This window comes from Sparus aurata, chromosome 1 (genome assembly GCF_900880675.1).
Source record: "Sparus aurata chromosome 1, fSpaAur1.1, whole genome shotgun sequence".
Lineage (NCBI taxonomy): Eukaryota > Metazoa > Chordata > Actinopteri > Spariformes > Sparidae > Sparus > Sparus aurata.
In genome coordinates, this window is record NC_044187.1 from 3,406,036 (window position 1) to 3,478,124 (window position 72,089).

The 72,089-nt window shown below is 43.9% G+C and overlaps 1 protein-coding gene and 1 long non-coding RNA gene across 3 annotated transcripts; one reads left to right on the plus strand and one right to left on the minus strand.

Annotated features, from left to right (window-relative positions):
• Positions 1 to 23,490: 23,490 nt before the first annotated feature.
• Positions 23,491 to 31,137, minus strand: LOC115592924 (homeobox protein OTX1 B-like). Its single transcript, XM_030436195.1, has 4 exons — positions 30,388 to 31,137; positions 27,829 to 28,398; positions 27,004 to 27,155; positions 23,491 to 24,959 (listed from the first exon to the last, which is right to left on the minus strand). The coding sequence occupies exons 2-4, from the start codon at positions 27,923 to 27,925 to the stop codon at positions 24,162 to 24,164; spliced, it is 1,047 nt and encodes a 348-aa protein (XP_030292055.1). The 5' UTR covers positions 27,926 to 28,398; positions 30,388 to 31,137; the 3' UTR covers positions 23,491 to 24,161.
• A 1,327-nt stretch (positions 31,138 to 32,464) lies between these two features.
• On the plus strand, positions 32,465 to 52,578 carry LOC115592936 (uncharacterized). Of its 2 annotated transcripts, none has more exons than XR_003986241.1 (4): positions 32,465 to 32,782; positions 35,802 to 36,200; positions 48,862 to 48,996; positions 51,585 to 52,578. It is a non-coding gene; the product is annotated as an uncharacterized LOC115592936 (long non-coding RNA). The 2 variants fall into 2 exon arrangements; XR_003986242.1 differs by having other exon boundaries at positions 35,802 to 35,999.
• The last annotated feature ends 19,511 nt before the right edge of the window (positions 52,579 to 72,089 follow it).

A 72,089-nucleotide genomic window follows, 5' to 3' on the forward strand; every position in this document is an offset into this window, starting at 1 on the left:
TGTTACTGCTGTTGGCGACACAATCAGGTTTCGTACTTTGTGAACGTGATGTCACATTAGCTACGTTACTAAACTGAATTAACTCGCTGTTGACTTTTGGTTTCACACCAGCTGAATCTCCAGCCGTCCATCCTAACCTCCTCCTAATGTCGGCTGTGTCCTAATTCATCCTTCCTTCAGAGGAGCATTTAAAGGCCAATTACGTCACAGCGCCGTGTGAAGTCTGTCCCAGTCTGAAGGCTCCTCCAGATGCTCCTTCTTCTCCCTGTTTCTGGAGGATGCACCGCTACGATCCCTCATGGCCTCACATATCCCAAGATTCTTGGCGCGCCTGAAAAAGAAGAAAGAAAGAGAGAAAATGGCGACATCACGTGGAGTAGATCGTCACTTTCGCGGGCCTGGGCGGCAGAAATCGTGACGTAAGGGTAAAACATCTGGTGATGCAACCAGGAAATGCTCCAAAGGCTAGACCGTCACATTTAACAACGGCTGACGAGGTTAACAAGGTCTCTCTGAAGGACTCGCCTTCAAAGACCACAAAGGCCGAGTCCTTCAGAGGATGCAGACCCTGAACTGAGGGGCTGTCCACACGGACGAAAACAATCTTTTTTTTCTCCGTCTTCCTCGTCATCGTTTCAAGAATATTTGCGTCCATACGGATCCACTGAAAACGACCAAAAAACGCAGTAGTTCATATTCCAGGCCTCTAGGTTGCGCTTGACATTCACGAAAAACGGAGAACAAACAACAAAGAGACAGTAGACGGAGAAACTGAACACAACAAGAAGAAGATGAAAATGGCTAGTACAAGGACACCAGAATCGTTTGTGTGGACCGATAATGAGGTCGAACTGCTGCTGCAACAGAAAGGCTCAATATCTTCTGCGGTACGAACACGAGCATGTCGTCCGCCATTGTTGTTGTTGTTGTTATGAGACATCGCGGCATCGATGGCATCATCGTTTCGGAAAGTATGCGGATTCCCCGTCCACACGGAAACGGGAGGGCTGCGTTTTTGGATTTTTCCACCCTGAGACCCGTTTTCAAAAAAGTGCGTTTTCAGGATCCGTATGGACGGTCGGCCAGAACCATGCAGTACATGTGTGTTTTCACAAAAGAGCGTTCTCGTCTGGACGGCCCCTGAGACACAGCCGTGGACTTTATCCCTCCTCACTTCCTTCTCTGCTGCTGTAATAATCAGTGCAGCCACTAGAGGTCACCACCTCACAGGAAATGTACATGTCAGACGTAATCAGCTGACACCCAGAGACGCATTTATTATTTACAAGTAGACGAAATTTGTAGAGAAACGTTCAGAAGCTGCACACAAAGTTAACCATCACTCGGATGGATGCTGGAGGATTCTGATTAGCTGTGAAATAATTTAGACAATACAGAATTATTCGAAATACTTAAATTCACTAGTCTACTTTTGGTGAATCAAGAAGTTCAGAAAAACTGTTAAAACTTCAGTAGAAATGTTTACATTCCTGTCAGCGGGAGTAAGAAGCTAAATGAGAAAATATGTTTGTTAAAATCAGTGACAAGCTGAAAAAAAGCCTCATTGTCCTCCAGCATCACTGTCACGGCCGCTGGACTTCTAAATGTCATCCTGCGAATCAAACAAGGACAAGAACTGTTCAGACCTGCACACACACACAGAGATAACCTGCTTTAATTCAGACACTTACATGATTATTGGAGACTTTTACAGAAGATTCTCTTTAAAATCAGTTATAAGAAGATTCAGCCAAATCGTGAAATTCAGAAACTTCTCTTAGAAAAAATACAGAAATCTCTGGTGAAATAACCAGAAACTGTTCCAACTTTTCCTCTCTGTTGTGAAATCTGTCTCCAGTTTCACGTCATGAAGGTTTTTAGTTTCTGCTTTAAGTTGAACATCTCTGTAACGTTCTCAGCCTGTCGCACTCGTTCAGATGTGCATCATAAACACACCTGACAGACAAAAGTAGATGCTGATATTTGCATCAGCAGTAATCAGAGTGAAGCCGTCTGTCAGCGGCTCGGCTGTCAGGACTCAGGAGGAATGTGGGGAATGTGGTTTCCTGAGCGTTGAGCTGCAGCTTTCATCGCCCTCCGCTGAACTTATAAGGACAAACGCGTCCGTTCGGTCGTCAGAACCGACTGTGACCATCTCGGGGCCGGGCTGGCGTCGGCGCCGCAGCTCCTCGCCTGTTTGTTATGGCTGGCGGGCCGACGATGTGGGGATTATGAATATTGTGCAAGCGCCACAACAACAACACAGACAGCGGAGAGGAAGCGCGATTGCAATCGGAGCGACGGTTTTTCTTGCCGCCGTGGTCAATGCCGGTGTGTTCTCTGGAAACAAGGGGCATTGTGGGAGCTTCTCCTGACCTCAGCGTGAACCCGGTGCTGGTGATCTCACCTGTGATGGCAGGTTATCTCCTCCTCCTCGCGTGAGAGGCAGGGGAGGGACAGCGGCGGCCCGGCGTCTTCCTCCTCGCCCCTATGAACCCAACACCCATCCGCCATTTTGGTGCCTCTCCGGGCAGTTTTACGCCGCACCTGCGGTATCTCCACCTGGAGGGCGGTTGGTTTTGTTCATCTTCTCCACGAGAGCGTCCCGCAGGCCTCGTCAGGCGATCCGTATCTCGGCGGAGGCGACGTGCACGCGGCCACATTCCAGCGGGGATTTGCAGGGCGGATCGGTGAAACTCATCTCCACCCCGGATTAAAACTCAGATGCTGCCCTGATAGCGACCGCGGGATACTTCCCTCTGCTGTTGTGCGTTTCAACAGAACCGCTGAGGTCCACAAACAGAAACACACTCGTCACGTACACGTTAGAACCAGAAACCTTCTCCCCCCCGAACACATCACGTCTCCGGGCTCCTCGGCGGCGTTCGAACAGCGCCGCTCGGCTCTGAAACCTTGTCACAGCGCCAACACTTGGCACCCCTCTGGGATAATTAAGACCGGTCACGCCCCAGAACCCCCCTCGTTCACCGCACCCTCTTATCCCCCCCCCCCCACCCTCCCAACGCTCCCTGGCAACAGTATCCGCTCCGTCGCCGCTTCTTCCACTTCTCCTGCCAATCACACTTACTCCACCATCTGCCTGGAATGGCGCTGATAGAAAACGCCCTAAAGTGCTGGTGCGGGGCCAGAACCGGCTGTCTGCACGCCGATTAATGGCTGACGGTGAAGACGGAGGAGCGAAAGCGCCGAGTCGTCCTCAGTCTGAAGGCCGGAGAGCTGCTGCCTCTGCTGGGATCAACACGACAATGTGAGGAGTTCTCAGTCTGTCACCTCGGATCAGAACGCTGCGTCGGTCCGGGTCACAGCGCCGCGGCCTTCATCCGCCTCCTCGTTATGATACGAAGGTGTTCCTTGTATAGAACCGGAGCGCTGCCTTCTCAAGTCGGGAATCTTTCCCCTCGCCGTCTGTGTGAAAGTTACAAGTTTCTGATCCTCCAGCGAAGGTCGTAACTGTGTGATGGCGTTCAGTCCGACGACGAAACAGATCCTTCACCCGGCAAATAAAAGAGAAACGTCTCGCAGAGACGCTGACAAGACCAGACAACAGTTACGTAACTACATTCATAAGTTTGAAAAGTCGCCGTCACATCAGTCCGGCGTCCGGCAGAAAGAGCGTGATGATTACGTGACGTGATTCTTCTAAGATGGTGTTGTGTCGTTACTGTCTCTGGGATACAAAACAAAATCAATAAACTCAACGCGGAAAAGTCACAGAGTCTTCAGCGAACGTCCCCAGAAAACAGCGTCCCTCCTCGTTAGTGAGAGTCAGACGGCTGTTCGCTGATGGCGGGTAAGTGATGATGTCATTCATGTCTCCTGCAGAGCAGCGAGTCTTCACACTCACCGGGAGAGACCGGTTGTCATGGACACGGATATTAAACCATCAGCAGCTCGAGGCTGAAGATGATCTGAGGTGCAGATGTGACGTCATGTTTCCTCGAGCGTCCTCCTCACTTTATGTAATATTTAATATTTCCCTGAGTTTCCATCAGGAGTTCAGCATCTTGCTCGAGGACACTTCGACCTCTCTCCTCCCCGAGCTGCCCGCCGTCTGAAGGTGTCGCCTCGATGATACCCCTCTGCCTCCTCTCACACCCTGAGACCCTCACAGGCATCTGCTGTTGTTGTTCTGAGGTCTAAATTAAAGATCACCATCTTTTAAAACAGCTTTTATTGCCTTTCTGTGACCTTATCTGCTGAATGTTGCGTGTTTTATTCTCCCTAAAACAAAGTTAAAGAGACAAAATGAACTGCAACATGTTTGTGCCTGTTAATCAGAGCAGAAAGGAAAAACATGAGATTAATAAACGGCCTCGGGGACGAGAGGAGGACCTGCAATCACACGTAATTATCGTTTGTGATCTACTTTTATATCTTCTGACTCGTGTACGGCTTTAAACAGTTTCACTTTCTCTCCGTGTTCAACGGGTGTTTTGAAGCGAACGACCAGCCGTGACTGGAGTCGTGGCGTTCGGCTGCTCCGTCTCGTGTCGACGCGACATTTCGGAATCAGTTTTGTCTCAAACTCCTCCAAAAAGTCGTCGTTTAAGAATGTAGAAAAATGATTACTGGGGAAACGTAACCCGTCTCAGTTTACGCTGTAAAACACTCACTTTCCTCCCGCCTATTATTAGTTCGCTGTCACCTTAGCCCGCCGCTAATCCGCCCGCCCCGCCCTGTGCTGCTGTCAGAGCGCTGCACGGCTGCCTCGCCCACCTTTCTTCTCCCTGCGGATGAACTTTTCAACCCTTCAACTCTGCCCTCGTCCCGAAGGGCTTCACGTCTTCTCTGTCTGCCTCTGACCTTTTAAAAGCCCGTCGTCTCACATACGTGCCGACACGCCCACGCCGTCATGTCACCTCTTGCCCGGCTTCGCGAGTCCTGCGGCCATGTTGGATATACCTTGACGAGGGCCAACGACAGATGTGTCATCGAGTCTGCACACAGAAGAAGAAGCAGGAGGGTTCACCATCTGTCGGGCGGAGATACACATTCCAGGCACGAGCAGCGACACGACATCTGTCGTCACGTGGACGCCGACCGGTCGTGAAGCAGCTGATCGAATGTGTGAAATCTGTTTCTGTTCCACTTCAGAATAAAAGTGCTTCATGCAGTCGGAGGGCCTCTGAAGCATTCATGTGCTTTAAGCTGCGACACGTGCAGATCTGCGTCGTGTCGGTGCAGACAGAAACTGTTGGACTCTGATGCTGGATTCATTCCTTAGATGTGAGGTCGGACACGGCGGGCGGCCCGTAAAGGTCCAGTGTGCAGGTTTAAGGACGCTCCATGTAGTCGAGTTTCTGACAGAGTCATTCTGCGTTCATCTAAACAACCGGAGCAGCTGGAGATTTGTTTTAAAACTGATTTTTTGTTTTAACCAGAAGGAACATTTAACCGTCTCCAGAAGCCCCCGAGATCCAAAACTGATCTGAAGAGACGTTATTCACACCTTCAGTGTCGCAGCTCGGCTAAATACTGTAAAATAACATATTTTCAGTTCAGTTTAAAATCTCTGGGGCTTCTGGAGATTGAGACGAGTGGACGGGATGTGCTAACATGCTAACATGCTAACAGATTTCTGTGTTTTAGGACTACAGCTACAGCTCAAAGTCTTAGTCTACATTAAATCTGATGCATTTTCTTTGGATGTGACGGTGCCTCCGTGTGTCGCCCCGTCAAATAAACCAAGAAATAAAAGAAGAGAAACAAAATGGACGAACCAGAGTTACAGGATGCTTCACAAACTGTAACAAAGGATCCCACAGAGACTGTAAACACAAACAAAACATCGATAACGTTAAAACCTTTGATTAAACTTCATCCAGGCGTCTCTGTGGGGGTCACACGGCGGCGACTTCCACCTGACAGGTCACGTGTCTCCGTCTGCTCTCGGGGAATCTGTGTGTGTGTGTGTGTTTGTGTGTCGCTGTCGAGGCCTGGCGCCGCTCTGTCCGCCGAACGCCACGTCGCCTCCTCGGGCTCCCTCGCTCCTTTATGTCGCTTTTTTATTTCGCCTTTCTTCTCCGAAAAGAGACGAGCCAAAAAAAGAAAAAACCCCCGGAGGGGTGAGAACACAGAGGGAGAGAGAGCGAGAGTGACGGAGCGGCGAGGACCAATCAGAGACGCGAGACGGAGCGAGAGGCGAAACTCAACACGAGGAGTCAGAGTGACGCAGACCGGGGTCAGATGTCAGGACAGCAACAAGATGGCCGCCAGCGAGAGCGTTTACAGAGCTCCTCGCCGTCAGCTGTTTGTGTACCAACAGTGTTAAAGATGAGTGTGTGTGTGTGTGTGAGAGTGTGTGTGTGTGTGTGAGAGTGTGTGTGTGAGTGTGTGTGTGTGTGAGAATAACAAACAATCATCAAACACAATCATTAATCGTATGGATCCTCAGCTCCTCCGTCCCTCCGATCAATAACTATTTATCAACTGTGTTCGGGGGTTACACACTACAGAAGTAATGCATTACAGTAATCTATTACTTTGAGCAGAGTATTATAACATGTTTCTAAAAGGATTTGTGGTCCAGTAACGCGTCACATCATCAACAGTATTATTTCATTCTTGCACCATTCTTTTCTTCTTCTTTCATTTGTCAGGAGTCGTTTTAATTTAACGTGTAACTGATCCAGAGTCTGTTTCTCTCATATGTGCAGTGGATTTATTTCAGGAACACTTTAAGTCCAGAACACGTTATTCCAGGATTAAATGGTGACAAACAGCAGCAATAAAAAGTAAAAACTCCACCATCAAACCGTCACCAAGATGGCTGCCGACCTCTGACCTTTCCATCCTGATGCATCTCAGAATCTATAAATCTGATGAGTCACATTTAGCAGAAGAAGAACATGACAACACGTCTAAAGAATCATATTTGAACAAATATAACGATCGAGGTGTGACTGATGATCAGAGGGAATCATCACTCATGCATCAAACTATAAACATCCTGCTGATGTGACGGTTGTTGGCGCCTCACACACACCTGGAACACGTTCTGTAGGTCGGCGTGTCGCTGCAGCTCGGACGCACGCCGCGGTCTGGGTGTCGCAGTCGGCTGATTTCGAATATGTACTTGTATTAATCGTGCAGCGCTGCGTAGATCCTTTATGTCACCAGGCCACACGTCCTGCGTTCAGACATCACACACACACACACACACAGTAACACACACAGTAACACACACAGTAACACACACAGTAACACACACACACACATACACACACACACACACACACACAGTAACACACACACACACACACACAGTAACACACACAGGCGGTGTATCTGTAAACTAATCGGGATCCTTCGCCTGCACAATCACAGAAAACAGGTTATGAGGAAGAAATTAACCCCGTTTAATGGAGGCCAGATGGATGGATGAAGAGCAGAGAAGACGAGAGGCGGGAGGCGGGGGGAGGCGGGGGGGAGGCCGGGGGGAGGACGGGGGGAGGCGGGAGGACGGGGGAGGTCGGGGGGAGGCGGGAGGCCGGGGGGAGGACGGGGGGAGGCGGGGGAGGACGGGGGGAGGCGGGGGCATGTATGATCTCACTGCTCATCCTAATGAATACATAAAGGCGTATTCTGGAGCCCTCCGTGTCCCACCAGAGCCGGGGCATTATGGCGGCGGCGGCGGCGCGTCTTTGTTCTTCCTCGCAGACGGGCGACAGTGAAAGCAATCTGTCCTGTAGCGGGCTGCATCCAGCAGCCGGGCCCTGATAAGGAGACCCCCTGGCCTCCCCGCTAGTGTCTGGTCCAGCGGGCTAAGCTTCGCCTTTCTAATCCCCTTCAGAGGAAGGAAAAAAAAAAGTGCTTTGATTATTTGCTGACCAATAAAACCCAACCGGAGCGCGGAGGTGGCGTTTGGTTCTGGGGTTGTCGAGGAAGGCGGAGGCCTTTGATTGGCACGTTTATTGGACGCCGTTTATCAATTGTGGTGATCTGTCGGCCCGCTTAATAACGTCCGCAGGATCAAGTTGCTTTTTGTTCAGCTGTTTTTCTTCTCTTTCTTCTCTTCTATCAGCGTAAAAACAACGACTTAGAGGACGAGGCGCTCTGAAAGGAGCTAATCTGGCGGCGTGGAGAGGCCCGGTTCAAAAGGCCCGCGAGGTGCCACTCAGGCTGCCAGCCAGGACGGCAGGTACCTGTCCGGTCCAGAACCTGGACCACAAAGGCCTAATTACAGCACACGGCCCCCCTTCAGATCCTGTAACCTGCCACGCAAACCCTCCACCATGCAAATGAGCCTCGTAGGTTTGGGCGAGATAGCAGCGCCGCTATAAGCTATGCAAAAATATTCACAATTCCAAAGCTGGAGAATGAGGAGAAAAATAATAAGATATGAAAAGTAGGAGAAGAAATTATTATATTTGGCTTTGCTGGCTGTATATTTAGGCCGTCTGGAGTGTGCTGGGGATTTGTTTCCGTCTATCACCTTTCCCTCCCTCCCCCGTCCTCGCATCATCTTCCTCTAATTAAAGTGTTTGTTGTCACCCTCAGATCCGGAGTGTGAAATCAAGTTAGCAGTTTATGTAAGAGCCGTGGTGGAAATCAAACACTTTGTTATTCAGAAAGACAGCGACTTCAATCACTGCGAGCTGGGATATATGTTCCCATTGTTGACTCTGCTATCTGCATGCTAAGCCAATTTTCTACTTAAGTCTCCCAGCTTTTAAAAAATGTTATTTGGTTCCCTATGTGGTCTTAATTCTTACCCCTCGCTGATAAGCGCCGCCGCGGCAGCCCGGGAAAATATAGGCCCAATTATAGAGGACTTTAAATTCCAAATCATTCTGGGGAGAATGGAAAAAATTATTTTAATGAAAAAGTCGAGGAGGAGATGTATTCTGAGGTCCGATGGTCCGTTTCACCTCCTCCTCCTCTTCATCCTCCTCTTCACCCCAACAACACTCGTCCAGCGGTGTTTAAGAGCTGAGAGACACACGGGACAAAAAATAAATTAAAAAGTACAATCACTGATTCTCCAATAAGACTCATCTGATCTCTGCACATCTTCAAATGTTTACAACAATTATATATACAGACGACATTCACCTCAACTGTGAGCAGCTGAACAGAGATATATTAAACATTTCTAACAGATCACTGATTGTGGGACTTACAATCGTCTCTGGCTGAAGTATATTAAAATAAAAAAACAGTCATTCATGCTCATGTGTCACTTCGGCATTGATTGTTTCTGAAGACACAACACCAACAAGATAAACCAACTTTTTAATAAATCAGATCAGACGTGAGAGCAGGAACGACTCTTTTCTTTGGATTTTGAACTTATTAGGGATCTGAGTTGTGTGTGTGTTGACTCACAGTGATGTAGTCTGTACTGAAACCCAGAAATCAGTTAGCATGTTAGCATGTTAGCACATCGGGTTGCCTCGTTTTAAAGTCTGTGAGCTTTTGGTTTTCAGTTAAATGTGTGAAATGAGGTGTGTGTTTACAGGCTGAACATATAAAATCATCATTAATGTCCCACAGTTTAATCCTGAAGCTCTTCATGTGTTAACAACAGTTAGCGGTTGCTAACGAGTGTCTGAATGAGACTACAGAGGTTGTCGGGGACATTAAACGTCCTCACAGCGAACACGGAGACTCATCTACTCACTTTAGTTACACACTGTTCTAACTCTGACTTTACAACTTGTACATTGATCAGTTTATAGAAAACCTGGATAGTAATTGTGCAGTAAGACTCTTAGTGGTGGTGACGTTTCAGTCATGTGACCGTGATGTCGTCTGTTTGTAGCCTAGCATTAGCTTCTTACTGCTACACAGTTAATTTAAGGATCAGAAACTTGTGTATTTTCTCTAATAATCCATAATCCAGTTAAAAAATCTCAGAGACTTTTTGTTTTTGTGCTTGTAACTGTGAACTTTGTTCTGTCTGATCCGGCTCTACGCCTCCTGGAGCTCTGAAGAAAAGACAGACTTTCTCTTTGGCAGGTCAGCTAACCGTTAGCATTAGCCTCATACCATTAGCTGTGTCTCAGTTTGGGGGACCTATCCTTCGATTCAAGGACTGAATGCATCACAGCGGTGCAACAAACCTTCCAATTTCAAAGGGTTCCTTTAAATACCAGTTTACAGTTCTGTGGCTCAAGATGATTCGATGTATCCTGAGGGGAACATGAAGATGTGAACCAAACTTCACAGAAGTCCATCGGAACCAGAAGAACGGACCTAAGTCATGAGGCAGAATGTGAACCAATCCATCCAGGAGGTGTTGAGATATTTCACAGAATGAGTGAAAACTCTGAGGTGCTGGTGACTAAACTCAGGAGGATTCATCCTCTGGGGAACATGAACATCTGGACAAAAGTTCATGGTAATCTAACCAGCAGTTGTTGACATACTTTGGTCTGAACGATGAAGTCGACATCATTAATCTTCTTTGCTTTGGTTAGCTTCAGTTAGCAGGTAGCATCTAGGACCATCAGTGAGATCAGTGTTTATAACAAGCGTGTAGAAACAGAAGCTGTAACTCTGAACACCTTCTGCAGCTCAGCAGCTCCGTCTTTGATTTCCGTCGCTCAGAAAGCCGTGCACGCTGCACATTATTTCCACACAGCGAGTTCCTCCGTGATGGCGCCAGCCGCGGTTGCTAGGAGATTTGTGATGAAACTCCAAAGCCTCTATTGATATCAGTCAGCAGCGTTATTGTCCAGCTGGGTGGAGGCCCGGCCAGGTGTTGCATCCTGTGAAGATAAATAAGCCGGCGTGGCGTGGAGAAGACCTCGGCCGGTCCGGAGACTCAGACCCCCGGCCGGCTGCAGCTGCTGCCCAGACACGCAGCCTGGTTTTGGGGGGACAGGTGTGGCCTGATGTGGGCCCGCTGAGGTGCTCCGGTGACAGCGACCTGGCAGAGATCTAACCTCGCCGTCCCCCCCGACTCCATCTTCCATCACCACTAACCCCCACACCCCTTGGGGGGAAACAGGATCTGGTCCAGAGGGATAACAGAAGAGGAAGAGAATCCAATTCCTTATCCAGCCTGGCAACTGACTTAATTCCATTTTTGGCAGCCAGCGACCAGACGACTGCTGCTGCTGCTGCTGCTGCTCCGCCGCCTGCAGCCTCCCCGAGCTGAGCAAGTATATAACCGTCTGGAGAGAAGGAAGGAAGGAAGGAAGGAAGTGAGGAAGGAAAGAAGGAAGTGAGGAAGGATTTTAAAAGGAGTCTTTTCTCTCTGAGGATTTAAGTTGTATAAATTGAGGGAAAATGAAGATATAAGAGAAAAACAGATTGATTTGATTTCAATCTATTTTCAGAATATTCTTCCGAAATGTGTCTCGTGTCCCAAGATGTTGAACGTGGTTGAATCTACCGTTAGCTAGCGGCTCATCAAATACGTTGATTCACCTCGAAATAGGGCCGCTGTCCGTTCAGATGCTAATCAATCAGGAGGTGAAATGATAAGGATGTCTCAGGTTTATTTGACTCCCAATATAGAACACAGAAGAAGAATAGAAGACACATTTTAATACACATGCACACGTTTAAATTGAAAAAGGCCTTAAAAGAGCGAGAGCGTCCGAGTCAGCAGCAGGTTGGATCGGTTCACCCACAGAAACAGGGTTTGATCAGTTTGGTGTCGTCCTTGAGTATTAAAACAGTGACGATCCGCCTCATCCTGGTTGTTTACTGTTATTTTTAACAGCAGCGCCGACTTTAGACAAACTGATCAGCAGGGTTCCCAACACGTCACACACACGGACCGTGGAGTGACACTCCCTCACTGCCACCGCCGGGTTTGGTTGCAGCTTTAGACGGGAATTAAACTGCACGTAAATTGTGGAACAGCTCAGGTTTGTTGCTCCGTCAGCCTCCATCAGCTGGCTTTGTGTCCAGCGCTCCCGGACAGCTGGAGTTGTGAGATCGAGGAGTTTCCGTGATAATTACAGAATCATGAATCAATCAACAACAAACAGACAAAAGAGCCGTGATCCCAACTGAAGGATTGGAAGAAGAATTTGGGGATTTTTTTAGGTTTTTGTGTTGATGAATGTTTCACTTGAAAATTAACTGGATGTTGTGTTGTTGATTCGGTGTCTAACTCTGTCTCATGGGGAAAGGTTGCATATTATCTATTAACGCTAACTCGATCAGGTGCAGAACTGACTGCTAGCCTGAAGCTAAAGTCGCTGACCATGCTTCCATCACATGACTGTTGTCTCACTGTTCATGATTCCTTTTCTTGTCCTTATCATGTTTGTTGTTCTGCTACAAATCACTGAGGCATCGTCCGTCTGTGTGACGTCCCAGTCGGACTCTGATTAACTTCCTCCGACAGGCTCGTTACGATAACCGCGTTCAGCATCTGAGGAGACGCAGAGATTCAGAACTGACGGAAAGAAAGATGAAATAATCTGACTTGACGTTAGGAGGGAAGACAGAGATGGTAGAGGAGGAAAAGGAAAGAGACACCTCCCACATCACCCCCTCCCTCCCTCCCTCCCTCACCCTCCCGTCAGCTCCACATCAGAGGGAACCAGCAACAGTTCCAGTCGGCTCGCCCCGTAAGAGTCGACCGCTGAGCCGAGCAGATTGAAAAGGAGGAGCCGAGGCCGCGGAGCATGAAAGAGGATAGAAGAAGAAGAAGAAGAAGAAGACAAGAGAAGAAGAGAGAGTGAGAAGAAAGGGGAGAGGAGGAGGGGGAGGAGGGGGACACCAGAAACAAGAGGGGAGGGTCAGCGTTCAAACGACCCCCTCCTCCCCGTCACTTAGAGGCGTGTGGGGGGGTCAAATTATTAACACTCCCGCGGCCACTTTAAAGATGACAAAAGAGAGGAGGGGGGCGCTGATGTTTCACCCAGCCGCTCACCCCCTCTTTAATTACTCACTAAATTAACCCACACACACACACACACACACACACACACTGGAGTCTGAGTGTTGTTGGTTTGTATTTAAATTAAAATTATCATTTTTTTAAATGTATTTTTCAGCTCATAAAAATAGAGAAAGTAAACATAAATATCCGTCGTTGCCTTTAGTGTCTGTTTACTGTGTCGTTAAAAGTACTCGAGTAAGAGTAAAGTTACTTTGGTAAAAGTGAAACTCACCTTTATGAACAGAACTGGAGTTAAAGTTTAAAGTGTCAGGAGGTAATTTAGTGGCAATAAATGTATAAAAGTAAAATATAATGTGTTGATCAATGATAACAATCAGAATCTGATAATCTGTTTTTTGTCTTTTTTTATCTAATTGCTGATAAAATAAATTAATTTAAATATCTTGTTCCTTCTTTCTGATGCTGCAAAGTAACTAAAGTAATCAAATACATGTAGCTGACGTACAGAAGAACAATATTTGCCTCCAAAAACTGTCGTGGAGGTGGAAGTATGAAGTAGCAGAAAGTAGAAATACTCAAGTAAAGTACAAGTACCTTTAAGTAGATTCATAGGACAGTACTTGAGTAAATCTACTTAGTTACATGCCACTAGGTCTGTCCGTTATAAATATCACAAATGGAGCCAGGAGGACGGACGGAGAGAAAAACTCTGTGATGTCACTCTTTGGTTTGTTAACGACGATTGTGAGGAGTTTGGCATCACAGCTGACGCCATCTTGTTTTTTATTTTAGATCCATAAGTGACCATATTTGGACGAGAGGATGGAACTTCTGATTGGATCTGACTGAAAAGAGAAACAAATAAATGTCTGGTTGCCAACAGGGCTCAGAAACAAGATGAACGCCACAATAAATCTGCTGGTATTGACGCCTGCAGCTCTGTGAGAGGAAAATCTGCTTCATCGTCTGTTTTACACTTAACGAGACGGTATTTTACAAACCGAATATCAGGTTGTGTTTCAGAAGTCTTCAACTAGAGACTGAGGTCATAAACACTTCAGGAAACTGGTAACTGAGCTCATGAATCCAGTGAGAAGTCGGCTCATTTTCTCATAAGCTTCCATACAATCAGACTTCTTTTTGAAACCAGTGGAGTCTGAACAACCTGAACACGACGTTTTGAGGATGGATGGCTGACGAGGTGGCGATCGCTCCCTCGCTGTGAGGTCCAGACGTCGTCGCTCTTTCCCCAGATTGATTCAGTTTAACGGATCTCATCTCGGCCGGCGCTCAGAACTTAATTCTTTGTTTTGTAATTTGCTCTTAATCGCCTTCCCTCGCTGCTAATGACGAGGCTGCAGCTCTGCTCAGACTAAAGCCCCTCACTGTGAGCTCCTAAAGCTCTTAAATAAATAAGATTATGTGTTACATTTGTGAATCAGACGAGCGCTATCAGATCTGCCGGACGAGCCACGTTATCAGAACCATCCGTCCACCGGGCCTCCGTCACGTCGGGAGTTTGAGTGAGAAGAGAAGAGAGTAAATCAATCAGAGGTGACGGACCTCTGCAGACCGCTGATCAGTTTGTTAGCAGGCTATTGATTAGCAGAAATAAAATAATTGCTTAGTTTGAACTCATTTGAATCAGGAGCTTTACAGGTGAGACACGTAACGCTCCGGCCACCTGAAGTTGAACCGTCCTACGTTACGTCGTGTTGAAGTGTTTCAGCCGACTTCAGTTGTTTCCTGACCTAAAAGTCTCACTTCCCGCAGCAGTAAAACAACATCCCCGCCCGCCGCTGCTCTCAAAGCCTCAGTGTTTGTTTTCGCTCTGCTAACTTTAATCCCGGGGTTTTCTCCTGTTGTCAGTCAGAGCGGTGACAGCAGCACCTTGAGCCGCCGGCGTCCTGCGCAGCGTGCAGCGACTCGTTACTGCAGTGCCACGAGGAAAGTCCATCACAAACAAACAGAGGTAACCCTCCCCGGGTGAGGCGCAATTAGCAAAACTCCTTCAGAGCGATCGGGTGACGACAAAGACGAGTGCGACCAAGAAACAACAGGCCGCCGGATCTTTGTGAGTCATGTTCGAAGTTATTCTCCCTCAAACATGATTGATTTTTTATTTATACGGTCCAGAAAGTTTCATCAGCACCTTCTGAGGTAGATATTTGTATAACTGTGGCTGTGGTATGACAGACTCAGACTCCAACAATCTCACCTCCTGCACACCTTCTTCCTGTTCAACGACTCATTCCGTTATTTTAGATTCTGTGATATTCCAAACCGACCGCACCCAGAATCAGTCACGTAACGTTTGATTCTGCACCTCAAGAGTTACGTTTTCATTCAGTGTTTTGCATCAATGCAGGAAGTTTTCTGTCTGTTGTGTAACTCAGAACAAATACAACTACAGACTGCAGACTAAAATAAAAATGCCACTGATCTCCTGAGTTTTGCTTGTTTCTGTTTCTGTTATTTTCCGTGTGTCTGTACATGTTTCTCTGGTTGTTGTTGACGTACGTACGATGTTTTGTGCGTCTGTTAGACAAACTGTTGTGTGAACGCTGATTATTCTGAAAAACCAATAAAGAGAATTCATCAGAAAACAAACAAACAGAACGAGCGCTCTGGTTGGTGTCAGGGTTCAGTACGACCACAGACCACTGTTCAAGACTGAGTTTCAACATCCAACAAGCGTGAAACCACTGGAGCATTTTCAGTCACTTGTACATTTTTATTTACAAAGTCGTTCCTGCACAAAAACTCCCTTTTTACTTCTCTTCTAAACTTGAAAAGGTGGAAATATTCTACGTTCTCTTGATGTTTTTGCAGTTTGTTATTCCTAAAGTCTGAAATGAGTTGGGAAATAAAGCTTTTTAGGTTTTGGGAAAAATCTACCATATTTATTGAACCAACGAACAGCTTTAAAACATTTGGTGAAATCACTGATTTCAGGTAGTTAAGTTACATTACGTACCAACACTTTGTCTCCAACACGTCAATAAAACAGCAGCTCGGCCTTTTTCTGAGTAATTAACGTGTCGGCCTCAGCGTGTGAGGTTTGTAGGCCTTTATTCTGCCGATGGAGTTGTTGGGAATCATTACTGACCAGATTTCACCAAGTTAACAAACTCGTCGATGTTAAGAAATAAACTCATAAATAAAAGCTGTGAAATAAAACATCACAATATATTATGTATATTATGTAGTGGAGTTAAGTTAAAAGTGGCATAAGATGAAAATACTAAGTAAAGTGCATGTAAAGTATGTTGAGTACACAATTGTACTCAACATAGAAAAGTAGCAGTAATGGAATGTAACTAAGTATTACATTGAGTATTTCCTTTTCCTGCTGCTTTATGCTTCTTTTTGTACAGGTGACGGGTGACAAAGTAATATTCTAATACGATATCTTTGCTTTTACTCAAGTATGACTTTTACAACACTGAACAATCAACATTTATTGTAGACTTTATGTATTTTACCATGTATGCGGTGGTGTGAGAGGTGCTCAGATCCTCCATTATGATTCAGAAGTACAGAAGCGTTAATAGAAAGTTTGATGGAAACATGTTCTGCTGCCTGTGAGTTTCTTAAATACTTCGTGACTCTGCGGTCTTAATTTTTCAGGTTTTCCAAAGTGAGTCGACATCATCTGGAGCTGCTGTTAACTGAACGCTTACATGCATCATATAGTGACTTTATTTTACTCTCAGCTGTAATAAATCTGTGAATTCTGAGTTTGACGTCAAACCAAACGTCTTTGTTTAGCCACCTGCTGAACCCTCGACCACCATCAGCAGGTTCTAGTTGTTTTATTTGTTTCTTGCGTCGTGACTCCGGCCGGTCAGACTCCTCCGGAGAGAGAACTGAATCTCATCTGCATGTTTGTGTCGTTTGGTCCGAGGAGGTTTTTTTTGTTTCCATTAGTGCTGAAACTGACCTGGATCACAGCTCAGCAGAACCACATTCCTCTCTGGCACTCCAAGACTCGACTTAATGGGGATTCCCTGGAAGGCACCGGCTCTCTTTTTTCTTCTTCTTCTTTTTTTTTTCCTCCGCTGCTTCTTTAAGTGTTAATCCTTGGGAAACTTCCACCCGTAGCGGCTTGTTTGAAGCGAGCCAGTGGCTATCCGACTAAGTACGGCCCCCAGTCATCTGAATCATTAGATTAGGCTTAGGCACGGCCCCGACAAAGAGATTCCCTATCGCCGTTTGTTTCAAGGAGAGGCCCCAGCTTCAGCCAGCACGGCCTTCAGAAGTGAGAGGCACTCAGAGAGCAAATACATCAAACGCAGGAACCTGAAAACAAGATGCACTCCAGTTCTGCCGGGTCGGGTTTACCCCGTACACGCAACCGGGTCATTGAAGAGCTGCCGTCTGCTGAGGGAAGTTTAGTTTGAAGGAGCAGAGAAACAGGAAGCAGCAGCGTGACCTTTTATTAACGTCAGACATCGAGCCATCGGTGTTGTCTGCCTCTGATCTGATGAAAACACTCGTTCCTCGTCGACAATAAGCGTTTATTAACTCAGGTTTTCTCTGACGTCGACCTTTAATGACGAGTTATAATCAGAGGACGGACGAGGTGTGCAGACATACTTGGATCTTTTACTAGAGTGACGATAAAAATACTCCGTTACCATCCAAAAAAACAGAAGTGTTAATGAACTCGTAAATAAAAGCTGTGAAATAAACATACAATATATTACTGACACGTGACATGTAGTAGAGTAAAGTATGTTAACATGCTGTAAAATGTACGTAACGTACGCGGAATAACACTTTACAGGTACTTGTCCTTTAAAGTTAACCTCACCCATAATAATAATAACAATAATAATAATAATAATGACAAAAAGCATGAAGTAAATTAAAATGACACGTAGTGGAGTAAAAGTAAAGACAAAAATATTAAAGTAAAGTACGTATACGTGCTGTAAAACATACGTTACGTATGCGGAATAACACTTCAGAGGTACTTGTCCTTTGAAGTAAATGTTAACCTAAAGCATAATATTAATAATAATAATAATGACAAAAAGAATGACTTTAATTAAAATGACATGTGGTGGAGTAAAAACAAAAAATGACCTAAGATGAAAATGCTAAAGTAAAGTACGTATACGTGCTGTAAAACATACGTAACGTATGCAGAATAACACTTTAAAGGTACTTATAATAAACTCATAATAATAATAATAATAATGACATAAGCATTAAAAAGTAAATACAAATTTTAAGTTTATCTTGTATCTTAAGGTATGATTACTGATGGTGTCATTCCTCCGTACGTTTAGTCAATAATGATGGTTCTGATCGTCCACGGTCCAATCAGCCTGCAGATGTTTTGAGGTGGAGCTTATAAACTTTAAACTTTAATTTACTTCATGCTTATTGTCATTGCCATTATTATTATTATTATTATTATTATTATTAATGTTATTACAAGTGAAGTTAACGGTACGACAAGTACATGTAAAGTGTTATTCCGCATACGTTACGTATGTTTTACAGCATGTTAACGTACATCGCTCCACTACATGTCAGAGTAATATATTTTATGTTTTGCTCATTTTTAGTTATTTCACAGCTTTAAGTTACAAGTTAATTAACGCTTATGTAAAGTGTTATTCCGCGTACGTCACGTATGTTTTACAGCACGTTTACGTATCGGATCAGATCAGGACACTAAAACGAGTTCAAATACGACAATAAAACAAAACATCATCACTTTTCTTCACTGAGGAGATGAAACTGATCCTCGCAGACACTCAAACACTTGAATCTGTCTGTTTTATTGTCCTGTGATGTGATGAAGCAGCGTCACAGGATTTTATAACCCGATTAAAATAAACCAGACGAGCAGCGAGCCAGCGGGTCGGACCGACGAGGAGCTGAACATCATTAAAGACGTGATTCGTGCCCTCGGACTCAAAGTGCCGAACTCTGTCAGGAAGTTTCGGGAAAAAAAACACACAAACTTTTCTCCTCGTACGGGAAAAAGAAAAAAGAAAAAGTTTGTGGAATGTGAAGCGAAATCACTTCAAAGAGTCTCGTTTTGTCTCGTGCAGCATCTAATCTCCCTCCTTTGAAGACGAACGTCATTGTCTTTCCCGCCGCTGACAGCCCCGATAGGAATATTCATGGAGGAGGAGGAGGAGGTGGAGGAGGAGGAGGAGGTGGAGGGGTGTGCGTCTCTAGATTGGCTTCTTAAACAGCCGAGGAGCCATTTTGTGCAGAAGGAGTCCCGGACATGTCAGGGCTGTTGACAGTCTGTGCTCGGGATTAGTGGGCCAGCGGCGAGGCGGTCCCTAATCCCTCACTGTATCGTAATCTATTTACCCGCCGTGCTAAAAGGGATTTCCATATGAAACTCTACACACAGAGATGCTGGAAGTGTTCAAAATCATAAATCATCATTTGGCTCTTTATCCACTTTCACAGCCTGTTTGTTTTCTCCCCTCACAGCGGAGGACGGATGAGGACACGTCCACGTAACAGCAGCTGGACGTCACGACCAAATGAGCGATAATGAAACTACATTTATTATTTATGTTGTGTTGAAACTTGTGTGTTATTAGTGCGACTGACGCTGTAAACAAAGAAACTGCTGCCGCTGCTGTTTCAGCTCAGATGTGTTCGCTGGTTGTCGTCCGTCAGCTCGATCACCAGAATAGATGTGAGATAAGTTTCTTTCTCGTCACATCGCTGTCTTTATGCTCCGGTGAGGTTTAGGCACAAAAAACACTTCGTTAGGGTTAAAAAAACGTCACGGTTCAGATTAAAATGACCAGTTTAGGTTTCCACAGAGCCGTTCTCCTACAAACGTCTCCCGGCTCGACTCAGTTTGACTTGGCGCAGCGAGGATGTCCATTTCCAGTTATGAAAGTTTTAATGTGATCTTTTCTGAACTCTAATAAAGAGTTTATTCTGCCTCAGCCTGACCAAACACAAACACAGCTGTGTCACAACATACAATTACAAATCAAGTTTCAACGTTTGCAGCTGATCCTCGTCAGAAAACGACTGTGAAAGAGGATTATTCCACCCAGACGTACGTTTGTTGTTGGGTGGCGACCTCTAGTGGCCGCAGTGATTATTACAGCAGCAAAGGAGGAAGTGAGGTGAGTATTACACCCCGGAGACGCGGCGCTGAAGAGTGCTGCGAGGATCTTTAATCTGGTGATTAAACTGAGTTTTAAGAGTTTTAAAGGATAAAATATGAGATTTATTTATAAAGTTGTGAGATCTTCTCACTGTGGTTGTTCTGAGAAGCAGCTTGTCAACTTTCACTTTCTTATTTCCTGTTCACCACAGTCACCAGGTTGTCTTTTATTTTACTGCACGATATCAAATCATCATCAACCAGGACGCAGTTACAGAGCTGCGTCCTCTCAGACGCGGGACAAAATGACAAAGGGAGGAAGTGAAAAGCCAAATGTGACACACGAGGAGAGACGTGACTATAAAATAAAACAGGAAACTGATTTACAAGATGGTATTTACAACCGTCTGATGAATGACGAGCCATAAAGATGTTTTTCCACCGACACAGATAACCAATAATAACTGATGATTCCTGATGATTATTGGTGATTATTGATGATTACCTGCCTCTTGCAACAGATAACCGATCATCAATACTTTTCTGTTTACATTCTTCTTTTTTGAAAAGTTCCAAACGTGGCCCAACAGACGAGCTCGACACAAACTTCCAGACTCCTGTCATGGTTCGGCCCGATCAGCGGGTCCACATGCGGTCCGGGAAGCGTCTTTGTTCGCTGCTCCATCCTCTGTGAATCAGTTACTGTGAGGACGACACGAGGGGCCGCCGCCGCCGCCGCCGCCTCTCCAGGAGCTCTCGAGAAAACACTTTGATGGAGAAAGTGAGGCGATCCCTCGAGAAGACAAAGTGTTTTTTGTCTGGAAACAGCAAGAAGCCAGAAAGCCGAGTCACTCTGTCACTACAAAGACGAGGAATAAAAGTTCCCGGGCCCGCGGAGAGGCCGGCGGGATAATAAGACATCCAGAACAGCTGCTCAGAGAGCCGTCCTCTCTGAAATAAGCAGCAGAGATTGCCTGAACATGGCCGACAGATTAGTTCTCCCTAATGTGGTAAATCCCGGCCCGTGTTTGCACGAGGCGGCGGTGCACGCTGGTGAAGCCCAGCAGGACGCAGAGCGGGCAAACACACGTCCTGGACGCCATGTTTACTGAAAGCTGTTTGTCCAGCTGCCGGAGGGACGCGGCGAGGAAGCGGGACGGCTGTTAATTAAAATCGTGATTCGTCCCTTTTTTCCTTGGATCAAATGAGTTGTACATTACTGTCGACACGGCCAAACAAACAGCGGGGATGCCAGAGTACATGTTTGCTACCGGCCCGGCTGTGAGTCCGGCTCAGCGGGGAGGAAGGTTTGATTATCGACGCGCTGTTTGGATATTTCCTCCGGGCGCCGCAGATAACAAACTGCCGTCACCTTCTGGGAGCTGCGGCGTGTTTCGCCGACAGTGATCCTTCATTCAGACGCTCAGGATGGATCTGTGTTCCTCCAGCGTTTACAGACGGACGTGAACACGTTGAAGTGACAGAATGTAAAGTGCAGGGAGGGAAAAGGTGACGAGGAGATTTAGTTTTACACATTTGAACGTCTCACAGTCGTTTGAGACATTAGCATTTTTTCTGATGTCATAAAAAAATAGCTGTTTAAAAATAACTTTACCGTCTCACTCGTGTGATTACCGACGTTGTTTGCGTGCGGCTGGTGAAGCGGAGGTTGTTTTCTTGTTTCTACTCAACGCGCTCTGTCAGTGTACATGTTCAGCTGTGCTTCCTCTCTCTGCTCAGGTAACCTTCTGAACCAGTCATCTGCTTTTACTTCACCTCGTTTGCCCTTTGAGACATAAAACTAGATCAGTTTCATGATGAACTTCTTGCTGCGCCTCCTGAAAAACATCTGCACTCTTCAACTTCTGAAAGCACACTGAAGTAAAACACTCATGATGAAGGCTGTTCTCACCGGACTGGATTTATCTGGATTAATCTGGATTGATCTGTAGATCAATTAACATAACTACAACTCTGATCTTTCGTTTCTTTCAGAGTTGAAATTAAATTATTATAATGAAACGTAACTGAGTAATTTATTCATCAGGTACTTTTTCACTTGAGTAGATTTTAAAAGGTAATTTTCAGTTGTAGTTAAATAACTTTTGTTTGTATTTTTACTTTTAGTGTAGAATAAAAGTCCAGTCTCCGTTTGGACTCTCCGTCCCTTCAGACATCAACACTGTTAGGATGTTTTGTTAGTAGTCACGTTAAAACTGGATGTCAAAGACCAAACATGGATTCAGGCTAACTCGTAGGGCTAGCTGGTGAGCTAAGGGTGGTAGCATGTTAGCATTACACAGTCACATTATCTGTCCGGTGTGGTATTTTGTTCATTATTTTGTTTAATAATTAGAGCTCTCCAAACTAGCAAGGCTGCTAACTTTCACTTAGCTTACGCTGAGCGAGCAAGCTTGTTATGTTAGCTGTAGTATTTCCTCCGACAGATGAGGTTTAATAAAATGTGAAACACATCTAAAACTATGCTAGCTTCTTCCTACTTGGTAGCCTAACAGGTTAGCATGAAACAGTCACATTGTCTGTCCTGGTGTGTTCACTCCAACGTGGCATTTTGACCAATAAAGTATTTGAGAAGAGGGAAAAAGCTCCCTAAGTTAGCATGGCTGTTAGCATTCACTTAGCTAACTCTCAGAGGAAGCTTTTTAGCTCAGTCGCAGTTTGAGCTCCAGCAGAGGAGGATTGATAATATTTAAAAAGTAGCTAACAAGCTACGCTAACTACTCAATTTTGGACTGTGTGTTCCTACAGACATCTGTGACACACAGATTAAGGCTAACTATTCAGGCTAACTCGGAGGGCTAGCTGGTGTGCTAAGTTTCGTAAAATGTTAGCATTAAACAGTCACACTATCTGTACAAGCTTATTTCTATTTTGTCTCTATTGGTGTGTTCTCTCTAACGTGCTCCGAGCTAGCTCTCACTTAGCTACCTCTCAGAGCAAGTCCCTGCTGGAAGAACCAGCATAGACCAGCACCAAAACCAGCACCAAAACCCAACATACGCTGGTTTACTGACTAGCAGGACCAGCATATGTTGTATTTTGGTGCTGGTCTATGGGGTTTGTTAGCTTAGCATCAGTTTTTCCTCCAACAGAGGAGGTTTAATCAAATCTGAAACGCAGCTAACACGCTATGCTAGCTGTGTTCCTTCAGACATCATCATCACTTTGCTGGTAACGTGTGTCATTGTGGCGATGACATTAAAATTAATCTTTTTCTTCATCGTGTCTGAACATCTGATCCTTCAGCTGCTACCGCGGCGCGGCTCCGACACCAGACTGTGTTGATACTGGGCGGCGTCCAGTGTGAGAGTCAACACAGAGAAACTTCTCTAAATAAACTCACACATTTCTCAATCACAGTGTAATTAATCACACGTCGCCGCTGCTTTGACTCGCAGCCAGGCGGCAGCCGGAGCCCTGCAGACACTGTTACTGTTCAACAGTGATGGTGTGAAACCAGTTAAACCAGTTCAGGAGGATTCACCCGCTGTTCTCGGGTCAGTCAGCGCAGAAATAAACGTTTCTCTGGACCGTCGTGTTTTAACAAGACTTTATTATAAAGACACGAATGTACATCTTTCAAATTTCAATGGAATACTGACATTGCGTGTCTAATTCACATTTTTATTTTCTTTCCTCTGCAAAACAACAAACAAAAAAACAAATAGTCAAATCTTTCACCTTATAAACAAGTGCTGCAATTCAATCTCCAACACACAACACCAGCAGGGCTTCTGAACAAGATTCAAGTTGGAACTCAGACAGAAATGAACATCAGCAACCTGAACATCATAGCAGCATCATGTTTCTGAACAAAGCCCCCAAAGAGTCCAATGTGAGATTTTTAGTTTTCATGTTGTTTCTTTCTGGTGTAGAATAATCCAGATCAGGTCGGAGTTCACCGCTCGGCCGCTGACACGATCCCAGACTGCACAATCTGCAGCTTCCACTGAAATTTGACTACGAAAGGCCTTTTAAAAGTTGTAACTGGGTCAGTTTCTCTCGAGTTCTGGAGTAGAAAAATAATCCTGGACGAGTCGATCGGCTGATAACGACGGAGCTTCAGGTGTCGCTGCAGTTCGTTCACAGATAAAACTTTATTTTAAAATGTCTCTACTGTTAGTTTAAAAGGATCTTCAAAAAATAAACCACCAACAACAAAAAGAATACTTCTTTGTAAGCAGAGAAGAAGACAAACACAGGAAGTCACAGCACTTGGAAACGCCACGACGCCTGGTCTTTGTAGTCCAAACAGTCGGAGGTGTTGAAGTTGAGTTTCCAGGCCGAAGCCGCCGTCGGCTCTTTGTAATCCAGACAATCTGTGGAGTTGAAGGCGAGGCCGGGCGCGCTGTACGCCTGGTGGTGGTGCGACGGGTGGTGGTGGTGGTGGTGGTGGTGCCCTGACGTCTGGCTGATGTGGTGGTGCGGGTGTCCTGACATGGAGCTGCCGGTCATGGGGCTGAGCTGGTGCGGGTGGTGCGGGTGGTGGTGGGAGTGCATGGGCGCCAGGTACGAGCCGCACTCCACGCCGCCGAAGTAAGAGCCTGACGCCGCCGCCGGGTAACCCTGGCTGTACGCCGCCGCCGTCTGGCTGTAAGACACCGGGTAGGACGGCGTCCCCCCGGTGGTGGAGGACGACACGGAGCGCTGCATGCAGGAGGCGCTGGTGGGGGCGGCCGGGTCGGGCAGCGTGGGCGGCGCCGGGGCCGGAGAGATGGGCGCCGGGCTCCAGATAGACGACACCGGGGCGGTGACGGAGGTAGAGGTGCTGATCAGCCCGGGACCGCCGAGGCCGGAGGAGACGGAGGAGGAAGAGGAGGATGAGGAGGCGGAGGACGTGGAGGAGGAGGAGCTGGACACCGCCGGCGGGGTGAACTGACCGCTGCTCTCTGACCCGGTGCTCTCTCTCGCCGGCGACGACTTCTTCTTCATCGGTTTCGCCTTGGCGCTGTTGCTGCTCTGCTGCTGCTGCCGACACTTCGCCCGCCGGTTCTTAAACCAGACCTGAGGAGGGAGGAGAGGTCAAAGGTCACCGGCAGGAATCACAAACAACAGAAACACCTTCTGCTGCGGCGCTCCAGCACCTCTCACATGACACCGCTGTGGCGCCGACCTTTGACCTTTACCGCTGACTGCAGTTCATCCAGAGACTCTGAACGACTGCAGCAGCAACCACAGAAGAAGAAAAGTGTGCAGGATCCGGCTTTACTGGATAAACTGCTGGATTCTCATTATTGTTCTCATTATTATTATTATTATTATTATTATTGTTGATCCACGCAGACAGTTTTGTTTGTATTCGTCCTGTTGTTGAGACGTGACAGTTTAAGATAATAATCATCGTTGTTCACTTCTGTTGTAACGAGCAGAAATAGAAACATCTTAAAAAATCTTGACAAATAAAATAAAATAAAATCTCGGGAGAAATATAATGTTTTAGTTGAGGTATTTTGGTGAACTGAGCCTTTAAATCCAGATGTTTTCTGACTGTTAGATGTTAAAAATAACTTTTTTCCTCACTTTAATGTTTCTGTTGAGATAAATTCCTTCCACCTTTATTTTAAATAAACATATTGATTATCTGCTTTAATGATTCAGTTTAACAGCTTTAATATTAACTAAAGTTATTTCACATGTCGGACTGTTTTTAAACTGTATTGAAAAGTTTATTTTGTGTTTTCACATTAAATAATTTATAACTTCCATTTTTTTCTTTTGCATTCACGACATTCTTTGTTTGTATCAAGACATTAATTATTAATCATTTGTTAATTTGTTTTAAAATAAATGTCCAGAACTGAATTGATGTTTTTGAGTGTTTCACTGAATTAAATGTGAAATATTAATATGTTGAAAAAGATAAAAAGGTAAATGACACTTAAAGTCAGTAAACTGCAGGAAATAAAACAAATAAAAAGGAAACTGTAAAATAACGTCATCAGCACTTTATTTAAATATTTGACAGTGTTTACATGATTAGAACGAGTTTATGAAGTTGTCAGTAAAAATAAAATCACTTTATTGTAATTCAGCCTTTAAAACTTCTACATGAAAACATTTAGATTTAATTCAGACACATTAAATGATCCTGATCGAACCTGATGAGGTTTTTATTTTAGATTTCGTGCAGCCGTGGAAACAAAAAACTGACCTGAGATCAGAACTTCTTCTGCTGTATTTGTCTGTAAATAATTAAAATACATGTTGGATTGTTTTATTTTTTATAACAACATGCTTTTTAATGTTATTTATGTTATGTCCCTCAGTTCTAATGTCCTGACTCTCCACACTTGTTCTTACTTAATCATTTAAATTTGTATCACTTGTGTATTATTGTTATTTCTGTGTTTTGTGTTTATTTATCTGTCTGATTCTGAGTCACTGAATTATTGTTTTTAATGTTTCTCTGTGAGGCACTTTGGCTGCGTTCATGTATGAAAGGTGCTTCTTAAATAAATAAATATATAAATATATAAATAAATAAAGTTGAAGTTGATGCAGAGAATAAAACATTTATAATAACTGAGACATTTTCCTCCGACACAAACTGTGACCGTGTTTCTGTTGGAGTGATTTCATCATTTAATAAAACATAATGAGCTTCTTCAGACACACACACACACACTCCTCCTCTTCTTCTTCCTCCTCCTCTAATGATAACCGATAACCGGCCTGTCAGCAGAGAGCAGAAAAGCCTCTACAGCGGCTGAAACTCTCTCTCAGGCTTCTCTCTGATTACAAACGTGTCTCCACCTGATCAATAACTGCTCAGCTTTGTCTTCACACTGCAGCTGATGTGGGAGAACAACAGAGTTCTGCACAAACACACTGAGATATTCAGGTCACCAGCTCAGTTTTAGTTTCATTTTAGATATTTATTCTGCTGTGAACTTTTCTACTTTACTGTGTTTCATATTAAGTCAAACTTTCTGCTCAGTTTCACACTGAACTGCAAACTGATCAGAGATCTGCTCAACTTCAACCTCCAGTTATTATTTCTCATGTCCTTATTTTTTATTCCAACAGAGATAAAGTTTAGAGTAGTCACCTGCACTCTGGACTCCGGCAGGTTGATCTTCAGCGCCACCTCCTCCCTCATGAAGATGTCCGGGTAGCGCGTCTTGGCGAACAGCGACTCCAGGATGTCCAGCTGCGTCCGGGTGAAGGTGGTCCGCTCCCGGCGCTGCTTCCGCGGGTTCCCTGGAGGAGGAAGAAGAAGAAATAATCTTAGATTACTCTTAGAAAGACTGTCAGAGAAAAGTCAAACCTCTCTCCGAAGAGAACGGGCTGAACTGAAGACGTGTATCCGGTCACGCGCCGTGCGTAAAAGCGCTTTTACCGATAATTCCACTTTTTAACGCGCGTAAATTCTTTATTACAGTTTATAAAACATCTCCCGACATAACAGCGTTAAATCATCAGGACACAAGAGAATACTACTACTACTACTACTACTAATAATAATAATAATACAAATGCTACTACTACAACTAATAATTATAATAACAGTTTTTAGAGTTTCACTGCGGCTCCAAACACACAAGGGTTAAAGTTTAATTTGAGAACAGGCACAAACTCTGCAACACTTTCATTATTTAATTATTTACAGATAATAAAACCACTTTTCGATGTGACCTTATTTTAAAATCTGTAAAAACTCGGAGTAGAACAAATTGTCTCGTTAAACTCGCAGCACGGACACAAAATAAATGTTAATTATGACCCGGACAGGAGAAGTAACTTCCATCAAACGTCTGATCCAGAAAACTATCCAGACCTTTACACAATTTTAATGTCTCTTGATCCGCGATGCTGAACCGTTTAAAAAACCTGGTTTTATGGTGTGAGTGTGTGTGAGTGTGTGTGTCCGTACCGGGGTATCCTACAGACGGGTGCAGCAGGTCCATGGCGGCTCCGCTCAGGCCCAGTCCGTTCATCCCGTACGGGGCCTGTTTGAGATAAGACATCATGCTCGAAGCGCGGAGGGGAGACCGGAGTCTGCACGGGCTGAAGGCTCTCTGGTCCCCGGCGTTCAGGCGCTCTGGTCCCCGGTGTTCAGACGCTCTGGTCCCCGGCGTTCAGGCGCTCTGATCCCTGGTGTTCAGGCGCTCTGGTCCCCGGTGTTCAGGCGCTCTGGTCCCTGGCGTCCAGGCGCTCTGGTCCCCGGTGTTCAGGCGCTCTGGTCCCCGGCGTTTAGGCGCTCTGGTCCCCGGCGTTCAGGCGCTCTGGTCCCCGGCGTTCAGGCTCTCTGGTCCCCGGCGTTCAGGCGCTCTGGTCCCCGGCGTTCAGGCGCTCTGGTCCCCGGCGTTCAGGCGCTCTGGTCCCCGGTGTTCAGGCGCTCTGGTCCCCGGCGTTCAGGCGCTCTGGTCCCCGGCGTTCAGGCGCTCTGGTCCCCGGTGTTCAGGCGCTCTGGTCCCCGGTGTTCAGGCGCTCTGCTCGGCTCCTGCAGCAGGAAAACGCACGATGAGTTTGCGCGTAAAAATGCAGGATTTAATAACACAAAAAACTCCTTTTACCAAAGTGCGCGCGCAAACAGGCCGATAAAATCTACATTAACTTTAATTATAGAATCAGATTTAAAGTCTTGTTCCTAACAACAGACTCCAGATCTGCACATTAACCTTCGTGTGTGAGCTCCTGGATGTTTAAACTGAACAGTGAGATCAATAAACACGCTGTAGAAACGATCACAGATCAGATTTAACATTTTTAGGTTTTCTTAATGATCCAGTTTAACTTCCTGAGTGACGTCAGACGGCCTCGGCGGAAGACGCGTGAAATAATATGAACTAAATAAAACGATGCATCATTTTATTTAGTTCATATTATTTCACAGGTGAGCAGATCTCAGATCAGTGTGAGGAGAGCGGAGGATGATTACAGGTGTTTCCTCTCGTCACGCGCACCTTCATCAGCTTCACATTAATTCAACTGCTCATAATTAAATGAGACAACAGGCCGCACGAGGCTCCGCAGGATGTTCAGATGAAGACATGGAATCAACTTTATTTATTCATTCTCACACACTTTCTATTAATTCTCTGCAGGATGGTTTATTTGTCACAAGGACAGTTAAATATATTTTATTGATCTATTTATTTTGACTGTTTGCTGCCAACTTTTATTCCACATCTTTAACATAACATGTGATCACCTGCAGATGTTTTAATTAAAATGCACGAGATAATTAATTGAATCCAGTTTTCACAGGTGATTAAATGTCACATGATGAATCTAAATTAACACTTAAAAAGAAACAATATTAACAGAATAAACTAATTGATTACAGACTCATTCAGCTCAGATTTAATGACCTGACTGACTGGATGTTCATTAATAACCTGTAATGGCTCCCAGTCAGTCCCACATTGTCTGTAGATCAGAGCCCCGCGGCCCGCTGGGGCCTTTCAGCAGGTAAACGCTCCACATGCGGGACTAACAGCCGCTGTGTGCGGGTGAAAGGAGCCGCGGCCTCCCGGTGGAGCCGCTCATTTCCATAAACCGCAGGAAGGAGCCGAATCACGCAACGATGTAAATGTGTTGAGTAAAAAAAAAAACTGTGTGCAAATGAAGCGCATTACAATTTAGATTAGATCGACAGGACAATTAGCCGCGCGGCTGTTATCAGCTGAGGTGAGCAGACACACCTGGAGGAAGGTCCGCGCGAGCTCCACTTATCTGCTTTAATTGTTTAAACACAGAAAACTACAGAGTTGGAAAAAAAAGCTTTTATTCTGAAATCTACCAAAGAGTCGCTGTGGAGAAACTTTTAATAATGTTTAATATTAATGAGGCAACACAAAGTTTATTTTATAAGGGAATAAACCAGCCAGAGAGGTGGCGGGGTCCGCCACAGGTAAACATCTTTAATGTTTGTTGAGTTTGTTCAGTCGTGACAACAAACACTTTGATTATTTAGTTTGTCTGGACAAATAAATCAATAAATAACCTTCATCTGCTCTTTTACACACGTGGTTGTTTTTTTTCATTTCGTTTTGAAAGCTCCTAAAATACATCGAATTAAAACTAGTTTGTTCACACTGTTTCAGTGTGTTTATATGTGGCGGACCCTGCCACCTCTCCAGCTTCACAGTGTTCTGGGACCTGATTCTCCTCCAGAGCAGCTCGTTTATTCTCTGATGGAACATTTAATATTCCTGAGTTTTTAAAATTATTATTATTATTATTGTGAATTATTGTATTATTAGTGAATTTCTTCTATAACACTATTTAATGCTCCTTTAATAGATTTCAGAATAAAACCCATCAGGCCTTTTCAAACTTAGATTTAAATCCTGACTGTCACTCTTTAACTTTATGTCAGTGAAGTTATCAGAGACACGGAGCAGCTTCAGCCAATCAGGACACACACACGTTTTAAATAAGATGAATCAGAATAAATAAAATAAAATAATAATAATAATAATCTCACCTTCTCCTTCTCCTTCTTCTTTTTCCTTCTTCTTCTTCTTCACGCGCCTTGTTGTAACTTCCTGTAAGTCGTCACAGATCCACAGTTTGGACAAAATATCCACATGGAGGTAAACTCGCGCCGCGGCTCCTCGTGCAGCTCACAGGATCGATTCAATATTAAATCGACATGTTTAACGGAGGATCGTTGATCAATCAGCCGGGCTCACTCGCTGCTTCCTGCGCGCTCGTGCTCTCTGCTGCCGTGTTGACGGACGGAGATTGGTGCTCGTCTCCGAGGCCCGCGCCTCTATGAGTCCAGGCAGGCACGCGGGTCTCCGTCCTGCCAGCCAATCACAGCGCTCTGCCGGCCGCGGGAGGCGACGCGGGCGGCCAATCCGAGCCAACCCGCGAGCTCGGGCGCAGAAAAACACCCGCCCCCTTTTCGAACGGAGCACGAGCCACGTGACGCGGTTGGAACGCTCGTGTCAGAAAGTTGAAGGAGAAAGAAGCGGCTGCCATGACGGCTGCTAGCATCCCGAGCTAACGACATGCTAACACAGCAACGTTCAGGAGCGAGTGTTCAAATAACCTTCTGTAAATGTTGTTAACAAACATCATGTTTTATATTTAAGCTGCGAGGAAAGAAGACAAATTAAAATGGAAAAGTTTTGTCAATTAAACCACAAGTTAGCTAAAAACAGTTAGCATAAATGTAGCTAATGTCAAACCAGCTAACACTTTAATTAGCTTCTGCACAGATGTCATGACATCACTCAGTAAAATAATAAATACTGCTAAAAAAATAAGAAATGTTCGCTGACAAATTAGATTAAATAAGTTTTGCTAACTAACAAAAGTAAATATACTAATAAAATACAATTTAAGGTTCTTCTAGAGTTATTTCTATTTTCTGCTTCTTAAAACATTCTTTAAAAACTTTTTTACTCCACTACATTTATTTAACAGCCTCACTATAGTCACTAGTTACTTTTCACAACACGTGCTGCATTTAAATGTATTTATTTAATCACAATCAGGTCAAGAGACAAACAGCTTCAGTGACACAGTATAAACATACACGTACATTTATGTATCATAAACTTTTACTTGTATTTATAATCACTAAAGTACATTTAATATCAGACACTTAAAGACTTTCACTTCAGATGACTGACGTTCACTTTCACTAAAGTAGTTTCTTCACACATTTTCTTCTCAGATCTGAAGGCTGCTGCAGGCCCACAGTGCTCACTACTAAATAAAGTCATGTGGTTAATTCTCCAACTTTCTGTTTTGCTAACACATAATTTTCTCTTGTATTTGGAGAACTCTGCTCCCCCAGGACAGACGGGAGTTATTTTTATCCCTGAATGATCTGACGACCTTTTACCGGCTGATTAAGTTCAGAAAATATTGTATTTAAAAGCGTAAAGCTGCAGCGCAGGTTCAGACACGAGCAGCTGCTGCTGTCAGGGAAGACGTGACTTCAGTGACCTTTGAATGAAACCAACAGACTGCACTTAGAGGATCACACAGGAAATAAAACATCTGTCTCGCTCTTTAAATCCTTCTATTGTCTTCACACAGTTCACTTTATATATTTATATTTTATCATGATATAATGGAACACATGCACACATAATGTTTATTATTTAACAACATCCACATGGTTAACAACAAGTAAACTAAATTAAATTGCTCTCTTAATTCCAATCATTAATCTAAATGATGCATCAGGTACCTGCTGAGAGAAGTCACCTCGTGGTCGTCTGAGGCAGGAAAAACTAAATCAAGATTAAAAAAAAACAAACCCTGGCAGGTCGAGTTCAGAGGAAATGAATATGAATCGTTGTTGTCTCATTTCCTCTGTGTGTTCTCAGAAAATTGGCCGCGGTCGACGGCAACAAAGCCGGCGATTGATCACAAGTATCAAGATATCAAATGGACGGAGTCATTGTTGTTGTGAGGGGTTTTTGGGGTCTAATCCCAAATTGCAGGAGTATTTTCTTAATGCTAAGCCCGTAAATCCAGGGATCAGGCAGCCTAAAGAGGTGTGTGTGTGTGTGTGTGTGTGTGTGTGTGGAGGTAGTGGTGGGGGTTTTGGAGAGAGGCTTCTCGTCTCGTGTTGTCGGCGCTTATTAAAAGCATGATGCATAAAATCCCAGGTTGTCAGAAAGCATCAGGAGGCTCCGGCCGGCCGAGCGGCTGCACACTTTAAAGAAAACACACAAAAGCTGCCGCGCACTCACAACGAGCCGGGCAGAGAGAGTCGCTCCGATCAGCTGACGACCGCCAGTTTGGCTGCAGGCGGAAGGAAAAGTGAAGCTCAGCAGGCAGAACCAGGAGAACCTCAGACGCGGTTCTGCTGTGTTGATCTGGATCCATCAGGAACAATCCTGTGCTGGGACTCCACGGTAAGAACAACCTGATCTATCTCCTGTTGGATTAAATGATTCTGCTTTAATTTAAGTCCAGAACTGGATCATTAAATGTCCTGCTGCAGAGTGTGTGAGCTGACAATCTGCAGAAACATGTTGCTGTGTGTGTTCTGAAACAAGTCTGATTGTCTCGACACGTTTTAGATATCTGAGGTGATTTCTTGATGATGATAAATTGATAAACTGTGCTGCAGTTTTTTAAAATAAAGCTGAGCTGACTATTTTCACTGTGCATGTAAAGAGTTAACTAAAGCCAGTTAAACTATTTCTTTAATGTGATTTATGTCAAAACAAAACAGCAGAATGAATCTGCTTTTAAAGGCCCTTCTGTCACAGCAGCTCGTAAAACATTTAAAAGTATAAAAACAATAATAGTTGCTGACTTTATTCAGATATTAGTCCACAGCTCTTTTCTCTCTGACTGTAAAGGTGACAGGTCGGTGACGTAGAGATGCAAAATAATCATGAATGTGATGATGTAACTCCTCCACATCACTCAGCTGCTCTACACACTGCAGCAGAAATACAAAAATCCAGTTTACATTTTCATAATCTATATAATTTGAAATGTACATGTAATATAAACAAGTTAAAAATGCTTTGGGATCAGTTTCTGTGTCTATAATGCTTTGTAAAGTACATAAGGCCCACTGAAATGATGCATGATGTACAGCAGGATGTAAGGGAGCTGATGGGGCTGCAGGACTCATATAACGAGGCATCAACATGTATTACATGTGCCGAATTCACAAGAAAGCTCTAATAATCACAACTGGTCGCAGAAAGTGTTTCAGGATGTTTATAAAGTTTCTCCAAACACAACAACTCACAAAACTGAGCGATTTTGTTATGGAGTCTGGAGAATTCCTCTCACTTTTCATCTCCTTGCTGCTGCTGACTGTAGCTGATGTGGCTGATTTGAACTACAGTGTATTAGTTATTAGTTTATATTATATTAAAAAATACGGATGTCACATAACATTCACTATGACGTCATTAACAGACTGATCCCTGATGTGGTGATATTTATGACTGTTTATCACTACAGGCTCATCACAACTATGTTTATAACGCTTCATAAGGTGTGACGATCAAACCATAAAGTGACAAACTTCATGTAGAACATTTGCCGAATTTACAAGGAGGCCCAAATTATTAAGAATTTTTCATTGACAGCGTTTCAAAAGCTTACAAAGTCTCTCCTATCTCAACAACTCACAAAATTTAGTGATTTTGTAAATGGAGTCTGGAGAATTTCTCTCCCTTTTTTATCTCCTTGCTGCTGCAGACTGTGTAGCTGAATTTCAGTGTTGTGCAAAACATTCTCAAATTGTTGTCTTTTTCTATTATTAACTATTAGATATTAGTTATCCTATCAATTCAAATTGATACAAAAAACATGAATGTGTCGCAGCATTTCCTATGACATCATTAGCAGGCTGACCCCTGATCTGTGACTCCCAGCGTCCCTGCTATGACGATACTTATATTGATAATACGTGTAGAACATTTGCCGAATTTACAAGAAGACTCTAATAATAAACAACTTGTCAGAGACAGTTTTACAGCAAGTTTATAAAGTTTCCCCAAATTCAACAACTCGCTAAATTGAAGGATTTTCTTATGGAGTCTGGTGAATTTCCCTCCTCTTTCCATCGTTCAAGTTTGCCGTCTGCTGTGGTGCAAAATGATCTTAAACTGTTCGTGTTGCACCTGAACCAGCTGTGGTAAACACTGACAGCGATGACGGCGGCTCAGTGGAGCTGACGGAGCAGATAACAGCAGCTCAACACAAACTGGTCCGACAAGAGACACGTAGGGAAATAATCTGAGAGTAACAGAAGAGGAGGAATTTAAAATATTGCAATGATTCATGATTAAACACAGTAAAGTAGAACTGTATGTACAGTATGAAACGTTAAAGGGTTTTAAAGTTAAAGTTCTCTTTAACAACTTGGATGCACGATATGTGTCAAAATATCGGGCCGATATTCAAAAAGGAAAACAATGACAAGACATTTATCAAAAAAAAAAAAAAAACAGCAGTAAAAGTTGCCTACTGTCTCACTAACAGCTGGTTCAGAGACACTTTGTATAATTAGTTTTTTATTTTTTGATGAGAATTGTTTTAAGCCTCTTTCCACGTTTCCAACCACTCGTCCTCCGTCAGCTGCTACGTCAACAAACCTTTAAATGTTCCACATCTTTCACGATGGCTATTTAACTGTTAAGGCCAGAAATGCAGTTGAGCGTCTAGTTATTAAACGAATGAATATAGAGGAGAGTAACATTTAATCAAGCCAAAACCAAAATGCCTGCCAGGTATGTTGAAACGTTCCTGGATGTGTCGGGATGATCTGCGTCAGGAACACAACTTCTACTGTGGCACTGTTTTACATTTCTGTCCCAACAAAGATCTATTAAAAACGTTTTTAGTTTGTTTTTAAAAGGATAATTTGTTAAAAAAGTTCAGAAATAGCTTGTAAGAAGAAGAAATGTTAATGAAAGCTTTGGTCTGGATCAGAACCTGCAGCTCTAACAGTCATTGTTCAGTGGATGATGGATGTGATCAGCACCCTGAACACGACGGGTCGATACCGATACTGATAATTAGTAATCGAGGAGACCGACAGACAGAGGCTGCATCAGAGCAGAGAAATGCATTTTTAAAATCAATTCATTTTAAAGGCAACTGGATGCAAAACAGGACGACACTGACAGACGACCAGGCGGATAATCACTCCACCCGACTGTATACGTATCCATAATGTAATAACCTACAACACGTACAGTCTCCCTGTTACATCGCCGTAATGTGTTTTGAAAATAAGCAGATGAGACTTAAAAAGTCCAAACAGAAAAGAGGGAACACGTCTCCTGAACCTCTATCGGGTCGTTCTGATCATTTCACCTCCTCCAGCTGGTTTAATCCGGCTGGAAAAGTCACTCGTGTTTCATCACACGTAATAATTGAGAATAATCATTCTCGTTAAAGATCCAGTTGGTGGTTCTGGTGTGAGCGTGCCGTGTGAGGCTCCGTCACCGTGGACAGGAGGCGTCTCAGCTGGAGTGTTTTTACAGCGCTGTGATGAACCAACCTGACTGACAGACTGACAGACACCTGAGGAGCCGCGGCACAAACAGGAAATGAGAAACGACTCGTCGCTCGGGGTCGAGTACAGTACCGACAGCGGTGAGTCCTCGCAGAGACACGGCCAAGAGCGCTGAGAGGGGAGTATGTAGCTGTCAATCACAGGCGCCGTGGCACCGCCCCGCTCATTAAGAAGGCAAACAATGAAGAAGAAGAAGGGGGGAGGAGGAGGGAGAAATCAGACACCAGAGCCACGAAACCAACTGACCCCATCCAGTACCCATCACCCCCTGAAACACAGAGGTGTGTGTGTGAGGAAATTACTTCAATGTATGTGTTGTGTGTGTGCGTGCATGTGTGTGTGTGTGTGTGTGTGTGTGTGTGTGTGTAGGGGGGTGGGGTTGGGGGGGTAACTTCCAATCCTTTTAGGATTATGCCCCCCCTCCTCTCCTCTCTCCGGCTCTGTTCTTGGCTCTTTCACTCCGCTGCCCCTCGGGCAATCACGTTAAAACTTGCATGGCCAGCGCTCATTCAGATATCTCTAACAATGCGGAGCAGCCGTAACCATGTGAGCGCTGGCGAGGCACGCAGGAATGCACAGATTCTGCTCCCCGTCACCCTCCCGGTGCTGAAAATGAAAAAAGAAAACAGGAAAATATTGAAGGCGATAAAGCATTTCCCAGATGTCTCGCAGCAAAATGGCTGCTGCTCAAAACGACAATCAGCAAAGCTTCAAAAAATAAAAGTCACAAAAAACTGACAGGAATTCAAAACACGTGTGATCAGTGAACACGTTGGTTTGAAGCTTCTCGTGTGAAAGTTACGTTTTTTAACTGTTTGTGCACTTGAACACATCGTGAGGACTACAGAGCCGTCGGTGCCGTCAGGTGAAGGTCGACTCGTCACAGTAAAACCAGACGACTGCAGGGAGAAACCAACTCGCCCACTTCTGATCAGTCTGCTGATATAAAGTGTCAAATGTGTCTGTGAAGCAGCGAAGGAGAGAAATAAGGAGGAAGCACTCGACATTAAACGCTACAGATTCTACAGCGACACGTTTAATGTGCTGTCTGTTTCGCTCCTCGTGCACCTGAACAGCCAATCAGATCGCTTTCTGCTCCGCCACAGGACCGCCGAGTTCAAACGAAGACAGATTCTGAAACTTGGCAGCTTACTGATCTCGTCAAATGTCTCCAGAAACACATTTCATGGACCAATTTTTGGGACAAAGTTTTCAAACAAGCCACCAAGTTAATCTGGTTGGAAATGACATCACAGCGGCCCTCAGGTGGTCTCCATCCAATCAGGTGCAGCGGGAAGGTTTTTGGCGCTGTAATCGTGCAAACCTTTGAAGCGCGGCGTGGCGTCCCGTCCGAGACGACACCCCGGTGAAAACGTACCGTAAATCAGCTGAAAAAGGCCAACGAGTGCCGAGTGTTCTCAGAGGAAAATAAGACCCCACAACACTGTTTAAAGCTAGAGAGGTGGCAGGGTCCGCCACACATAAACACAGTCAAACAGAATAAACTGTGTTTTCCTTTAATGTCAGTTTGTTTATTCAGTGATGAAGACAAACAGTTTGATTATTTAGTTTGTTTTGGCAGAAAAAGATTCACATTTCTTATCCCAGACTACAGACTGCTCCTTTAATCCACTTCCTTCAGTCATGGCTCAGGTCACGTTGTTAAAGACGCTCAGTTAGTAGAAGCGCTCAGTTCAGACGGCCGTGTCACCTGACTGGTACGTTACAGGTGGCGTTAGACGTCCACACTGTTGTGTAACGACGTCTCTTGCTCCCTGTAGTTTGTTGCAGCATCTCTGCCGACATTCAAAGCTTCAGACGAGCTGCTGTAGCTCTGCTGCACGTCACCGACTCGGCTGAACGTCTACATGTGGACGAACCTTCCACACAGCTGCTGATGCTGCTCCGAGCTCCCTCAGAGTGCAGCGGGGACAGAATTGCCATCTTTCCTTATCTCCAGGTCCAGTCAACGAGAGGCGCGGAGAGAGTTTGCTCCATCATCAGAGCCGACCATTTGATAGGATTCTGGCACTGCAGCTAATCAATCTGCGGCACAGAGCAGCCAGAAGACCTGTAACAAAGCTCAAAGAGCCTCACAAATGGCCCGGTCCCGGGGATAAGCCCCTGCACAGGATTACATATTGATTTTCAACGTCTAAAAAAAAGCTTATCATATAAAACCGCCAGCGACTACAAAAGTAGCAGAGTCTATGCATGAATCCGTCTTTTAGAGAGGAGCATCAACTTTCAAATACAGAGACCCCGAGCATGAACCCAGACGGGAATAAATGGTGGAGGAATCGATGTGAGGGTGGAGGTGTGGAGGCTCGCTGTTAACGGGGGACCAGAGCTCGACTCACACCGAGACGCCGTGTTCTCTTAGTGGTCGTGTGTTGATTTATTTATTTACATCCTGTCAATGTTTGTGTTTTTTCCCCCTAACTGTTGATTTATACGTGTTTAATTATCTTTACTGGTTTTTGTGTTGCAAAAATCAGAATTAAATCTCAAGACGTTTTTGTTGTTTATATCGAGGATTAAGGGATGAAGTGTTTCTCGCCGGTCCGGCTCTACTCGGTTTGACTCGGCACGTCAGGATTTATATTTGCTTGAAGGTGTGTCTTCATCAATGGCGTGCTCGGCTTGTGTGGCTGTAAACACAAAAAACATCTGCGCACAAAGCTCCGCTAATTCTGTGACAAACGCATTTTATTTCCTATTATTTCTTCACAATAAAGCACTTCTGTTATTTTATCACGAAGCAGCAAAATCAATGACTCGGCCAGTTCTTTTATAACACATCACAGATTTTCCAGCAGAATACTTCTTATAAAACATTCCCAAACGGTCTCACAGGGCAGAACAGCAGGTTAAATACATAAATTATTTAAAACTCTCCAGGTAAAAGGCTGAGACGGCCACACAGCTCAGCTGCGTCCTGCAAAACTACGACTATCCAGCGAGAATAACATGTTTAAACCACCAGTTTCTGTGTGAAGTGGGTGGACGAGCTCGACTGAGCATCAAGGCAGTAAATTACATATTTTTAAAAACATGGGGACTTCTGACAGGCTTCTGTTAAATATATATTCAAAGAACAGCGCTGCTGTGGCAGAATCAGCCTCCTTTAGCGGCTAACATTAGCACAAAGCACACCTCCACTGCAGTAAAGAGTAACTGACTCGTCTGCTGGTTGTTTCTGAGGCACGTTGACGGTTATTTTGCTTGTGTTTCTACATTTGTCTATAAATGGAGATCAGCTGAGCGGTCGGTGTCATCAGCTGCTCTGGAAGGAGGTTCGTCCTCTCTGGTTTCAGCTCTCTACAGACATAAAGGCTGAAGGACACGAATGAACAAGCTGCAGGAATCAAACCGGTGACTTTTCAGCTACGGGAGGACGTCTTCAACCTTCTTGTCCGCTTTGTTCCGTCAGACTGAGCGCCAGCTGATCAGACGTCCTGCAGCTGCCGGCGGCTCCGAGAAGTGTTTCCATCGTTTGGACACTCGAGGCCGGCAGGAAAACGTTTATCAGGAGAAGTTTGAGGACGCCCGAACACACACACACACACAGGCATCACCCTAAAAACAAACAAGAGGAAACAAACCCTGCGTGTCCTTGATTCAAGAGGCCGCGCCGAACACAGCCGCGTCCCTCCGTCAATAATCCTCACTTAATAATCAGGAGATTAACTGATATCAGGTGTGCAGATGACTGGCGGCTGAGAACAAGTGAGCGTGATGGAGGAGGGAGGGCGAGCAGCAGAGAGTCCCCTCCTCCTCCCTCCAAACATAAAACTAATTAGAATTGATTTATTATGGATCAGGTACCTTATCAGGTGAGAGAGAGAATCACCACGGCGAGCCGAAGGGCCGCGGCAGGTCGCTGCTGAATGGTAAAATCAATCCGAGCCGACTGCGCCTGCATCCCAAAAGAAGACGACGCAGAAACAGATTCTTCAGGATCTCGTTATAATAATAATAATTCACATGTTTTTACAAGTGAGATTCATTCAGCAGCGACGAGGCCGCAGCCGAGGAGCTCACTGTGAACCGTGTCAAGTGAAATTTGCTCTGGCGACGTGCCGTTTTTTTAATAACCAGAGGAAACTTTGCATCGGTGAGTGCAGCCTGACGCCACGCTCTCAGGAAGCCTGCCGCTCCTCCTCCTCTTCTTCTTCTTCTGCTTCTTCTTTTCTTCCTCCAGCCTCTTGTTCCGTGGCGGCTGGCGTCAGTTCAGCAGCTCGTCAAACCCTCTCCAGCTCCGGCTCCTTTTCTCTCCCTGGGCAACTTCGAAAACTTCATCAATATGTTAATGACTTAATCTTTAAACACTTAAAGAAACCATTAATAAACATTGATTTGAACACTTGCCACCAGTGACTCACATTAATCCAGTGCAAATAGCTGATACACAAACTGCAAACGGAGGGCAATTTGTGGAGGATTACCAATAGAAAATGGACACGAGAGACATTGATCACGCTTTTCAGCGTCGGGATGAGACGAGGCCGATTCACTGAGTCACCCTCTCCTCTGTTGTCGAGGTCAACGAGCAATTTAAGAGGAAAATACTCCCGAAAATAGAAAATCATATTGTTGAAGACGCTGCCAACGTTTCCCTCTCAGCGAGGCCACCCACAGTCGACTCGACTCTACGAGCTGCGCTGAATTAAACAGCCATTAAATGTTATTTTATCCCCGACGTGAACACATCCGTCACAGAGGCGGAAACAAGAGAGCCGACGCTGTCAGCTGAGTCACGACAACACACAAAGAATCAAACTAAAGACGTCCGAGTGTCTCGGCTCAATTCACCTGCTGCGTTTGAAGACAACTACAGTAAAATGTGGATTTAATAGTTCTAATTTCTATAAGTTGACTTGTACAACTGTGTCGTTCTCATTGATTTCTGCAGGTGACGTATCTGCCCCGTCATTTCTTAGCCGACAGGAGATCTGTTTCTGTTCCTCGCAGCCATTAACAGTAGAGAATCGTATTTCTATAAGTTGATTTAAAACAACTTGTACAATCTTTTTCTCTTGCTATCTTTGATGACTGTAGCTACGCAGAAAGATGATGAACTGAAGCTTGTTTTCCAAGAGTTACATCGGATATAGAGACGAGACATGGAATCACACTTCACCTGTTTTTTGGGGGCATTTCTGGAAACAACCTTTTTTGCTGTGTTGCCAGGACATAAGACGTGTTTATGCTTTCATGCGTTCATGCTGACATTGTGTCCTATCAACAACAATATCAGAGTAGTGATCTGTACAATCTCCGTTTCACTTCCTGGATCTAGATCAGGTGAGAACGAGATCATCAGGAAGCTAAAACACACCAGCTTTACTCACTGCTGGCTCGACTGTCTGTCACGTTTAGTAGCACAAACATCTTAATATCTTATATAAAACTATCAAGTTAAATCAAATTAAAGGGATATTCTGGTGTAAGTTTAATCCATGGTCTAAATCACTGTGAAACTGTGTTAGACTCCCTCTCCAGAGATCAAGTTAGCAGACCGCTAATTTACGGAGTTTTATCAACCTCAGAAACGACCGCACGACAACAATACACTGCAGTAAATGGATCCAAATATAAACCGCCACCAAAAAGCCACAAATAATGCTCAGAACAGCACCAAACTTCAGCAACAGTACAAATAGGGTCTCAGCACATAGTCCGGGGCATCTAACCTCCGCTAGCTTAGCTGGATTTCTACTGTGAAGCTAAAAACAGATTTCAACTCTCCTCCATCAGCTTCCGGGTCGGGGAAGTCCCGACGCGACGATTACCGAGTGCGGTTAGAAATGCTCAATTCCGTTCTTTTCCCTGTCCGCTCTCGATAATAACTGTTATAAACTGGCAGGTAAGACACATATGAACTTTGATTGCTTTTCCATGGAGTCATAATCACACATTTTCATCCATGAGCCGCGGAACTCTACTGCACTCGGTAATCGACTCGTCGGGACTTCCCGTCAACAGGAAGCTGCTGCAGAAGAGTGGTAAATTTAGTCAGCTTTTCAGTAGAAATCCAGCTAAGCTAGCGGAGGTTAGATGCCCCGGACTATGTGCTGAGACCCTATTTGTACTGTTGCTGAAGTTTGGTGCTGTTCTGAGCATTATTTGTGGCTTTTTGGTGGCGGTTTATATTTGGATCCATTTACTGCAGTGTATTGTTGTCGTGCGGTCGTTTCTGAGGTTGATAAAACTCCGTAAATTAGCGGTCTGCTAACTTGATCTCTCGAGAGGGAGTCTAACACAGTTTCACAGTGATTTAGACCATGGATTAAATTTACACCGGAATATCCCTTTAAATTAGATCATCATGGCAAACTCGCCCATCTTTTGCATGAGTGATTAAGGCCTCCAGCTGATAGGTACGTGGTTTGTTTACGTGACGTACAGGAACGTCTAGAGAGTCGAGAGGATCGGACCAACTGTTGTCATCCTTAAATTAAACATATTTCTGCTCGTCTCTGTGTAAACTTTCAGGTAACTGCCTGAATATGTTTGGACAGAACTGAACTGGTGTGAACATGAATCTGTTTCTATTTACAGTACCTGGAAATAATGAAAAAAACACCAAAATATCTGCGTTGACATAAACAAGCCTGTAGGAATGTGTGCAAGCAGAGGCAGAAATACGAGTCTGAGCGATCAGAGAAGAATCCAGTTTGGGTCTCAGCGGCTGTCAGCGCCGGGCCTTCAGCCAAATGTCTATTAAAACACGAAACACAAGTGGCTGGAAACAATACTCACGGCAATACACAGATGAGAGCAGATTGTCTTTGTTGGTGCTGCAGATTAAATGACAGACCTCACAGCAGCAGAAGCTGCCCGACACATTTATACATCTGCAGCAACACGCTTCAACACCGCGAGATCTGGCGGCACGACGGACGTGTTTTATTAAACGCTTAGGAACTGAAGAACGACAGAAGTTATGACTGTAGATCGACAGAGACGCTGTGAAAGTTCGGGTTCACCATCAAATGAGCCAAAAGTGTCGGACTGACTGCGATGGCACAATGGGGTCATGAAAAGCCTGTCAGATTCTGCCCGGTTCTGAAGATGTGGAGGGTTTCCACCGCTCCATTTTCGAGCCCAGAATGAGCTTTATATCTGTAGATGCCAACATTCAATCTCAGGTTTCGACCTCACAAATTACTCGAGTCTGTTTCAGACGGCTGCGATTTTAAAACAATTATCGATGAAGCAAAAATGTGGATTTCTACATGTGATTTATGTTCCTCAGTGTGAGAACACTTTTACTAAATTCGGTTAAAGGTGAAGAGATGAACAAGCAGCTACTGCTTTGTCTGAACGAGGGAGCTGTAAATCAAGCAAACACACACATCACTTCATGTTCATCTAACATCTCATCGTCTAATTCACGCAGTGTTTTTATTTTCCTGTTGTGTCTCTTCCCGCCCAGTCACCAGAGTAAAATGTTGGCTATTTAAGTTTCTACAAAGCAACGATACGCTCAAATATCTGCGTGTTATTTGTGCATATTAACACTTATTTAACATGCGTCATATAACAGCTGGATCAGGTGTTGATGGCGAGACGGCTGCTAAGCCAGCGACCACAGTTCAAGACTGCTTCAGCATTTGCACGGGATGTTTTTAACCAGAAGTTGGGACGTCTTGAGTGGAGAAAACCAGGACGTGTTCCCAACACTGAGTGAGTGTTTTTTATGCAGAAACCTCAGCAGAGCATCAGCAGAGCGTTGTCATTGGACCTGAAGATGCGTAAAGTAGCAAAAAAAGACAAATGTAAAGATTCATCCGATCCATGGTTTTGCAGTATTGTGAACACTGTGTTGGTTTCCTCTCAGGTTTGTTTGCTGTCAGTCTGAAGATGCATTTAACCTCTCGTGTGATGTTCAGTGACGCGACTGTTCAACACTGTTTCTGTGTCAGCTTGTCGTGGATAAAGCAGCGTTCAGCTTTAAAGACTCACGTCACGAAGATCAACGGCGTTAGTGCAGAAAAAGGAGCCGTAAATAAATATTCAAGAGGACAAATCCTCACAGTTTTATAATCAACTAAAATCTGCTGGTGCGACCTTCAAGCACGCGATAGTTCAGAGTCACCTTCCAATATAATTTAAATAGCTTTGAGATAATTGTGTGCCACCACATTCTAACAGGATGATATTTCTCCAACGTTCAGGATTTATTTGTGGTCTGTGCGACACGACGACGCTCGATGAAGGAACCAAAAGGACTGCAGGGGAAACAAAGACGGGGACTTTTTTACAGAACAAAGAGCGAAACGGGCTGCGGGCCAAGAGATTTAGGCCGCTGGGCTCCGCGGCCGGTCAGCTCGGCCTCTTGAACCGCGACCCCGAGGAACGAACCCAAAAGCCATCGCAGAAAACAAGCCGCTGCTTTTTCTTTTTTTTCTTTTCTCTGGATTTGCTCCCCGAAGGTCTTTGTGCTCGTCGGAGTGAACGAAGCCTCCGTAACCAAATAAGATTAAGATCCCAATCTGAGGCAGCGCGACATTAAAAAGATAAGGCTAATGAGAGTGGCCTGCTCTCCTCAACAGTTACCTCTCATCGTCCATCTGATTAAAAACTGTTTCAGAATAAAGCAAGAGGAGTTGGGTTTGTTTCTCACATTATCTACGTTTATTCAACACCAGTATTTATTTCACATCCCCCGTTCCTGCTGCTTTTTATGAGGAAAAGCTCCAAAATTGCAAAGATTTAGAGCAATTATTATATTTATCACCGTCTAGATTGTCCTTCAAGGGATTTCCTTCCCTGCTCAAACAAATATCTGAGGGATAACACCTTTCCTACAAAGCTAAAATCTCCAGACGCGGCTCTAAAGCCCTCGTCGTGTTGTTATAGTACATTTTTTCCTGTTTGCTTTAGATAACAAATCTGCGGTTGACCCCGAGGGTTAGGGGAGCATTACAAATTAATCCCAGTTTTAATAAGTCTGTCTTAAGCCCGGGATCTTTACTCGAACAGAAAGAAAGAAAAAAGGAGGGGGAGGGAGAGAAGAAAGGGATCGGAGAGGAAAAGAAATATATTAAACCCTGTGATCACAGGCAGCTTTTCTTGTTTGTTATCCCTCCGTTTTACCTTTAATCCAATACTTGCTAATCCAATTTGTCTTTCGGGCTCCCACCCTAACTTCTCCTCGTCTTACGGCTTTCTCTTAAATGTGCCCGAGCGCTCGGCGCCGGCGACCGCTCCTCGTTTTGTTTTTTTTTACAGCCTCGCTGGAGCAAACTATGGATTTTTTTGGAGGTATATAAAAAAAATATACGTTTAAGAAGAGAAATCGGTGCGTGTTGGCCGCTCATGACGCCAGAATAAAAAAAATAAGAGGTTGTTCTAAGTTGTAGCTCGAGCCTGAATATGCATGAAGAGCCATAATCAGATCTTGGGCAGTCACCCACTGAAGGGGAATATTGGGGAACACAAAGGGATTGATTTAATTACTTGGAGTGGGCCTGTGCTTTGGAGCCGCCTTGTTAGCAGCGAGTGAAAAGGCTGGCAGTATCCCTGTGCTATTTTTGTGAGGGGGGTCTGGAGGGGCTAAAGGAGAGCGCCGGGAGGACCGGAGGGGGTGCAGTTGCAGATGGTGGGGGTACGGAGGTAGTCTAGCTTCTTAAGTCACCAAAACTAATCCCGAGTATAAAGCTCTCCTGATTGAAAGGACCTGCATTGATTGCAAAAAAATGGACATAGTGCATTCTCTGTTTAACGTCAATCTGGCCAACACTCATCCGGTTCTGTGTGCTAAACTGTGGCGATCGTATAACACGCAACCGCTCCTTTATTCACAACACAAGAAGGGATCATTTAATGCCTTTTTTTTCCATTGAAGTTTCTTCGCCGGCGGATCGCGCGAAAGGTTGTTTTTCGATTGAGTGAGCGCGTTGAGATCTCCTGAATGAGGGAGACGTCGCTTTGATGCAGCTAAAGAAATGTTCATCTTTACAAGTCAGAAGAAGAAATAAACTGTCTGTTACATAGTTTTTGCCTTCCTGGATCCTTAGACAACATCGTACGTGACCTGTCGGAGCGTTGCATCCACTGAAAAGCTGCTGACAATTCAGAATATTTTGCATTTTGACTTCCAGCAAGTCGCTCGCTGCACAGTTAACACAACGAGGTGAATTAACCACAGACGTGCGTACATATTTTCTTTCTTCAAGGACCATCATCGGCAAGTTTCATCTTTCTGCTGCTCCCCTCAGCGGCGCTTGTCTTTGTCCGAACACGATGACGGATTCAAGGGTCTTTAGAGGAAAACAAAGCACTCGAGATACGTTGAAGGGGGGCGTAGATGTGAGACTCCTAAAGCAGAAGCTCACCTGATAGATCCCTGAGAGGTGTTTTCATCAAAAGGGCCTCACAGCACACAGACTCAGACAATAAGCCCAGCAGAGTGGATTCTAGTGCCTTGTGCTCAACAGGCACCGGTGACAACGAAGCCCTTAATCATCTCATGACAAAAGCCAAAAGGCATCATCCTATTAAGCAGTGTGCTTCGCCGCTAATATGAGCTACTGCCCAGGAACCTTTCATAGGGCGCTGTGCTATTAAAGTGCTTCTGAACCAGCCAGCGGGAACCCGGGCCCATTCACCTTTCATCTGGGAGCCTGTTGTTTGGCGGCTATAGTGGAGGCCGGCTCAAGATGTTAGTGATCTCATTACAGCGGTTGTGAGAAACAGCCTCCAAAATTTGAGCATCTCGCTTCTCTTTCTCCTCCCTCCTTTTCAATCTCCCGGACCCGCGATTCTTCCTGCGTCAAAGGCTTCGCCCTTGCGTGGCCATAAATTGATTATTACTTCAGGTTCGCAAATATGCCATTTTCCTTAAAAAAGTTTGCTCATCCACACCCCCTGTCGCAGGCTCTTTCTTATCTTTTCTTTCTCGGGGAGGTGCGCTGAATGGGCGGCCAGGTTGAAAAGCGAAGAGGCCCCCGGCGTCACAAAAAAACGTTCAGATTTCTCATTTAGTTGTCTTTATGCTGCGAGCGCCATGTGGTCCTTGAAGGTGTTGAAAACATGGGAAGCACCGGAGGGATCAGAGCAATCTCATTAGCATTCGCTCAGAATTGGAGTGGCCCGGCTGTATGGCGAGGCCGAGTCCTCTGTCGGGCCCGAGACGGCCGCCTCCGCCGCTGCGCCCTCCTCCGCCTTCTTTGTGCCTTTGTGTTCTTTCAAGATTTTTCTGTCGTGTCGGGCTGCTTTCCTTGGCGGGACGTTGCCAAGAGGATCATGGGAAAAGACAATATCATGGCCGCCCGACACTTGGACAGCAGCTGGACGAGTTCGAGTCAACATGAAAGTGAGATTACACAATGAACATCGATGAAGTCTTCTTTGATTCTTTAGGACAGTTTGGACAAAAATATCAAGAACCAAGCATCGTTACACTGGACCGGTACCAAACAGGTTCCAGTTGGGTTCAAACATATTTAGATGATTCTTACTTTAGGTTAAGGAACATTTAACTGAGAAATATAAACTCAGGCATCATCTCGTCCCCCCATGCTGATGAAAATTTAGCTGATAGTCAACAAAACATTTCTGGAGCAAAACAGCGTTGAAGCGACAAACCCAACTAACCAACCCTGACCCGAACTGACCCGAACTGACCCAAATTAACCCAAACTGGTTTGTAAATAAGTTATTTACACCCCCTACGTGTGGTCAACGCTTTTGGCTCAGCAGCTACGAGGAAGATTTCAGTTTACAAAACTATCAAGCTAAACTCAGGGAACTAAATCTTCTACCTGATGGTCCGTCGTTTCTACGCTCCCCATTCATCGTCTACGGAAGAGGTCTTGCAATGCATCCTGGGTAGTAAAGCATCGAAGATTAAGTTTGGCTACCATTTACAAATCCGAAGAACTAAAAACTAGCCAATGTTTCAAGTCAAACTGAAGACAGATTCAGCTGCTGCTCGTTTCAGTGAACTGACAAAACAATAATTCAACTGTGCTGTATTTACAAATGTGTTTTATATTGTAGAAGAAAATGTGAAATTATGTCTCTTTTCGGACATTTAACTGAAAACTCATTGACTTTGAGGTGAGGGAACCAGAAGATAAAAATACTGACTTATTTCTGTTTTATTCTGTTATTGGTCCTGTTTTAATCGAGATAACGCTCAATGTGTATATAAAAACCTAGAAAATTAGCAACTCTTTTATGGCATTAAGCCTAAAATATACCTTCAGAGTGCAATAGTTGGTCTTACATGAATCATCAGAGGGTGTACGAACATCCACGTCCCTCTAACGACACAGAGAAACAGTGTGTGGTCGATACAGGCTTAAACTCCAACCTGTAATCACCTCGTCTGCTTCTGCAGTCCGACGTATTTGTTCCTCTTCAGTGAAATAAGAACTGTACATCTGTGTTGTAACTCCGTCATGAAACAAGCCGCTGATATATTTTCTGGTTCCTCCTGGGGAGGCTGCCAAAGCGCCGCCGGCCTGTTTTCAGCTCTGATGCAGTTCCCCACCGCGACACCTTGGACCTGCCCGGAACAACCGCAGCCTTCAAGGTCACCTCCAACAGGAAGCTGCGGACTGATGGCCGCCCGCTCGCCGCCCTCGTCTCACGCTTCTGGATGATAGTTGAGAAAAACTGCAGCGCTGATTTATTTTGGTGGTTTTATTTTCTAACAATGCAGAAGTGACCGGGACTCGTTGGGGCTTGTGTTCTGAAGGATTCTGGACTCCACGGGTCCAACATGAAGTCGCTCACTGATGTGGTGAAATGTGTAATGAGTGTTGGTGGAAGATTTATCTGCTGAATCCCAGCAGTTGGCCCCGCGATCGTGGACAGTGACCCTAAATAATGTCAACAGCTCATTTCCACCAGAGCTGATGGTGTGTGTGTGTGTGTGTGTGTGTGTGTGTGTGTGTGCGTGTGTGTGTGTGTGTGTGTGTTCAGGATGGATATAAGCTGCTGCTGGTGGATGTGATTGATACGAGGCCGTCTCTGCTCCTCTCACCAGTGTGCGTCAGACAAAGCTGCAGCTCGAGGTTTCAGACCGAGAAGATGACGAGTCAGAGATTTAATCTGCAGGTGAAGCTTTGACATTTACTAACTGTCACAATGTTTCAGCTTTAATTCCAGATTTAATTCCCTCCCTCCCTCTTTGTGTGCAGATTTTAAAAATCAATGAGGAAGAAGCAAATTAAAAATGATACTTGAGGGTTTAGAATGTTTTATTTAGTGCTCCTTCATTTGAAGTGATTTTAAACTGGATGATATTCAAATATTAATCATTTAAAAGTGGATTTAATGTGGATTTTACACCATTTTCTTACAGTTGAACCATCTGGACTTTTTCTATTCCAGCAGTTTATCCGAGACATGTGACTAAATGTGTTTCTCTTTATAAAAACAACGAAGCCGATTATTACAAGCTGTCAAATAAAGAGACTAAGTTATTTATCTAACTTGTTCAAGAGGTGTGACGATGAAGTTAATTTATTTTAATTATTTGATATTCAGTGAAATAAATGTAAACAAACAACAGAAAACTTCATAAAAGCTGATTTATTTCTTAATTGCTCCTCTAAATGAACTTAAACAGTTTAAGGGACAGAATGAAGTTCTACAGAAGAAATTTTAATATTTATAATATTAATGAGGTAATAATACAAACCAGCTGCTCTCAGAGGAAAATCAGGTCCCAGAACAGCGTTTGAAGACAGACAGGTGGCAGGGTCCGCCACATATAAACAGTATAAACTGTGTTGTTTCTTTAGGGTCGGTTTGTTACTTCAGTTTATTCGTCTATGAAGACAAGGAGAGTTTGATTATTTAGTTTGTTTAGACAGAATAAAGATTTTTCTCTGCTCATTAACATTGCATCAACAAAACTACAGACTGCTCCTTTAAGAACCGGCTCTAGTCTTTAACGTCCGAGTCTCAAGTCTTTTATTTCCAGTGAGTCAGAACAGTCGAGTCGAGTCAAAGTCACAGCGACTCTCAACATCTCAGGTTTAATATCTGATTCTCTGCTCGCTCGCTCGCTCACTGACTAGATCTCACACACAGGATGTGCAATTCCTGCCACCAGCGGTCTGTCAATCAAAACACAGCAAAAGACTCAAGTAGCAAAGCATCATGGGAGTTGAACCACCATCACTAAAGTAAATCTATCTGACTGTCATCTATTCGTCACTGTAATCTGTGTCACAGCGACGGGAGACTAAACGAAACGCTCCCACAAAATTACAGCTTTCTCTGAGTTTGAGGATCACTGATAATATAATATCATAATTATATTATTAATTATTAATTGTTAAAGTTATCTCTATTTAATGATCAAATCATTAATTATTATTTAACTCTTCAGCTTCCTCTGGCTGGTGATCGCTGGATTGGAAATCTTTTGTCACAGAAGAAATAAAACACATCGCTCATTTTATGTATTTTCACACTAATTTTATCAGAATTTATGTTTTTTACCGCCTGCAGCAACTATTTCCATAATAGTTTGGATAATTATTTGGGCCATTTTTCACCAGAAACACCAAAATATTGACGTTTCCATCTTAAACAGTGTAATCTGTTGGAGTTGTGTCTGATGGAGGTAGAAATGGTTCACATGAGCTGATAGTGGAGTTCTTCCTGTGTTTATAAATAATTATTGAGTTTGGTTAAATATGTTGGAAGAAGCCTTATTGTCCTCGTTGAAACTTTAATGGGTTCTTTTTTAAAAAACAACTATTTTCTGACATTTTGTGAACCAACTCTTTAGTCGAGTCAGATAAAAGATCTTGAAGTGAATCAGTCTTTTTTAAAAACTGCTGGTTTCACTCTGTAGAAGCTTTATTTAATATCTGACGGCTGTAATCAGCGTCGCCCCTCGTGTTGAATCTCATCTCTGGTGCGTTCGTTCACACGCTGGAGTTTTGCTTTTGTCATTTTTCATCTCTCTCAAAACGATTAAACAAAAGTCAACCAGCGAAAATCGTTCAATCGATGTTATTTTGCTAATGTGTTAAAAGACGCCCGGCGGTGACTTCTGTTCCTCGGCGCCGCCCAGATTAAAGTCAAGGCATCAGAGGGGAGCGTGAGCCGAGGACAGCAGAGTGAGCAAATCCAAAACACTTCAAAATTTGTCATTAGCGCGGCGCTACATTCTTTCATTACCGAGTTTATCGGAGCAACCAGCCATAAGGCGAAGGTTCATGCACCCCTGAGCACAAAGACTCAAGTTGTTCTACATTTACAGAATCATTTAACTTCTTTAATTATTCTTTAAATTACAATTGCAAATAAAGGCGCTGCCCGCGGTGGTTATGCATGGCCTGCAAAAAAAGAGCAACATTTTTAATGATTACTTTTCACATGGTACCAAACTAATCTCCCACGGACAAGAAATGAATGAAAAAGGGAAGATTTTCTCTGCCATTCTACTTTAATGGAGGGAGCATCAGTCATCAGGCACAGTGGCTGTTCTGGACCAGATGTTGCAGAACTAACCAACAATTGGGCTGAAAATAGAAAAGGAGCAGGGGCGGGGAGGTTGGAATAAATTAATTGCTAATTTCTCAGTCTTTGATGGAATTAGGCTCACTTCTTTCCCCCTATGTGCTGTGTGAATGTCCATGCGTTAAACGTTTTTTCTTCTCTCGCCTCCCCCTCTCCCCTCTTAGCTTTCCTGACGGTTAAGGGCCACCCAGAGGAGAGTGAGTGATGCAAAACCGAGGAGTAATCCCTCTGTTTATCTCGGCTTCGAGGCTCGGCCCCAACCTCTGCCTCTATTATCCCGAGGATTTAAGGCAAACTTTCATTTATTGGCCGGCCTCCGTCCTCTATCCCGGCTACTGAGCTCAGGATGCCCCCTCCCCGAGCCTCTGTCCCAGTGTGAGCGGATTTGCATAGAGCAACAATGCATGTTGCCGGGGCAGTGGCCAGTCAGCGCTGGGACCGGCCCGCTCAGAAGCGCCGTTTGCTCAGGCAGCACATGGCTATAGAAGAATGTGGCCTTCAGGGGGGAAGGAGCAGCACCTGCGTGGCGCGGCGGCCAGGCCTCGCCACGCCGCCGAAAAACAGCAGATGTACCGCAATCTGGACGCTGACTCCCCTTTTTTTTTACTGCTCGCTCACACAAATGAGCAAACGGGGCAGGACGGGCCAAACTATTCAGACGGGCCTTCAGAGGAGCAGAGAGTCTCTGAGATCAGAGCTCACCTGCTGACCCGGCTCACCTGCTGACCCGGCTCACCTGCTGATTATCAAGAAGCTGCTTTCAGTCCGCAGGTTGTTTCATCAGCCGTCAGATAAAATAAACACGACTCTGATTATCAGTCGACTCACAGACGTAAACACCTGTGTGACTGATTTTTACTGGAACTTTAGAGACTGAAGGACATTTAATATCAGATACTTTTAGACTTTTACGTACGATCCACATGAGTGACCAAAGTAATATTTAATAATGTCTTTACTTTTAGTCCTTTTTCTAAAATGAGTCAGTCCTGATTAATTACATTTTGTTTTATTTAATCCAGTTATTTAACACAACCACTGAACCACTGCTGTTACAAACAAACACAGGATCAAATAACATAATAAACCTACAGACTGAACTTTGTGTCATGTTCTTATTCGCTGCGTTTGCGTTGTGATTTATTGATTTATTCTTTTGTAATGTGCCTTAAGAAATTCAAACTCAAATTCAAACTCACAGAAATGTGTTTGTTCCTTCAGTGAATAAACAAACTGCTCTCAGAAGAAAATCAGGTCCCAGAACTCTGTGTGAAGGTAGAGAGGTGGCAGGGTCCGCCACATACGTTGTGTTGTCCTTTAAGGTCAGTTTGATTATTCAGTTTTTTTTTAGACATGATGAAGATTTTTCTCTGCTCATTAACATTTCTTCAACAAAACTACAGACTGCTCCTTTAAACCCAAACAGAGCAAATCACCAGAGAAATGATAGCTAGCATTGGCTAGTTAGCTACCGTTAGCTAATTAGCTCATGGCTCAGTTAGCCGTGGAGCCAGCGGTACCAGAGTTCGTCTGAACCGAGACCTCGGATCACAGAACACAGTCTCACCACAGGTTCAGATACACTACAGAGGTGATTTACAGCCGCTCGGACCAGGACCGGGACTCTGGGGACGAGACCGAACCTTCTGGACCGAACCAGAGGTGACTGTGGAGACAAACCAGAACTGTTCTGGTGACTCTGACTCTGTTTGAGTCCAGTTTGAATGCAGTGAGTTTGACGATGAGTTAACGAGCAGATTAAACTGGTCTGAGTTCAGTCAGAGACAGAAACGGTTGGATTTTTCCATTTATAATGAAAAAAGGGGTCAAAATATTTACTTTCTTCACATTCATGAGTTTATGTTGTTGATTATTAGACTCAGTAGTGAACAGAAGCTGCAGGCTGTCAGACTGTCACCTCTGAGATACAAAGGGCTGTTAGCAGCTAGCTGTTAGCATGCTAACTCCAGTAGACGACTCTGACAGAACGTCAACACTGATGTTTCTTCGCACTTTGTGGCTCATTTTTTTGACTGTTTGACAGATTGCTCCTTTAATGAATACGTTGGAAGATATTGTTATTTTTTTAAATCAAAACCAACGAAAACACTCAAACCAGCAGCGAACGTTTCTCCTGAAAACACACCAGCTGCCAAAAACTCACCAGAGCACCAAATCTGGATTAATCCACTGCTGAAAAAATAAAACAGATGCAGTATTTCAGTGAGCAGCTGTTTTAGGAAATGTCTGAACCTTTTTAAATGAGCGTGCACGTTGAGCTGGTGACCACGGGTCCTCGTGCACGAGGCCGGTGACTCAGGCCGAGTGTTGACGCAGCAGCGGGGGACACAATGTAAAGCAGCGGCCTGCAGGGAGCTGAGAGCTCCTTCAGCTACAGGTAAACAAGACCACCCACCCCCACATCCACAACAACGGGCCTTATCTCCGCCCGCCGCAGACGCTGCTTCCCTCTCTGCACACCAACACACCCTCAGATGGGAGATAAACCCGGGAGAGGTCGGCAGGATGAATACAGAGCAATCTGTGTTCGCCTCCAGCTCGAGGGTTTCCTCACATGAATTCTTCTCCTTCAGAGCGACCCGGAGCCGCCGCAAATTAAATATCTGGACTCAAGTGTTTGTAGCTCAGACAGTTTTCCTCTTTTTTATCTCTTTTCCAGTCACTTGATGGGAGACGAGCACCGGCCTCCAGCCGAATGCTCGCGTCTTCTCCACCGAGGCTGCCGGACACCGAAACCAACCGAATCCACATCAAGACGTGTAAACTGTCACATCTGTTGTTTTCCTCTGGACTGATTTTAACCTCAGATATTACATTTATTACATCGTGGATCCTAATTTCAACTCACCAACATCCAAAAAATAAATCAAATTGAACAAAAACACAAGAATGAGATGATCACACAATAATCTGCAGCAGATTATTTGGAGGTAAAACTGCAAGTGAGCGCGCCTGAAATGTTAGATATCTGTATTTTACTTGAGTATTTATCATTATTAAGACGAGACAAAGACGTAAAAGACGTAAGAAGACGTAAACAGACTCTGATACTCGGAGTACATGTCAGAGCCTGTAATCTATTACTTTACTGGAGTAAACAAGCTGAATCAGTAACTGAAGTTCTACTGGAGGAAACTCATTGAATAACTGATATTAAATGTACAAAAAGTACAAGTAAATTATACATATTTACATGTATGTATGTATATGAGGGGCTGACTGATAGTAGATCAATATTCAACACATTTGTGATCAATGGAATCAGTGTTTATTTATTTAAATCAGATTGTTGCAGCATGGAAATGTATTTAGTCTTGTTCCATCACTGTTTATCTACAATTATACATCATAATAAATGTGTTAATTGTATTAAAAAGTTATCCAATAAACGTTGAAGTATCTGATGTTAAATGTAATTACTGGAGGTAATTCAGTGGCAATAAATGTACTTGAGTAAAAGTAAATCATACATATATTTACATGTATGTTTATACTTTATTCTGAGCTGATCAATGATACCAATATTCAGAGTTTCTGAAGATTAAAATCTGTTTTTATCTTTTTTTATCCGACTGTTCATTACATAAATTTAGAAATGTGCAAATCTGCAAAGTAACTCAAGTAATCAAATACATGTGCAAAAATACAAAAGTACAATATTACTGAGATGAGTCGAAGCATGAAGGAGCAAAAAATGGAAATATCAAATAAGTACAAATACCTCAAACCTGTACCTAAGTTCAGTTTTGAGTAAATGTACTTAGATACGTTCCATCACTGCCTCTAAGTGTATCAGACAATATTATAAAGTCATTTTGGTCGTATATTAATGTTATTTTATTGATTGTCATTTCCTGGAGAACATTAATAATGTCTGATGACTCATCCTGCACTCGAGGGCGGGAACGTAAACACCTTCTGAATTTATATGAAGCTTGAAATAAAAAATGTTTTAATGTTTTTTTGGGAATCTTGACTTCAGTCTTGATTATTTAATAAAACAGTAAAGTGTTTGATTTAGAGACACTGGACGATGTCATCTCCTTTCTGTCCTCCTCGCTCAGGCGCTCTTCTGCCGGCAGGGCGATGCGAGCGGCGTGGAGAGGAGCTGTGAGCGCGGCGTGTTTGAGGAGGCGGGCGGGCTGATAGCACACAGAGCTGATATTGTCCTAATATCTGTTGACAGTCGGCTCTTCTCTGCATAATTGGCTCCACCTCCCCCATTAGCAGCGGCTCTGTTTGGCTCCCCAGGGCATGTGTTAGAACAAATTTGAGGAGTGTCATATTGCACGCATTTCAACAGGGCCAACAGGGTTAGACTCACATTAGCGTAATGAATCAATCTGCTCGGCTAATGGCTGAACTAACTCCATTAGGACACGCCGGCGTCTGCGGCGAAGGATTCCAGCGGGGAGGAAAACGCCTCAGCTCATGACACACATCATTAAAATAAAATTAAAAGAACAGGGAGATATTAGATTTAGATGCTGTGTTATCAGCTGCATCCATGGCAGGAAATTCACGTTGGATTTCACAATAAGAGCCTCAAAAACACAGAAATTAGCTAGATCTGAATAATTTTCTGCTGTCTGGAAAAGCAGCATATATCAGTGGTTTATTTCTGTTTAAAAAGTCATTACTTAAATCTAATTAGTAATAATAAATGACATGTAACTTGAACATAACTGTGGTAAAACATCCTGATAATCCAGACTCAGTGAGATGAGATCTGTCTAAAAAGGAAGGACGACGTTTCAAAACATACATGGAAACAAAAATCAACTCTGATGAATAAAAGTCAATAAAAACATGAGAAATAACCGACAGTGTTTCCTGATAAATGACACCAGGTTCAGATTTAAACGTCCTCTTTCCTGTTTAATCCGGCCGGCAGTTTGTCAGATGCATCACAATCCCTGGCATGTGGATGTTTTGCAGCTAAGTGGCATTAAAGACAAAAGGAAATAACAACTACTCGAGTGGAGGGACGGCCGCTTTAGCACCTGAATGGAGGCAGATTATTGGGAGAGATTGAGCCGGTGCTAATTAACTGATATGAGCATCTGAATGGAGGCTGAAACAGGCTGCTGACGAGCAGCTGATAACCACCTGCTGACACACACACACACACACACACACACACACACACACACACACACACTCACATACACACACACAGGTGATCAGTTCATATGATCAGCTATCAGGTCAGTTATGATAATGATTTGTACACAAATCTGATATGTGAACATTTATTAATAAACAGAAAAGTATCATGACCAGAGTTGAAATGTTTCTGAGGATGATGTTAGTTTTGTTCACATTACCTCAAGGTTTAGAGAGAAAGAAAGAAAGAAAGAAAGAAAGAAAGAAAGAAAGAAAGAAAGAAGAAAAAGAAATCAAGACAGAAAGAACAATAGAAAGAATTAGAGAAAGTAAGACAACAGCAAGAAAATTAGGGAAAGGGAAAGAACATAGAAAGAAAGAAAGAAAGAAAGAAAGAAAGAAAGAAAGAAAGACAGAATGACAGAAAGAAAGAAAGAAAGAAAGAAAGACAGAATGACAGAAAGAAAGAAAGAAAGAAACAGCAAGAACATTAGGGAAAGAGAGAGAAAGACAGAAAAAAACAGAAAGAAAGAAAAAAGAGAAAGAAAGAGACAAAAACAGAAAGAAAGAAATATAGACGGAATTAAAGAAACAAACAAACAAACAGCAAGAACATTTGGAAATATACATAGAAAGAATTAAAGAATAAAGAATGAATGAAAGAAAATAAGAAAGAAAGAAACTGAAAAAAGGAAAAGACACAAACAAACGTCAGGACGACAGGTCGATGATTAGCTCCTCATGAATTTTAAAATCCTCCCCTCGAGTCTCCGGGAGCTGATCAATCACCACTTTACTGTTTTCCACCTCTGATCACTGTTAATAGGTTCATCAATGCAAGTAGACTGAGCTGATCAATACACACACACACACACACACACACACACACACACACACCACTTTTACGTATGCAGGTTTTTTAAACGGTTCAGCGTCGCGGATCAAGAAGACATTAAACTTGTTTAAAGGTCTGGATCAATAGTGATCTGGATCAGACATTAGTTGATGGAAGTTATTCTTCTTCTGTGGTCACATTTTGGTATCTTTCACGTCAGGCTCTTTTTCAGACTCTGCTCAAACAGAGTCGTCTTTAACACACGTTGTAGCATCGTGACAGAACAGGTGTGTTAGCGCGTCCAGCCAGGTGTTTAGTTCAAACATTCAAATATTGATTAAAATTAACACTCGATCAATAAACCTACAAGTTGTGGCATCTATGTGCTGTGTGTCAGAGATATCTGCTAAAGTTAGCATGCTCACCAGCTAGCCCTGACCCGTCCTGTCTCCTGATACCACTCTGAGTCCGGATCACTAGCTGCACGGCTAACTGAGCTAACTAGCAAAGGTTGCTACAGTTAGCAGCAGTTAGCAGTTACTCTGGTCTTCTGCTATCTCTCACCTCCTCTGACAGGAGCCACAGTGCTAGCAGCTAGCTGCTTAGTTCCTGCGTCTTCTTCTTCTTTCTTTTGTTTAATGTCGGTTGGTAACCAGCATTAAGCTGCATTACTGCCACCTACTGGGACAATGTGAGATTAGAGAGGTACGAAATGACTCAAGAGGCGAAAAGACGCTAAAAGATATTTTCACAATATCAATATTTCATTTTTAAATATCACAATTATTGTATTTGTCTGTATAACATGACACCCTGAGGTGAGAGTGTGAATTCAAGAGGTCTTACGTACTGCACCTTTAACGTCAACGTGAAAAGTAACGACAGCTGTAAATGTGGAAATATGTAAGTTAGTGCTTATTAATGCCATTACAAGTACCACAGAAACTGAAGGTATAGTTCTTACATAAATGTACTGAGTTACTTCCACCAGAGCCTTTAAGGAGGTAGACTTTGCAAAATCAGTGGCATAAACCTTTAAAAAACTAAACTACTCTCGTCCCTACTGTCAGAACTGATGCTAAATGACCAACATGTGAACTGAAACTCTTCATTTCAGTTAAAATAATTAAAATAAAAAGTAGAAAACACTAAAAATGAAGAACTGACGACCACGTCAACAAAACAGAAACAGGAAACTCGTCTTTCTCCGGCAGTAAACAGGAAGCAAAAAGCTGCCGATCGCCTCAAATAATCTCCAGATCCCTTTTTTTTTCTGAAAGCCCAAAAAGCAGCCGCCCGACCAACAACACCACCACCTGCCCCCCGAGTCTGCTCGCTCCGCCCCTCCTCCCCTCAGCCCCTCAGCCCCTCCCCACCACCACCCCGCCAAATCAAAACCAAAGCAATGCTTTTTTTATCTGCAGATTCTCAGACAATGCCTGGAGGATCCCGTAGCCTAATCTCCCCAATCCCCCCGTCCCCTTTATCCCACTGTTAAAGAATGTTTGAAAGGGCGACACCGAAAACTCAACAGAAAAAAAAAAGAAAAGGCGGCGAGGGGGGAGCAGTAACATCTGGGACGTATATGAGGGTCAGAGGGTGGAGGAGGGTGGAGGAGGCGGAAAAGTGGGGAAAAGAATAATTCAATTTCAAAGAACTGAGTATTTAATAAGAAATTCAAAAATGTGAAGATTTATGGAAGAATAATAAGTAAAAAGTGAAAATACTTTAAGTTTTAGAGACTTTTCTCAGTTTTTTTCAGGATAAGACGGAACTTTTATCATCTTCAAGGAAATTCTTGTGCTCAGAATTACAGCAAATAAAAGAATAAAAAACAAAAACACAACAGATCAATAACAGATGAGAGCCGAAGGAGTCAACGCTGACGTCAGTGCAAAATAGGATAACAACAAAAATGGCTTCAATTAAAATAAGTCAACTACAATCAACAATAAAAAATATAACGCAGCGTAAATAATGACATTATATTCAAAGTCATATTTCACATTGTATTGTTGAGGTTAAAGCTCAGATGTTTGTCTTCTGCACATTTAATTTTAATTTTGAACATAAACAATATTTTTTAAAACTATGTGGCATTATGTAACATTTAATGAATGTTTATAACACAAAGCCACATATGTAAAGTTTATATATACGGCTCAGAGATGCTGCCAACAGGAATATTTAGTGAACATCAACCAAAAAATTAAGATTAACTCAAGATTTGATTTTAAAAATAGCTGAAAAATTCTTTTTTTTTTGCCTTTGTTTCAATGTTTTTTCAGACCTGCTCCGTCTGCAGCTTCACTGGCCTGAAAACAAAACAAAAGAATATTTTAAAGGGTAAAATGACAAAGAAAACATTTAATAAATGGTTTTAACATGTTGTTATAAACTATAACCTTTAAATAATTGTTTAACATTCTGTTTATAAATCCTACATCAGAAGCACAAAGTAAAGTTTTGCCCATTTGAGAATTAAACCATCGTTTTAAAGTTTATTTAGTGAACGTCAAAATAAAAATCAGGACAATTTGTTTTGGATCTGATAAAAATAAATCAAAATGTCTGAAACCTGTTTTCATCTGTAGTTTAAATCTCCTCTTTGAGTCAAACCTGATGAAAACCAAACAAGAGAAGACTTTAAAAAGTCATGGTTGATAAAATGACAAAGTAAACATTGAATTAATGGTTATAAAATGTTGTTATCAACCAGAACTTATTATTAAATGTTTATAAGTGATGAACAGGAGGCACAAACTGAAGCCTGAGAATTATATTATCATTTAAAATCCTCAGAGAAAGATTATTTAGTGAAAATCAACATGAACATGAAGATAATTTGCTCTAGATCGGATAAAAATGTCCTCTGTTTTTATTAATGTTTATATATCCTGCTTAAAAATGCTAAATAAGAGAGTCAAAGTGAAGTGTCGATCAATTTAAACACACACAGAATAGAAATGTTTAGTGAAAATCAGGACAATTATCTCTGGATTGGTGACACTAATTAAAAACATCCTCGCATGTTTCCACGTCGGCTGAAACTTTCTTTGTCTGCAGCTAAACGAGCCTGAAGAATCTCGTCCTGGAGTCAAACGCCGACGATAAAACAAAAGGAGATTTAAGAAAGTCAGGGTTGATGAAATGACAGAGTTGCTGTGTCAGAGCGGCACTTGAGCGTCACACAGGCCCACTCAGACTTTGGGAGGGTATTATGTTTAAAACACTTTATTCCTCCCTTCCCTGTGAAAGATTATACGAGTTATCCCATCAAAGTTGAGTAAAAACGCCATTCTTGTGTCTTTAAGCTCTTGCATAGGAGGTCAATAAGACTGTGCCTCTGCTTACAAGGCTGGGCCGGGTGTAATCTCGCTGAAGTTACATTAATTAAATGGTAAGCTCCTTTAGCAATACGTTCCTAAAAGAACTTGGCTGATAATATACTTAAAGCGTTCGCGGGCTGTTTGTTTCAAAGCCAGCAGACGTTTAGCCATGCGGCTCACGTACGGAGGCTTAAAAACCTTCGGCTGCAGCCACAATGAGCGAGCAGCGGCTGGCAGCAGAAGTGAAATTCAACTTATCAAAGGAAAACATATTTGTCTCCGTGCGCTTGATTTACACATTAAGACTCGCTGAAAATGAGGAAAACTTTGGTTGGATTTTTTGAAAATCTGCAGAGCTGGAAGAGGAAGAAATCTGTCCGAGTGGAAAGTGAAAAGTTTTTTAAAATCAGCGGCTCGGTCAGAACCTGTGGAACCTGTAGAACCTACAGAACCACATGTTGGAGGATTCACTGATCGTTTTGCATCTGAGGTTTATTTTAAAGCACGTGTACCGACAAGGCAGTGGAAACCATCCACGTCCATCTTTTTGATTGTAGATTTTTCAGATAAACGAGAATGAGAATCTTCTTCTTCTTCATCACTCGTGGATTATCTGACAAAGATGACGATGGTGCTGGTAAGAAGAGAGTCCGTCTCCTCTCAGTGTACCTTCACGGTACCATGTGTGTATCTAATCCTGTAGAATTGTACCATGATGATTTTATAAACACGAGAAAGTCAAGATTGGAAATAATTTGAAAGTCTACACATCCAACAGACGCACGAGTCGACCCATATAACCGTCCTTCACGTTAGAATGGATGTTAAGCAATACAACCACTAGAGGGCGCTGCTCAGCGTTGACCCGACCAACTCAGATTTAATTCGTAACCTCTCCTCAAAAAGAAAAATGCGCCCTTTTTACAACTTCTTCCTCTTGTCAGGTGGTCGTGTCTCGCTTCCACTATCGACTACCGATGAACGCAGAGTACGTATCTTTGTGTGTATCGAATGTTGAGCGCTAACACTTTTTCTGTGCCTCGGTGACGGCCATGTTGGCGTGGCTGTCTTAATTTACACCATGTATTCGTCTCTTGCTGTTAACAAAAGTATTTATTCCCATGTGTGGTCAGTTACGTAAGAGCCCTCTAGTGTTGGAGCATAAAGAAAAGTCTGAACTTGCAGGTGTTGAGGTGTTTTTTGGGTCATACACAGAGAGTGGATCCCTCCGAACACCAGGGTTTCCTGTTTCCTGTCCCGTTTGTAACCCAAAAAACACGATTTAAAACTTAGTTACACGACTGTAGTTCTTATTTTAACCCCAGAATAAACCGCTACGTGCACGTCTTACGTACAGAACTTTTAATTAAAGCTGACTGAGCACAAGACCTGGAGAGCATCTCAGTCATATCTCAGTAAACACATAATCTGCCTTCATTTATAAATAATGTCCATTAATAAGTGATCCTCAGCTCTCTGGTGAACAATCAAGTTTTGCAGTGACAAACTACTTCCCATCACTAATTAATACTAGAGAGAAACAATCACCTCTAAAAACTGGAGGACCTGGTTAATTTATGCAAAGCGGACGTAAGAATCCTCCTCGTGCTCTTTACTGTGTTGCCACAGCGACACTGAACATTCAGGAAGGGAAGAACAAGAAGTTTGTGGCGGTGGCGGACCCCTCCGCCTGCAGCCCCGCCCCCCCACCGGCCATCAAATATCAACCCTCACAAATCAATTTTACACATGATCGCCACCCCGCGCCCTCCTGCCCAGCGGCCCCTCCCCTCCAATTAAGCGTCCACATTAGCATATATATGATATCAGTGGTAAACATCACTCGGCTGGTAATTCACAAACGCTCCTGGATAATAGGAGGGTTGAACACCTATTAACCCCGGGGCCGGCAGCACAGAGGCAGGCTGGGAAATTCCCCAACCTTCTCCCAGAGGAGCAGGGAGGTGGAGACGGCGACGGGCTTTGACTAGCACGGAGGACGAGGACTGATGGTGAACTGTGTGTGTGTGTTTCTGAAGCGTTTGCTGCCATCTTGGTGCCACAAAAATGCTAATCCAGTGAGAGAGGAGGAAACGGACTGTGATTGGCTGAAACAAACTCTCAGACAAGCACACGCCTCCTGTCCTCAACTCAAACCTCTGCTGAGACTGCTGATGGTGACACAGCACAGAAGTACATTTACCTGTACTGTACTCCATTACTTCTATTCCAGTAAAGTAATAGATTACAGGCTCTGACATGTACTCAGAGTATCAGAGTAAAAAGTCTCCCTCTGAAGGACATTTGTGCTCAAAGCTAACTGAAGCTCACGTCATATTAATAGAACTCAAAGACTATTAAAGTTAAAGGTAGAATCAGTAGGATTTGTCCCAGCTGTTCCTGAACGCACCACAAAGACAGTTGATTGTTGAGTCTCATTCCCAGGACGTCAAACAGACACATGTTGGGTTGGTAAAGCGTCCCGAGCAGCAACAAAGAGAGAAAATCAGAAACTCTCTGCAGATACGAGACACTAACACGCCTTTTCTCCACATTCCAGTCTCCCTCTCTGTCTGTTTACGCCTTCTTACGGCTTTTACGTCTTTGTCTCGTCTCGCTGCGTCTGCCGTGCGTGATGTGCGATAATAACGAGCCTGTTCTGAAAATGTGAGGAGGAGATAGTTCAGATATTTGGGAGGGAAAGTCACAGAGATACTCGGGTAAAGCAGAGTTAACTAGAATAAAAACAGACTTGTTTTCCTCAGTGGTGTCTGACCGACGGCCTGCTGCACTGAGACCAGCAGCTGAATTGTTTTCCAGCTGACACAGTTTACTCCTGATGCGATCAAGCTGCTAATTAGCAACGGGGCAGCGAGTCGTCTCCTCACAATGAACTCTGACAGGGAAACACTGGCCTGTCACCTCCGTCACCTCCCTCCATTGTGACACAGTGACTTTAACGTGGTGGACGCTCATCGTTAACTTCTCATCAGTCTCCATTATCTCTGTTGTGTTTTCAAGCTGCCTCCTCACAGCAGCTTTCACTCGTCTCGCTCATTGTTACCAAAGAGAAAAACAACTTCAGAGGTGAGGAGAGAGTGGAGAGAATCCTCCACTCGAGTGAGCTGACTTTATTTCTCAGAGACACTCAACGCTCGCCAATAAAACAGTGAGAGCTGCAGTGTGTGTGAAACTAAACAATCAAACTCTCCAGGTTAAAGCTCGGTCCGTTAATACCGACACATTTTCATTTCAAAGAGCAGAAATTAAATATTAGCGTGCCGGCTGCAGGCTTCATATCCGTGTGGTCACTTCATCCTCACACAGTTAACGGCCGCCGGCTCTGGGGACATAAAACAAACAGCTTTTGTCTGAGTGGCCTCTGACACTCGAGTGTTTGTGCGATGGTTTTATCTTATGTTACGATGAGCGACAGCCACTGAAGGTGCGGTCTATATTATGGTTTTGGATTAAAGATTAAAGCCCAGTAAAGCCCGTGAACAGGCCTAATCCCGCTCTTCAGTGCGGCTCAGCAGCAGGCAGCCGGCGGCGCTGATCCACCATCAGCTTCCTGCCTAATGTTTTATCACCAGAGGCCAAATAATGAACCTGTTGCAGAGCAGATGCCCTTCACGCAATACAGACATACAAATACAGGAAATCTCATACAAATTTGAATAACTATGATCAAGGCTGGGTGTCGAACTTCCATATTTTTAATCACACTGACTGAAATGCATCAATACTATCGAGCAACGAAACATATCTTGTCATTCAATACTAAATCTGAATATCTACGGAGGAAATCTCATCAGCGTCAGCGAGCCAGTAAACATACATTTATTTATTTATTTATTTTTTTTTTAAAGATTTTTTGTGGCATAGACACCTTTATTAGCAGTAGACAGAGAGGAAACATGGGAGAAAGAGGGGGAGGTGACATGCAGCAAAGGACCTCCGCCCGGAATCGGCTGGGTTTTATGGCATGCGCTCTAACCACTCAACCACCTGCGCGCCATTTATTTATTTTTACAATCAACATGTGAAATGATGAAGGCGCTGGATGTGGTATAACAAATTGTGAACCACACTTTGGTGTTTCATTAAACGTTTCCTCTTGAAACAACTCTGACAAATAGGAAGAAACTGGGTCGATGATCATCCAAATAAATATTACAAATTATAATTTAACCTCTTAACTAAACAGAAAATAAATCAGGTGTGAATCTGAATCAAACACTGATATAAAGCTTGTTTACTAGATATTTAGTAAACCCTGATCTGCAGGTAAAGTGCATCTTTCAGCTGATCACAATAACACTGAATGGAAACACTATAGCCAACGTAACGGGTTTCATTAATATGGTTATAAAGTGGTACCGTCTATGGGGCAGCTGTTATCAGGAGGTCGCTGGTTCAATTCCCCAGTGGACCTTTATTAAACACCAAACCTGCTCCTGATGTGCTGGTCGGCAGCTTGCATGGCAGCCACCACCATCAGTGTATCAACGTATAAATTACTGTAAGTCACTTTGGACAAAAGCGTCTGATAAATACCCTAAAATGTAAGAATGGCATGAGACTTCAGGAACTGGTATCAGTACCTGTATTTGGGTCTCACTCAGCCTCATCTATGATTGTACTAAACATTATTTTTAACCCGTCTGTCGTGTATTTTGTGATCCTGTAGATGTCAACTTTCTGCCAAGAGTCACACAATGTTTGCGTGGAACAAAACAAACCTTTAAATGGAATATTTCGGAGCGTCTATGACTATCGTACGAAGGTTTGAGTCCCAACACGTCGAAAACCTTTAAACTTCTTCTAATCATGGTGGTTTTAACTCCCTCTTCAGGATCCTGACACACCAAGCTCAGGTTTAACACCTGGACGACTCGTGCTGTCGATTCCTTAATTGAGATGTCAACATGGACACAACAATTACATGTTTTTTTCCTCTTTTCTCCCAGAATCCACTGCAGAGCTGCTGCTGTGGGGCGTCAGAGCTCACGCAGGCGGACCCAGAAGCAATTTAGCCCCGTCTTTATTCTGCTTAACAATACCGGCAGAGAAAACTAATTAGGTACATTTCACCCATTTCCATGTTAATGATTTGTTTGTTGCCATTGTGTGAGGAGACAATGGGCCGAGATGCTAATGGTGCAGTCCCAATAACAAAGTCCTAATGGGGGCCCCATTCACAGCCGTTAGCCCAGAGGCCGCCATGCCTCAGCCCCACCTCCCTCCACCCTCTCCCCGGGGACGGAGGTGTTCTCAGGCCGGGCGGAAGGTTTAGAGAAAGGCCAGGTTACTGAGTTACTGTTTCTGAACTCAGGAATCACAGATTATAATAAAACAATTGACCCTTTCAGAGTTCTGCCCACTTTCTCCCCGTGCTGCAGAAACAGCTGAGCAAACTGAGCAACCAGATGTTTGCAGACTTAAATCTTTATGTGCCATGTGCTCAGAGGTTGGAGTGTTGGATTGTGAACATTAAACAAAAACAACCGTCGTCTGTTTAATGTGAACTTTGCTCTGTATGTTGAGTTACAGTATTCATTCTGTTATCCTGTCAGTGAAGGGATCCGTTACGTAAGGCTCACCACAACCGTTCAGCTGAGTCCCATCTGTTATAAATTCTGGTTGACCACTTTGAAATTAATGACATATTCTTAATTTTCATTCCCACTGATTGTAATGGATCTTATTTGCTCCAGGACGATGAATCTTATCTCAGTTGTATTACTTTCAACTACAGTTGTGTCTTACAGAAGGCATTTATGTTGAAATTGAGTTCTGTATGTTTCATAATATTGGTTGTTTGGACCTCGTGGTATCTAAATAACAACAGAATCTTAAAAAGAGGGAAAAACTGGTTTAACATATTGTGAAGATATGTCGTTGAGAGACCGCTAAAAATTACATTTGACAGCAAACGAGATGAATGTCTGATGTAGAGTGGGTTAGATTCTTTAAAGGTAACATAACCAGTGTTGGGGAAACTACTTTGCAAGTGTAACTTGTAAAACTACATGTAGTTCAGCCTGGCAGCAGTTTGAACAAACTACATTTCTACCTCTGGAGAAATGTTTGTAAAACTACAACTAAAAAAAAGTAGCTTTAGCAACTACTTATACTCATTATACTCATTTAAGTCAGTGTTAAATAAACCAACATATGGTGTATGTGAAACAAAATATAATAGCCTGCAAAAAATTCACATGCCAGCAGAAATATGCCTCTCAACTCGAGAGGAAAAAGTCGAGAAAAGTCAAAATATTTGTTGTTTTCTGCGTGCAGGGCTCACATGTGAACACGTGTAGATGCATCTATATCCAACATGTACGTGCTCAGATATGTCCGTGGTTGGGCCGGTGCGTTCAGGGTGCATCGGTGGTAACAGGAGGGTCGTCCATGACGTGTTTGTGCCGTATGAGCGCTGCCTTCCTTGGCACAAAGACCCGCCCACTCTGTGAAGCATCTGAGTGCTGCCAGGGCGAGCCAATCAGAGGCAGCGTTGGCTTGGCATGTCACGACATGTTTCGTGCCTTTTTTCAAAGAAAAATAAAATAAAATGTATGTTATATAGTTCTTTTTTAAATAAAAAATATTTCATGTTATTGGTCAAAATTGTAGTTTGTAAATTAAGTAGTTAAACTACAAAAAATTACCCAAAAAGTAGTTTAATTACTTGACGCAGCACTAAATGTGAATGTAGTTTAACTACCAGCAAATTACAGCAAATTGTAGTTAAGCTACGTAGTTCAACTACATGTAGTTTACATCTCCTCAACACTGAACATAACGAGGTAAAGTCTCAATATATTGATGCCGAGATCTTCACGGACACATCAGGATGTTGACAGTCACATCGTAGCTAACTGGCTGGCTAACGTGTAGCGGTCAGAATAAAGTGCTTTACTGATCCCAAGAATTTATCAGAGAGCGTTTCACAGAGTTTAAAAAGTTTCTCCTTACGTAACAACTCTCTCGCTCTCGTCACCTCCTCGCTGCCGCTGACTGTAACTGTAACTTGAACGATGGTGTGTTGGTGCTCAAGTCTGCCGTCAGCTGTCTTGCTAAACCTGCTTGACAAAGCTGAATGAAAAATAACAATTTTGTTGCGCTAATTTCTGATAATATCTTCCAGCGACTGTTAGCAGGTAAACTCTAGTTATAATCAGTAACTCAAACACTCGTGTCCTGTTAAACATCCACCTGCTGTGTGTGAACCTTTTACACATTTCCTTTTCCAATTTAATGTAAAAGCTGTTAACATATGTACATACTATATACAAATACCATGTCGCCAGCAAGTCTGGGTTCGTATTTACAGCGGCTGTTTGCTCTTGTTATTTGGATGAAGTCAAGTTAAAGCTGCAGGTGATGAGCAGGGTCACACAGGTAGCTCTCCGACTGCGTGTGAACCAGGTGAAGGTTCAGCACCTCCGACCGCCTCGACCTCGGGTCAGCAGTGAACACGGACAGACGACGGAGAAGGAAAAAATGATCCGCCGTAATTTAACACAACAATCCAACTCAAGGTAGTTTATGATCATGTTGGGAGCAGAAGTGTGTGAGAGTTCTGAACACAGTAATCATAAAAAGAAGAGCTGGAAGATTTAAACAAAGGATTGATTGATTGTTTTCTGCAAGTTTGTTTTCCCTACGAAACGAGACAACTGTGCATCATGACTCGACATCGATGGCGTTTACTTTACAACCTGACATTCCAACATGGCGTCTTCCGCTGTGGTGATGCCTCTCGTGTTACTGTGGCCAGAGACTGAACAGCACAGCGCTCGCAGTTCATCCCATTCGCTTCAACGCCGGCTTCTAACATTAGCAGCTCTTTATAGGCTCGATTCCACTGAAGATGTCTTTGTTACCTGGCGTCTCCGTCCTGCTAATGGGAGCAACGTCTTGACGCAACTTTACTGTCCAGCTAAGGTCGGACAATCGACAGTCAACATAAGCTGCAGACTCTCGATTATGCTCCATCTCGGCATCGAAGCAGAATCTAACACATCTTATAATCGAGTCCACACCTCTTCTCTCCTCAAATAAATCTAGGATTTATATATGGAGCCATTTTATGCTTTTTTGGTTGCTATTTTCTGTTTAAAATCAAGTCTCGAGCTACTTGAGTTGTTTAGGAGAATGCTGCAAAGCTGTTTTACTGTGAAGCTCCAGAAATGTTCTGTGGACTATGAAACTGAATTTAGATTTTTGGGTGAACTGCTCCTTTAAGGTGCCAACAAAACTGATCCCCCTCTTATCAATAGTACAAAAAAAAAAACACAGTTTGATGCAGAAGTCGTCCATCCTGTCCAAAATACAGGAAGGCAGCGTTTCACCTCTCTCAGACTATCCTCCTCTTTCGTTTGTCGGTTTTCAGCCTGTCAGGCATCGAGGTGTCAGCCTTGTTAGAAAAGGCAGAGGCTGCGGAGCTAATAAGGTGCTAATCCCGAGCACACACACACACACACACACACACACACACACACACACACACACACACACACACACACACACACACACACACACACACACACACACACACACACACCCTCCTCCACCCCACAGAGGCTGAACACACAGGGCGAGCTGCAGAAACACACACACACTACGTGGCTTATCGCTGCTCTCCAGACAGCCGCCCCAGATCAGTCAACGCGCGGCGCGATCGATGCATCTGATAAGGAATTAAGACAGAAAATAAACTGTACGCGTTATCGGGGAACTCGGTACATGGCCTAATTATGATGCGGCGTGTGTGTGAGAGGATGATACGGCGGGACTGGAGTGGCGCGAGGCTGCAGGAGGGAGGGGATTCCTGTCGGAGCTGAGCGGGGACAGTTTCATTCCCGGGCCCCCAAATGGCAGCGAGGGGGAGCAGTTTGAATGATGTGAACTACGATACCCAGAATTCCTGAGCGGTCCCGTCAGGAAATCTGTACACAGCATGTTCCCACTTATTAAGTCAGCTGGGCTGTGATGTTTTATATGAAAGGGAAACAGAAGTGAGAACAGAGAGCTGCAGAGCTGGAGACGTTTCTGAGGGTTTTGTCTGCAAGTGAAGGCAAAGCTGAGTGATTTGGGTTCAGTCCAAGAATCAAGTCTCAAATCATTTGAAACAGGTCCAGATATATAAAGACTTTTAAAGCCAGTCCAAGTCAAGTCTCAGCACATGATCAGTCCGAGTCTCCAGTCATTACAGACACGTCCATTCCTCAAGTGGATTAAAAGACACTGGAGAGAAGGAAGGACGAGATATCTCCAGAACAATGTCAATAAAATCCCACAAAAATTCAAGTTTGGTCATGAAAAGTCTCGAGGCCTCGATTAGAAGTACAGAACAATTTGATTCAGAGCTGTATATCCAGGGTGTGAATTACAGTTCTTGTCACTCACTGTCATGTATTTTTATTCTGATATCATGAGTCATGTCAAGTTTATTTGTTGTGACTTAAGTGACTGACGGCTCAGTTTCCAGGTTTATAATCATCATTGTGTTCATTTGTTAATCTGATGCTTATTTTCAGTTGTTTTACAGGTTAATTTGTGCTCTCTGCAGTTAAAAGAAATCAATCTAGCTTTTATTTTATCCTTTGCTCTGGTCGTCGTGGTTACGTAGCTCAGTGTCCTGAGAAGGTTCATTGGATGATTGTGTAACAAATGATTTGCTCCTGTGCAAACGTCCAAAGCTGACACAGGAAGTAGTGCGCAAAGTAACGATACCACGAACTGGACACAGTGAAACTAAATGTATGATATTATCATATCTGTGCGATTATTTGGCCCTATGTACGATGTGTGATCAATAACTCCAAAAAAGTCATTATATCCAATTCCCTGACATGCTCAGGATGGCAAAATATGGATCCCTGATGTTTCTCAGTCATGGCGTGAGATCTGATGATGAACGTGACTTATGAAGTTAGTTATTTATTAGCTTCACGCGAAAAACAATGCTGTTGGATTTGTAGGCATGTTTCAAATTAGTTTAAATACTTCTCTGATCGTTAACATCAAGCTGCTCCTGCTGTCACGTTTATTCTGAAACCTAAAACTGAGCATCGTGCTGATTTTGTAACAGTTTTTGTTCTCTAAGTTTGTTTGTTCCTTGTTTGTTGTGGACTTGTTGCTTTGGTCTGGTCGATGCAGCGTCCACAGAGCAGCCTGTGAATGAAAGACCCCGTCAGCACCTTGTTGAAAACGTGGGGGGATGCATCTCAAAGCGTTACTATATAATTTGTCCAAATATGTTATGTCCAGCCACGCAGCCGTCACCCGCCACGAGGAAAAGGTCAAAGTGAGAAGCCAAATCGTTCCCATGTCCACGTCCGGCAGTTATCCCTGTGGTGTAGCGGACAGACAGGACGCTCGGCTCCGCCTGGCGCTTCGATCGTCAGCTGAGGCGAGCGAGGCCGCCCGTCGGACCGGCCGGACTCCAGCTCCAGGAGAGAAACCCCTTTGATCTGCCTTCAAACTGATTCATGAACACCAACTGATGGGGCGGCACGAAACACCCCGATGCCCAGCCTGCTCGGCCCCCAGGTCCCAGCACAACTATGTGCTTTCATGTAGGGCAGATTCCTCAGCACACAGCGAGGAGGAGGAGGAGGAGGAGGAGGAGGAGGTGGAGGTGGAGGAGGAGGAGGAGGAGGAGGAGGTGGTGGAGGAGGGGGAGGAGGAGGAGGAGGAGGTGGTGGAGGAGGAGGAGGAGGAGGAGGGAGGAGGAGGAGGAGGAGGAGGAGGAGGTGGTGGAGGAGGAGGTGGTGGTGGAGGAGGAGGTGGTGGAGGAGGGGGGAGGAGGAGGAGGAGGAGGTGGTGGAGGAGGGGGGAGGCCTGCAGCTCAGAATAACTTCGCTCTGGCTTCCTGCATTCGTCTCTGTGCCTCATGTTCAATCCTCTTCTTCTTCCTCGCCGTCTGTGTTCTCTTACATTCACCAACAACCTCCATCTGTCATCATACAAATCACAGCTGGCCACAACTGTATTATCAAAGCTTCCACACTGAAACGTGCACAATGTGTTTTCAGTTCCCAGTCAGGTTTCATGTTCGGGTCGTTGGTACCATGAGAGGGTCCAGGTTTCTGATCACGGGGGTTTTTTGTGCTTGTTTAGTGACTCGTGTTGCTCTCCACCATTTAGGAATCAAACTATCGCAGGATTTTTTCCCTGCTGGTGCGTTTGTGTCAAGATATTGCACGACCAGTTGTAATTTTGATTTCTTGCCACCAAGTTTATTGCATTAACTGAAGGATTTATCTCTCTGTGATCACAAGCAGAATGTTTACATGAGCGTAAATGCATTTACTGCAAGTTCAGTCTTTAATAAAATGAACATTGTTGTGCAAACAGCACCTTAACAA

Excerpts from the sequence above, each read along its gene's own strand:
- LOC115592924 (XM_030436195.1), bottom strand. The coding sequence starts at position 27,925 with ATGATGTCTTATCTCAAACAGGCCCCGTACGGGATGAACGGACTGGGC. Across the intron at positions 27,156-27,828 it reads CCCGTCTGTAGGATACCCCG|GGAACCCGCGGAAGCAGCGC; the intron begins GTACGGACACAC and ends TTCCTCCTCCAG. Across the intron at positions 24,960-27,003 it reads TGCCGGAGTCCAGAGTGCAG|GTCTGGTTTAAGAACCGGCG; the intron begins GTGACTACTCTA and ends CTCCCTCCTCAG.